Source organism: Rattus rattus, chromosome 3, assembly GCF_011064425.1.
Source record: "Rattus rattus isolate New Zealand chromosome 3, Rrattus_CSIRO_v1, whole genome shotgun sequence".
Taxonomy (NCBI): Eukaryota; Metazoa; Chordata; class Mammalia; order Rodentia; family Muridae; genus Rattus; species Rattus rattus.
The window spans coordinates 222,569,839-222,641,484 of record NC_046156.1 but is presented as its reverse complement, the minus strand read 5'-3'; the positions used below and the strand labels follow the sequence as shown (position 1 = coordinate 222,641,484).

Here is a 71,646-nt window from a genome sequence, read left to right as displayed (position 1 = left end):
TCCTTTCCTTTCCTTTCCTTAACTCTTTCCCTCCTTCCTCCTTCCCTCTCTCCTTCCTCCCTTCTTTCTCCCTCTCTTTCCTTTGCTTTCCCCTCCCTCCCTCTGTCCGTCCTTCCCACATTCCTCCCTCCCTCCCCCCCCTCTCTCTCTTCTCTTCTTCTTTCCTTTCTCTCTCTTACCTCATGTCTACCACCCCTCACTTCTAAGTTTGAGCAGAGGGCCTTGAGCACACAGCCAAGTGTCCCACCCCTGTTCCATCCAGTCTCGGCTGGACACTGCCCCTTGTTGCTCTCACTTACGGATGCCAGCTTTCCTTGACTTATAGGCACAGCATTCCATCTCTGCCCTTCTGGTCACATTGCCAACTCCATTTCTTTGTCCACCTTCCCTTTCTTTTTTTCACCCAAAAGCATTTCTCTTGGTAATTATGAGAGATAGCCACTCAGGCACCTCCCAGTATCTCTCCATGACACGATCTTTAATTATATGGGCAAAGACTGCTTTTTCCTTGAAAGGCAGGATTAACAGTTCCATGGAATTGAATCAGACACCTCTGAGTGACCACAGTTAAATAGATTTTCCCATTCCCTTCCCTGACTCCAATGCACAGAATAATTTTTACCTAGAGAATAAGGTTGCTGAGTGTCTTAGTCAATGTTCTATTGCTGTGAAGAGACACCATGACCATGGCAACTCTTAAAAAGGAAAACATTTAACTGGGGAGGGGGGTGGCTTATAGTTCAGAGGTTTAGTCCATTATCGTCATGGGAGAGAGCGTGGCGGCATGCAGACAGACATGGTGCTGGAGAAGGAGCTGAGGGTTCTACATCAGAAGAAGGAGAGAGTCACTGGACCTGACTTGGACACTTGAAAGCCCAAAGCCCACCCCCATTGGCTCACTCTCCAACAAGGCCACGCCTACTGCAACAAGGCCACATATCTTAATCCCTGTCGAGGAACACCACTCTCTAATGACCAAGCGTTAGAATCCCTGAGCCTCTAGGGGACATTCCTATTAAAACCACGGCAGAGAGCAAGGTCTGGGCAAAGGAGCAAATGTGAAGGAAGCCGCAGAAGACAGAAAAGGCGTCTATGGGATGCAAACTGTTTCCTGAAGCACAGGAATCCCTTTGGCATGTGGGGCACCTTTTTGGAAATGTGGGCTACTAGAAAGCACTACCTTGGGAACAGAAATAGTTCACCATTGGTAGTTCCCCTTCCCCACTCCCCGGGGCAGCCTGATCACTGACTCCTACCCAGCCTGATTGACTCTTTGGGCGTGGCTCGCAGGGCTGAGGAGAATGAGGTCAGTGGAGTTAAAAGTTCAGGATGAGCAATAGGCAGAGTCCAGGGGCACTGTCGTTTTCAGTCACACCGTGGCTGGGGCAACACCCAACTGAGTTCTCATTCTGCTTTGTGCTCTCCTCAGAACCCCGTGGACTTCTCTACCATGGCTCCCCACTGTTCCCAATCCCATGAGATACCCAGATGACTTCTAGAACGTTCTTCTGATCGTCCAGGCTGGCTCCATTGTTGTAACTAAGAACTATCTCTAACTTAGACGCTGCCTACTGAAGGCCCTGCCCTACACAAGTTGGCAACAGCCTTCTACTTCTAGGGCAGTTCCTCAATAGAGGTGAGCAGGCCCAGGAGGAAGGCTGCTGAGGTCCACCAGGACTATTAGGGACACTTGGCTTTACAGTTGGCTCATACTATGGTCACTGAGCCCTATTTGATAAGGAGAACCTCCAGGATTCTCTCTCTCTCACACGCACACACAAACACTCACACACATATACTCATACATGTACATGTATATATAAATATACATACACACATACACTCACAGACACACATACTCACAGATACACACATACATTCACATATATACATATATACATATATAGACACACATATACTCACAAACACACTCATACACACTCTCACACACATACAATCACATACTCACACATATACATACATACGTACATACATACCTACACAAGTACTCAACTCTTACACACCCACATGTATACATTCACACATACATATACACACATATATAAACACACACATATACATACATATACTTACACTCACATGCTTATTCACTCATGCGCATATATACACACACATATATAAATACACACGTATGTGCACATACATTCACACACATACACTCACACACATATACTCACAAGCACAAACACATACATACACTCACTCTCTCACACACATATACTCACAAACACACACACACATATATATGTACATGCATATAAATACATGCACACACACACATATATATATATATTCACACACACACATAACTACACACAAATAAAGACATGTATACACAGTGCTGGGGAACAAAGCTCTCTTCACACACCCTAATCAGATGCTTTATCCCTGAGTGAGATACCTAACCCATAGAAAATTAAATTTATCTTTGTACCAGGATGGAGCCCAGGGCCTCACACATGCTAAGCACATCCCTTGCCATTGAACTAGATCCTCACCACCCAAGAAAATTATTTTCAATGTCCTCTTTGCTATTCTGAAATCAGATTCACATATAATTTGTAATTTAATTTTTTTCTTTTCTTTTCTTTTTCAGAGCTGGGGATCGAACCCAGGGCCTTGCGCTTGCTAGGCAAGTGCTCTACCGCTGAGCTAAATCCCCAACCCCTGTAATTTAATTTTTTAAAAAGGTTTCTGGTTTTGTTGGTTTGTTTTGAGACAGGGCTTCTCTCTGCCTGGGCTGTCCTCGAACTTCCTTTGTAGATCAGGCTGGCCTCAAACTCACAGAGACCCACCTGCCTCTGCCTCCCAAGTGCTGGGATTACAGGTGTGAAAACTACGCCTGGCTTAATTTGTAATTTTTATGTAATTAAAAATATTTTAAATGATTTCATGTGCATGAGTGCTTTGCCCACACACGTATATGTACCATGTACACGCAGAGTCCACAGGGGCTGGACTAGGGCACTGGGTCTCCTGAACAGGAGTTGTGTGCAGTTATGAGCTGCCATGTGGGTGCTGGGACTCAAACCCTGGTCTCTCAAGAGCAGCCAGTGCTCTTAACCACTGAGCTCCCTCTCCAGCCCCTTCGTGTAGTCTTAACGGACCAATATAATATGAAGAAAAATTCAAGGAAGATTATTTGCCTATAAAAAACAGTATATTTTAAATAATGTCCTCCGATGGTACAAATGCATGTGTGTAACTGCATTAGGGAGACCTCCAAACTTGTGTCCTCTATATATTGAGAGGCCCATGAGCATAGCACAGACCACGATTAAACACTTTCTGAAAAATCCACTGTAAGGCGAGCATGTATCTGTGTGTGCCCAGCAATAGCGTTCTGTGAAGTGCTGGGCTCTCCCCTCTCTAAGGAAGGCAGTGGTCAGGGAGGAGGGAGGAGGGACACTTGCGTTTTCTATCGTGTTGTGTCTTTTGCATCTTAAAAAAAAAAAAAAAATCCGGGGGCTGGAGAGATGGCTCGGTTGGTTGGGGGCGCTGGCTGCTCTTCCGGAGGTTCTGAGTTCGCAACCACATGGTGGCTCACGGCTGTCTATGGTGGGATCTGGTGCCCTCTTCTGGTGTGTCTGAAGACGGCTACAGTGTACTCATGTACATTAAATAAATAAGTCTTTTTTAAAATCCGTGTTTGGTAAGTAGCACGACGTGAGCATGTTGGCGGAATCTCACTGCCCAGCCAGTGGGTCTGGCGAGCTTGCTGGCGAATGCTGTGGCTCTGGGTAGCAGAGCATGGCTCTGTGCGTGTGGTTGGTTTGGGCCTGTGGTCTTTAGCACTGCCAGGGGTGTGGTCTGGCCAGGGGTGCGGCCCGGACTTCCTTATTGCTAGTGCACCTCTGGGTTTTGTGTCAATACCACGGCATACCTGTGGGAAGTTTGGCCTGCAAGGTTGACTGCTGCTATCCCATAGCCAAATACTCCACAGGCCCCGCCCTCTTCCGGGCCTGAGTCCAATTCACTTGCCACGAGGCAACCTGAAAGCCAAATCCAGGATGATAGTTGTCCTTTGACTTATTCAACTGACAGTAATCGATCACTGACCACTGAGGTAAACGGACAGCTCTGTGTGCCCTGCAATGAGAGGGCGCTGCTGTCTGGAAATGACTTTAAATTTCAGTTCCTGCGCCGCAGCTTACCAAATATTCATTGAGCTTGATTTCCCCACCTGTAAGACGGGAAGGATTTGTTAGGAAAAATTGTGTCAGCGCAAATCAAAGTGCCTGCTGCTAGCTCTTTGGGTCCAATTATTGGAATACTTAGTTTTATGTCATCTCACTATAATGTAAATGTCTGGATCGAGTCCCCCAAATTTGCATATGGAAAACTCTAAGGAGCAGACCAGATAGAATGAATGTGCCTTTAAAAAAGAAGATTTATGGGGGCTGGAGAGACAGCTCAGCAGTTAAGAGCACTGACTGCTCTTCCAGAGGTCCTGAATTCAATTCCCAGCAACCACATGGTGGCTCACAACCATCTGTAATGGGATCCGATGCCCTCTTCTGGTGTGTCTGAAGACAGTGACAGTGTCATATATATCAAATAAATCTTTCTTTAAAAAGATGATATATTAGACTAGTTTACAAGATGTGTTCTTGGTTATCCAACAGCGGATGTTGAGAATCTGGTAGGGGCTCGATGTCTTGGCAGGCCCAATGGGGCACAGAAGTTCTGGAAAAGTTCCCAAGTGCTGCTGGTCTCGAATCTATGCTGGAATTAAGCTGGTTCTAGTCTAGTCCCAGCGACAGGATAGATGATCTTGAAGAAGGAATGAAGCTGAGTGGCAAAGAGCAGTTTGCTTTCCCAGGTCCTCGTACCCGGGCTGCCACCAGAGGGTGGGACTTCCTGCTTGAAAGAATCTGATTGAGAAAATCCCTCAAAGGCCTGCCCAGAAGGTTGTGTTTTAGTTGACTCTAGATTTGATCGAATTGACAATCAAGGCTAACTGTTATCGAAACCTAACCCCCAACATTCATAGTGGCTGGTAGGGATCCGGGATATGACCAGGTCAGGGGGGCAGAGTTAGTGAGCATTAACTGGGGACATTGTGACACCTCCTCCCCAGGGGCACTGGTAATATTTGGATATTTTCTTTTCTCCTCCTTCCCTCTCTTCCTTTCTTATCACAACTGGGGACAGAGCTGGGCTGTCACACCACTGATAAAGGTCAGGGATGCTGTGTTGCTAAGCAACCGGAAGTACACGAAGTTGAGTTCAAACAATCATCTCTTTAAAGATTAATTGATTGATGTATCTATGGTGTGAGTGCTCTATCTGCATGTGCACCTGCCTGTCAGAAGAGGGCATTACAGATGTGGTTGCTAGGAATTGAACTCGGGACCTCTGGAAGAGCAGCCAGTGCTCTTAACCACTGTGCCATCTCTCCAGCCTACAACTGTCTCTTAAAAAAAGAATCGGTGATGCTACAGGCAGGGTGCCCTATTGGAGCAGATACTCTTCAAACAGATGGTCTTTTATTGGGAGATCCAGAGGGGAGAAGTGAAAACTCAGAAAAGTGTTCTCTCTGTGTCTTTTTCCTGCCTCCTTTACTCTTACTCCTTTTTGTAAAAAGATTTTTTTTATGTGTACAAGTGTTTGGCCTGTGTACCACATGCTTGCCCAGTGCTCATGGAAAACAGAAGACAGTGCCAGATCCCCTGAGACAGGAGTTACAGATGGTTGTGAGCCATCATGTTGGAGCTGAGCATTGAACCTGGGCCCTCTAGAAGATCATCCAGTGTTCCCAACTGCTGTGCCATGTCTCTAGCTCCCTCCTCATTCCCTTACGGAGACCCATACATCGAGAAGTTGATGTGGTTCAGTGGTTAAGAACAATTGCTTCTGCTCTTCCAAGGGACCTGGGTTCAGTTCCCAGCACCTGCATGAGAACTCAGAAACTGTCAGTTCCAGAGTATCCATCTCTCTCTTCTGGTCTCCAGACACCAGACATGCACATAATGCACACACACACACACACACACACACACACACACACACACACACCAACACACTGTGGAGGGTGCTGGTGTAAGAAGCCAGCTAGTTGCGTATCCTGAAAGTTTCTTATTTATGTTATAGTCAAACTTTTGTTTTTGATCCTGTCAGGGTTCATCTATATGACTTTATCACTTGTCCTGGTTGGGTTTTTTCATTTGTTTGTTTTTGGTTTTTGTCCATTTGACACAGGCTAGAGTCATCTGAGAAGAAAAATACCTCAGTTGAGAAAATGTCTCTGTCATCTTGGCCCTGCAGGCAATCCTGTAGGGCATTTCCTTGATTGACAATTGATGTGGAGGGCCCAGCGCACTGTGGGTAGTGTTACCCCTGGGCTGGTGGTTCTAGGTGGTATAAGAAGGCAAGCTAAGCAAGTCAGGGGGAGCAAGCCAGTAAGCAGCACCCCTCCATGGCCTCTGCATCAGCTCCTATCTTAGGTTCCTACCCTGACTTGTTTTTGTGGTTCAGTCCTTTGCCAGATTCATCCATGTTGTGGTTGAAGCTTACTCGTTCTGTTCGTCCTCCTCTTATGCGTAGACACTACCAATTATTTATCCATCCTATCCTCAATGTTCATTGGAAGTTTTAGCTTTGGGGAGCAGCAAGTAGCACAAATCTTGTCGTTATAGTGACTGACATTTTCAGAGAGTTAGGGATTTGAGCTGACAAAGACCTCTTGCTGCTCGCGGTGGAAACAAGTGAGCCTCTTCTAACGCTTTTGTTCATTCTGAATCCAGTTCTGTGGGAGAGGGAAGAGAAAGGAAGGCCTGAGCTGAGGAAGGTTGACACTCTGGTCAGCCTACCATCTTGTTCCTGTCTCCAAGGCAGCTCCTAGCTCAGCTGGCCAATTTGGTCAGCTGCTGAACGTCCAGAAGCCGAATCCGGTGGCTTTTGACAGTTTTATTAGTCTTTAAGGAGCACACTAAGAATGGGTAAACATCCAGCCATGTGAGATGCCCCAGAGTTCTGACCTGCCTCGAGGGATCAGAAAAGTACCAGTCCCACCCAGTCTGACACATTCAAGCTGGAAGGGGCCTCAGTGGACTGCTCAGGGGTCATGCAAGGAGCCACGGGAGCCACAAACATCCACGGGGAGACCACGGGGAGCCACGGGCCAGCCGACAGGGGTTGATCTCAGAGCCAGAATTTTGAGCCACTAGTGTTTGTTTGGTTCTAGCTGGGCTGCACGGGTGCCACTCCATGGGTAACACACAGTGGGTATGTTTCTGACCATCAGGGGCCTTCATCCGAGGGTTTTCAAGACTCCTGTGTGGGCGCACAAATCTTTCTGAAGGCTGGAGGACAGCCTTGGATGTAGCCCTCACTCCCTAACTTTGAGGCAGTCTCTCGATGGCTCTGCTGAGCTAGCTGGCCTGCGTTTCTGGGACTCTCCTGTCTCCCCTCACCATACTGCCATAGGTGCTCACAGGGTGAGGGAGTGCTACTCCCATGTCTGGCTTTACGTGGGTCCGCAAGCGCGTGAGATAAGCACTTTACCACAGGTCATCTCCCCAGTTTCTTTTTTTTTTTTTTTTTCTCTTTTTTTTTCGGAGCTGGGGACGGAACCCAGGGCCTTGCGCTTGCTAAGCAAGCGCTCTACCACTGAGCTAAATCCCCAACCCCTCCCAGTTTCTATTTTACACATCTGTGTCTGGAATGAGACCTGGATAGCAGCGACGGGATTCCATGCTCTGGTATCTTTAGGAGCTACAGCTGATACATAATGAAGATATTATGACTATAAACACAACATGGTGATTATAGAACGTCATTGCATGCTCTTTCTGCAGTAAATGTTTCTGTACACATGTGGAAAGAAAGATCTCCAATACGAATGTTAATGGAAAATGTTTTCATCATGTCAAAGGAATTATGGATAATTTTTTATCCATAATTCTTTCTATTACTCTTCCATCTTTTAAATCAATCTATCTCTTTCTCCCTCCCTCTCTCTCTTTTTCACTCCGAGTCTGTCTCTGCCCCTCTCTCTCACTCTCGCTCTTGTGTGCATGTGTGTATGTGTATATGAGCAACAGAGAGAGAGAGAGAGAGAGAGAGAGAGAGAGAGAGAGAGAGAGAGAGAGAGAGAGAGAGATCTTTTAAATTAGGGACGTGTGTGAATAAAAGTTATGAAAGGAGATACTGCTGTTTAGATGATGTTCTCCAGCAACTTGGGGCAGAATTCAGTGGGACAGCATGGTGTGGTCTAAGCAGGTCCCTGTGTTGTCACCAGCACACCATCATTCTCTTTACTCCTCCTTCTGTGTCTTTGAAACTGGACATTAACAAACAATCTTGCATGCAAGCTAAGCTGTGGGTTCAAACCCAACACTGTAGAGACAAACAAAACCAAGACAAGGGCAAGCTCTGGGGTTTAGCTTGGGTACCTTTTGTCTTCTTGTGAATGCATTTCTGTTTTGTTAACCTACAGAGTCTAATCACTGAACCATGAAAGTTGACCCTTCCCCATTCCCATGGTGAAGAAGAAATAAGCTGAGAAGCTCAAACCAGTTGATAGCAGTTGCTTGGCTACTGATGCTGAGTTATGGTTTGAATTCCATTAATGATTTGAAGGACAGCATTTAACTCTTCTTGCCAAGTCTTATCAGGAAATGCTTGCATGCAACTTAAGGAATTTCAATGCTGTCTGTTTCTTTTTAAAGAACAAATTATTTACATTCATTTACTGTGTCTGTATACATATGTGAGTGCAGGAATGTTGCAGCACGTGTGCAGTGGACTGAGGACTGCATGTGGGAGCAGATTAATCTGACACTAAACACAGTGTATCACATTATTAATTTAACAATTAATTAAAGGGGACTTCCCAGTTACAGTCATACACTGTGGAATGGTGTCTATAGATCCTTATATCTATAGATATATATAGATATATAGATATCCATATATAGATATATATCTATGTAGATTGTTGGATAGTTTCTATTCTAATAGAAAATTAGTAGAAAAATAAATAAGCCCAGTGATTTCCCTGTGGCAAGAAAAAGGTAGAAAATATTCACAGATTATCACAGAAAGTGAAAAGTGGCGTGAGGGCTGGTGAACCAAGAAGGCATCAGTTGGTGTTGCCCACTGGTGTAGGGGCTGTGCTGGCTGGACCTAATGGAGTCACTGTGGAGTTAGACTTCTGAGCACTTAGGTGAAGAATTTTCTAGACTAACTGAAATACAAAAGTCTCGCCCTGTTTGTGTGTGTGTGTGTGTGTGTGTGTGTGTGTGTGTGTGTGTGTCTGTGTCTGTGTGTGTGTGTGTGTGTGTGTCTGTGTGTGTGTGTCTGTGTGTGTGTGTGTGTGTATGTGTGTGTGTGTGTGTCTGTGTGGGTATGTGTGGATGTGTGTGTGTATGGGTGTATGTGTGTGTGTGTGTGTGTTTGTGTGTGTGTCTGTGTGTGTGTGTGTCTTTAGGCAGGGTCTCCCTACGCAGCTCTGGTCTATGTAGACCAGGATAGCCTCAGACTCACTGAGATCCACCTGCCTCTACCTCCCAAGTGCTGAGATTAAAGGTGTGCACCACCACTCTAAATGCAAGGGGCATCTTTCCATGGATTGGGGTCCCCAACTGTATATTTAGTCAGGTTCTCCAGGGGGACAGAACTGGCGAAATGAATATGTTGGGATTCATTAGAATGGCTTACAGGCTGTGGTCCAACTGGTCCAACAATGGCTGTCTACAATGGAAAGTTCAAGAATCCAGGAGGCTGGGTATCTCAGCTGGTCTTCACACTTGGGCTTCAGTTCATTCCAGATTAGTCAGGTTGACAACCAAGAATGACGATCACACCAAGTAAACTAAAGGGAGAGGAGGAGCTGAGTAGTGGCTTTTGTCACACTCTGGTTCCCAACTGTGGGTGCAGTGTGACCAGCTGCCTCACGCTCCTGCCTCCAGGTGTCTCTCATTCATATTCTGTCTTCTAGCTGTCAGCCATCTGCCTGTCTATCATCTATCTACTATCATCTATCTATCTATCTATCTATCTATCTATCTATCTATCTATCTATCTCTCATCTATCGTAATCTATCATCTATCATGTATCAATTATAATCTATTATAGTCTATCCATCTATCTATCATCTATCTGTCTGTCTGTCTGTCTGTCTGTCTGTCTCTGTTTCTCTCCTCTGTATGTAGCCCAGGCTGGCCACAACCTGAAGAGTCTCTTCCTTCCCTCTCAGAGTTGTGGTACAGATTTGCTTCCACACCCAGCTGAGCTTCATTGTTTCTAACAGAAGTCCCCCCTGGGAGCACATCCCCAAGTGTTTGAAAGCTCTGTCCAAATCTGCCTGAGGTGCAGTTACATTGTTATGACACAATTATAGAAGTCCCTGGAGAGCATATCAGCAAGTGTTTGAAAGCTCCGTCCAAATCTGCAGGAGGTGAAGTTACATTGTTATCACAATTATGCTGCATAATTGCTGGGTGTATTTTTTTTTGCACTCATAATGCACCCGAAAATTAAACCTCTTGGGGGGGAAAGTCTGTCCCGATTATTGGAGAAGGGCCATGTAAGCAAAACAAGACTGTTAAAGAGGTAACTTGAAACTCCCAGGAAGCACGTGATGTTTTCATGTATCTGTAGAAAATGGTAGTTCTACTTGGGGGTTTTAGACTACCAGTGGTTTTATATATTGCTAAAAGTCACTTATGTTTAAATTTATAGATAATATTAATTAGCAACTTTTGCTTTAAGATCATTTGCTCGTTTAAGTGCTCCCAGGGGTTGAACCTAGGGTTTTATATATGCTAAACAAGCGCTCTACTGGCGAGCTCCATTCCAAGTAGAAGGGGTGTTTGTTTGTTTGTTTGCATTATAATAACTTCAGTTTATCTTGCATCTTACAGAAGCCTAGAATGATTTTAGAAAGCCCCTCCTTACCTCATCATGTTTCTCTGACAGTTGTTAAAGTAGGGAATGAGTATGCCAACAGCTTGAATATCTTCCCAGGATTTCAGAACAAATCACTCGCCAAAGAACTTGGCAGTTTTTCTGTCTTGTTTTTAACTCAGTGGTACATCCACTCTATGGTAACCTGTCCAGCCAAATCTCCACCACATTTTGGGAAAATCAATGGTGATTAGCCAATTAGTTAGCTTTGGCATGGAACTGTGTTTGCTTGTCTTGTCTGGGACAGCCCGGAAGCCAATTTTGATACTGGCAACAGAGCACTGAGAACAAGTTTCACACTGTAAGAAATAGAGTCGGGTGTCCTTCTGTAGGACTGTGTCTGGTGACCAACTGGCATGTGTGACAAGTGATGTATTCCTTAATATATCTTCTCAAGTTTTTAAGTATGTGTAGGTGCGTGTGTCAAGCAGGTGGCTATGTATATGTGAGTGCAGGTGCCCATAGAGGCAAAAGGCAGGGTTCCAGGGTTACCAGCATTATGAGACACCTTGTAGGTGCTGGGAACCAAAACCAGGTCTTCTGGAAGAGTAGCAAATGCTCTTAACCACTGAGCCATCTCTCCAGTCCCCTAAATGCTCAAGCTTTAAAACTTTTTCCTTTAAAATATTATGGCTTCCACTGGGAAAAAAAAGATGGATCACTGACATAGAGCTGCACTCAAGTCTATATCCGCTGAATTTTTAACAAGCCCATTGTAACATATCAACTAAATTTGTGACGTATATGACCAAAAAAAAAAAAAACAAAAAACAAAAAAAAAACCCAAAAAACTAGCAAACAGATGAAATTCTCTTGCTGTTTGCCAAACTCTGTACCAGATGCAAAGGATGGTGGGCTGAAGCATATCCAAAGCGCTCACCATGCAGAGTGTGCACAGGGGAGGGGCAAGCATGAGCTCGCAGAAGAGCACATTCTTAGGGGATTTCCCAGCAGCTGCTCAGACACTTTTCAGGGAGAGCCTGGGAAGACGCCTGGGGGCGGCGAAGTGTTCCCGGTGCTGCATTCGAGGGAATCAGTTAGTTAAAGACGGGTTTGCTGCTACCCTGTCTGCCCAGGTCCTTTTCAACACTTCCGTTTTCTGCCCCTTAGAGACACCCTGCTGTATATACATCTGCAGGCCAGAAGAGGGCATCAGATCCCCTCACAGATGGTTGTGAGCCACCATGTGGTTGCTGGGAATTGAACTCAGGACCTCTGGAAGAGCAATGTTCTTAACTGCTCACGGCTCCTGTTCTCTGTTCTTACGGAGGCAGTAACTTACTCCTGAACCAAATGGCCATCAGTGACAGCCCACAATGCCTTGTTCCCCCTGTCTGATAGGAAATGTACTCGGAAGCAAGTGTTTAGATTACAGGACATACAGGAGTCTGAATGCACTGAGGACAGCTGGGACATTTTCCAGAATTCTTACTGGGTGTGCAGTGGGGCGGTGAGCCACCAGACAGAAGAACTGGTAAGGTAGTAGCAAAAGTTCAGAACCACAAACTCTTAATTGAGAATGGCAGGAGTTCACTAGCTCCAGACCAGGTTCCTGTCCTGGAGCATGTGACTATGACACCCTACTAACAGGACCATGACAACCAGTCAAGTGGTATAGAAACCCAGAGTTCTCCATGCTAATGAGGTATCTAGATGGTTCCCAAGCGTTTAGCCAACAAGCTTCCCTTCCCAGGCATTCCTCCCTGCAAATGGTATTTAATCTCTGGCCTACCCTGAGTAAGTTACATGCACCCATTTCTACCATGAAGAAATAGGTTGGACAAGCAAGGACTGTCTCTCTCGTCAAAGACCGAGGGTGGGGAGCTGTGCCTTCTGCAGAAGACCTCTGTGCACTCCTGGCACTCACCCTGAGCTGGTTTGGATCCCACCCTACCCCAACCCCGGCCCCCACCCTCACCCTGTCCCGGGCTCATCTCAGGCCCACAGGCCCCCATTCTCAATTCCTCGATTCTCAGTGGTATCTCGGTGCCCAGGAATTTGAGAACCACCCAGCCCACACAGTTTCTCACTCAGAGAAACACAGGCTGGGGGTCCAATCTCAGGCTGTGACTCATCTCCCTTGAGCAGTATGTCGTCATCATCTTGTGAGCCTGGCACCCAAACAGGAAAAAAGGAAACATAGCCCAGCGCCTCAGCATTTTGTCTCCCGGAGAGGCGTTCTGACACCCCAGCAGTGAAGCCAACCACAGTGAGAGGGGCTCACTCTGTGAACCCTGCGCTGCTGGCCAGCAGAGGGAAGAGTAGCGGGGCGTGAGCTCATCAAAGGCGTTGCCATGGATACAACAAATCCAGCTCACTGTCTCGGAGCTGTCACGGTGTGCTGTCTAACTGCAAACAGCACCACGGGATGTGCCGCCGCACCAGGCAGGCAGACTGCTTCTGAGAGTCACGTTGACACGAGAATAGATTTTAGAGGGAGAAATTTCAGCTCCGCTATCGAGACAGTCTTTCCTCTGTGGATTTGTGAGCGTTACTTTCATTGGTAAATTTTTCGTCTTTTGCTATCCCATCTTTTAACTCTGCCTTGACACTCTTAGCTCTCCTTCAAAATTAAGCACAAATTTCAGGTACGCAATGAAGTGGAAGCAACGTGGTAGACCACTGTGAGAGCTGGAGAAGAGAAACTGACCCAGAGTCACTGGAGAACTGTGACATTCATTTCACCACTGAACACTTACTTCAGTCTTCACGAAATGAGGATGTTCTATAAAGATGAAAGTATCAGTTAAAAAAAATATTACTAATAATGTATATAATTAATAATGTATACAATGAATATAATCAAGCAATCATTTAAGTACCCAAAAACTGTTACATAATTTTTGGAAATCATATTTTCTGTTCGCCCACTTAACTACTTTGATGCATGCCATCTAAGGCTTTGTGCTTTGCCTCACCCAGGAACCGTGTCCAAGAAGGTGTAGTTTTCAAGAAGGACAGTAGGTGGCAGAAGAGGCCTGTTTTGCTGTTTGCCAGAGTGATTTCTCTTCCTGCAGAGTGGGTAACTGGGGTTGTAGGGAACCCCACATAGGCTCCTGTGATTTTAGGGTACACTCAGAACTTCACCATGCCACCATTTCCCCCTGGGATGTTCTAAGGACTTGAAAGCAAAATTGAATTTTGTTCTATTGAACAACTAGCTCAAGAGGTGCGCTATCCTTTTGGAGCGATTTTAAAAACTGCTGTGAAATCAAATAAGGAGAAAGCTATAATCAATGGAGCTAAACTAACTACTGTACTTAAAGGAAATGATGATAGTCATCTCTTAACCATACCTTTCTTCAAAGACAATCTGACAAGTCCGAACATCTGTTGACACACCTCATTCAACTGTTATATACGTTTTTTGTTTGTTTTTGTTTTTGTTTTTAAATCTAAATGACCCATGGATGTGCATACAAAAAGAAAAACAATTCAAAGAGATTTTGAGAAAAATGTTCTAAATATCTGTGAAAACTCAGGGGGTCCTTTTGGGGTTGGAGTGCTGGGGATGCCCGGGACCTTGTAGATGCTACACTCTGCTCCACCAGAGCCCCGAGCCGAGAGAAGGAATAAACTAAAAGGAAGTGTGTCCTGATAGCAAACCAGAACTACCGGGAGGTTTTTGGAGACTTTTAACCCTGTTTAGAAGCCTGGTCCTGTTGCTAAGAGACCATGTTAGAGTGATTGCTCCTGAGTAGAGTAACGGTGTAACTCTACTCATTGTAGGGGTAACAATGTAACTCCTCCAGTCCACTCATTGGTTTAGATCGAGGTGGAGCAAACCTGGGCAGCAGACAGAGTGAAGACTAGCATCCTTGCTAAGATCCCTGATTCTCAACTTTCCCTCCCACCTTCGCGTTTGTTCTTGTTACCTTGTTTGCTTGACGCCATCTCATTTTGTAGAGGAAGCAGGTTTGGAGCTCACTGCCTAGCCTAGGATTGGCCAATCTTCCTACCTCAGTCTCCCAAGTGCCATGGGTATGGACATTAACCACTAAGTCTGGCTCCCTTATTTTAAAACAAATGAAAGTCCAAAAATCCCAGAGAGCTAAAGGTAAAGATCCCCTCTGGGATCTCCATGTCAAAGAATGTGCTTGGCATGTATGAGGCTCTGAGGTCATTTCTTGGCTTATGTGCCCCTTCTATTAAGATTGGGGGCCCTGCTATATATATATATATATATATATATATATATATATAGTTTGATATTGGGTTGGACCTGAGATATAGGTAGAACCCAAACAGGCATTGCCTTAGAACCCAAACAGGGGATCCCTCTTCTGGTCCCCAAAGCCACACTCACACTTTAAAAAAGCAAAGCTATGATGTGTACATGGAGCAGAACCCAGGAAATGGAAAAGCAGGCAGGAACAGGGGTGCTCTGGTAGTTGATTAGGCGCCTTGGTGACTCCAGATTCCCTGGGGTCCCCAAACAGCACCGAGGCTTTCTTTGGCTGTGAATATGGTGCCCATATCATGGCTAAAGAAATGTGAGACAATCAAGAGGAAGAACTTTCAAACCAGGAGAGTGAGTTTGAGGAGAAGAAACTTGAAAAATCCTGTGCACAGGCTTTAGCTAAGTCAGACAAGTCCTGGCGGAGCCAGCATCTCCACTAACCTAATTATAGGTCTGCTACGTTTAGTGTACAAATCTGCGACTTACAGATAGCGTATTCCACAAACATTCATTTCTCTCTTTGGATTTCCTAGAGTGGAGAAATAATTTCCCTTCAGGCTGATAAGTGCCTCTCTTTGTTTCTCTGTCTCTCTGTCTCTCTCTCTGTCTCTTAAAAATGGTTTTTTGAAGGAAAAACCCTTTTCATTTGTCTTTCATTTGCTTTTGTTTTAGGGCAGTGTAGGCCAGCTTGTCCTTGAACTAGTTATGTAGTAGAAGATGACCTTAAACTCCTGACCCTCCTGTCCCAGCCTCTCAAGTGATCATAGACATGGCCGTCATGCCCATCCCCCTCCTAGATTTTTTTTCTTAGCTCTCTATTTCCAATGATTCCTGGTTTTGTATCTAGATGTACAGTGTCTATCTCACAATTCTCAGTTCCAGAAACCTCTATTGACTTCTAATAATGAGGAACTAGGAGCCAGCTCACCCAGACCAATCTCAACTAGCTTCTCCCAATGTTCAATAACCGTATCGGTTCAAATTATTTTGAATGTCCATTTTCATAATTGTAAATAACATACTTTAACTTCTTTTCCTCATTTTCTTTGAAATGGGGTCTTGCAGGCTGCCCCTTAACTCCTGGACCCAAGTGATCCTCCTGCTTCAAGCCCCTAACCAGCATGCCTGAGCTTGGCAAATGTGGCGCTGATGGGTTTTGCCTTTTACCCCTCTCCCTTTTGCTAAAAAACATTAGATTGCATTCCTAAAGTGAGTCGCCTGGGTCTAGTCCTTTATTTGGTCACTTCTTCCTCCTGAGGCTGACCACCAAGGTCCAGCTATCAAAGTACTAAAGTCCAAAAATCAGAAGCCCCCTTTGGTTCACCTAATTAATTTTCCCAATCAAAATTAAACACTTCATCCTCACCAAGGTTGTCCCCCTTTCCCTTTATAAACTGCCACTTGTCTATGTGCCCCATCTGTCCCCCTCTATCCAGAGGCTGTCCTTTGTTCCTCAGGGGCAAATTTCCCTCCCCCCTCTCCCTTAGCCCTCTGCCATATTGCTGTCTCCTGCCTTTGTCTCTTACTCCTGCTCTTCCTTTCTCTGGGGCAAGTAAATTTCCTTTGCACTGAGAACTTGGTCTTGGTGTGTTCCTTGCCAACTCTGGTTCTTTCACACGCCCCTTCTCATAGCTTACCTACCTTTCCTTAAGAAAAGAAGAGAGGCTCTCTATCTTCTCTACCCTGGGAGCAGCTCCTCTGCCTTTGCCCCTCACCCCTGAAAAATGTATGCCTGCTCCAAGTTCGTCTCTACCCGCTCCCTGATCAGCACCTCTCAGCTGCTGAGTCGTCCGCTCTCCGCAGTGGAGTTGAAGCAACCACAGATGCCCACAGATGAGGGCCTCAGCTGCTTGGCGGTCCTGCGACCTCTGACCTCGCTTATCCCTAGCTACAGCTTCCAAACCAGCGCCATTTCAAGGGACATCGGCACAGCTGCCAAGTTCATTGGAGCTGGGGCTGCTACAGTTGGGGTGGCCGGCTCTGGAGCAGGAATTGGGACTGTTTTTGGGAGTCTCATCATTGGCTATGCCAGGAACCCTTCTCTGAAGCAGCAACTCTTCTATGCGATTCTGGGCTTTGCCCTCTCTGAGGCCATGGGGCTCTTTTGCCTAATGGTGGCCTTCCTCATCCTCTTCACCATGTGAAGCAGCTGTCTCCATCTCCACCTCCCATGGTTCTTCCGTGTCTCGTCTGCCCTGTGTGTTCCTTTTCCTGTGCCTCCCCAAGAAGTCTGGGGAAAGTGCTTGGCTCAGGGTTTGACAGAGAGAAGAAAACAAATACTGTATTAATAAGAGAAGAAGAAGAAGAAGAAGAAGAAGAAGAAGAAGAAGAAGAAGAAGAAGAAGAAGAAGAAGAAGAAGAAGAAGAAGAAGAAGAGGAGGAGGATGAGGAGAGGAGGAGGAGGAGGAGGAAGAAGAAGAAGAGGAGGAGGAGGAGGAGGAAGGAAGGAGGAGGAGGAGGAGGAGGGGAGGAGGAGGAGGAGGAGGAGGAGAGAAGAAACAGAAGTATGTCTTTGCCACCAGGTTTTCTCATAACCCTCCCCTCTCCCCCAAGTAGTATACATGTGTGTGGCTGGTAATCAAACCCAGTCTGTGGTTATGAGAGGCAAATTCACTGAGCTACACGCTAGCCCTTTCCCCCCTTTTTAACAGTTTCTGTTTTACTTTTAATGTGACCTGAAACCCAGTACACTCCCTCAGTGTATTTCTGGCCCCCACAGGCTGCATCTGTCACCTGCACAGCTCCCACACTGACCTGGTTCCTGCATTGCTTGAATCTGTCTTCCTCTCTCTTCTCCACCCTTCCTTTTTTTCCTGGAAGACATCCTCACGTAACTTTCTTAGGAAGGCAATGTTATTAGTGAGCTCTGCTGGTTTGTGAATGTCTTTACCTGCCTGCATTTATTTTTCTGTACTGTTTTCTTCCTTCCTTCCTTCCTTCCTTCTCCTCTTTTTCTTTTTCTTCCAGAACTGGAGATTGCACTAAGTTTGCTCTGCTAGGTAAGTCTTCTGCTGCTCTGTTATACAGTCAGCCCCTGATTTTAAAAACTTATTGTTTTGAGATATGGTCTCGCTAAATTGCCCATGGTATGGTCCAGTCTTGAATTCCTCATTCTCCTGCCTCAGCAACCAGAGCAGCTGAGATTACAAGCTTGTGCAACCAGTCCTGGCTTCCCCGCCTCCCACCCCCTTCTGTGAAAAATTCTTACTTCTTTACTCAGATATAGTCTAGTCTAGGTTCCAACTTTAATCCTCCTGCCCCAGCCTCCAGAGCGTTGAGGTTATAGGCATTGCCTATAGCTGGTTTATATAGTAAATATTTTTTCCCTCATTTTGAAAGTGCTGTCTTGAGCTGGGCATGGTGGCACATGCCTTTAATCCAGCACTTGGGAGGCAGAGGCAGGCAGACCTCGGAGTCAGAGTCCATCCAGGTCTACAGAGTGAATTCCAGGTCAGCCACGGCTACACAGAGAAACCCTGTCTCAGAAGAGGGGTGAGGAAGTCTTTTAGCATTCTATGTCAGCCCCTTTCTCATTTTTCCTTGCTCCCACACAGCCTGAACTCACTATTTCTAGGCAGCAACGCCTCCTCCTGGTTCCCCTCCTGCCCCAACCCATCTTCTCTCACACTACTGTGGTTATTTTCTTTTTCATCTCTGAGAAATGATTTGAAATCTCCCAGCTTCCAATGACCAGCCTGTCTATCTCTGTAATCTTAGTGTCTATGTTTTAATTCTTTATTGCTTCAGGAGACTCTTCTGAGAGAAGCATGATGTCCTGGCTTGAACGACATGTTCTCCATGGTCTCCCGACATTTGAACATTTGGTCCCCAGTTGGTGCTGATGTTTAGGGAGGCGTGCCCTTGCTAGAGGAAGTATATCACTGTGGGTGGGCTCCGAAGTGTCAAAGGTTCATGCCATTCCCAGCCCTCGGCTTCCTGCTGTCATGTTTTCTCTTTACCATCATAGACTCTCAGCTCAGGAACCATACTCCAAACTTCTGTCTTCTATAACTTGTCTTGGTCATGGTATTTTATTACAGCAACAAGGAAGTAACTAATTCAGAAGTTAGTGTGAGGGAGTGAACTATTGCCGTGACAGACCTGACCATGTTGGGTTTTGGAGGAATGGGGAAGACTCTGGGACTTTGGACTAGAAAAGCAGTTGAATGCTGTAAGCAGAGCTTAATAGCCTAGTTTGGTTGAAACTTGGACAACAGTAATATTGACAACCATGTCTACTGGGGAGGCTCAGTTCAGGGAGATTTCTGAGGGGAACAATATTAGCAGCCGGGCTAGAGACTATTTCTGTGGTTTTTGGCAAAGAGCGTTGCTGCTTTCTGTCCTGATTTTAAGACACTGGCCAAGGCTGAATTTAAAAGCAATAGACCATTTCTTTGGCAGAGGAGATTTCAAGACAACCTAACATGGACTCTGTCTGGTGAGTATTAGTAATTGCTCTTACTCAAGTTTACAGAGAAGGAGCGGATGGGGCTGAAATAGATGTACAGTTTGGAGGGAAAAGGAACACTGACAGATTTAGTGTTCCAGCCAAGGCTTGCACTGGAAGAGAGGCTGCAAGGAGATTAATGCATTAAGAAGACGCCTGACTTGCACTGGGATAAGAGACAGGCGTCTCCATTCTACTTTCATGAATTCTAACCCATCTGAAACCAAATGCTCAAATAAACCCTTCTCAAACGGCCTTGGTCAAGGTCTTTTATCACAACAACAAAAAAAAGTAACTGTGGCGTTTTGAATAAGAACCCCCCCTCGCCCCCGCACCCTCCCCCCACCCCTGCAATGGTCTCATATATTTGAAATGCTTAGTCATTAGGGAGTGGCACTATTTGAAAAGGATTAAGAGGTGTGGCCTTGCTGGAGTAAGTGTGTCACTGGAGGTGGGTTTTGAAGTTTCAAAAGCCCATACCAGACAGAGTCCCCCTCTCTCTTTGCCTTTGAAGCAAGTTGTACAACTCTGAGCTACTTCTCTAGCACGGCGTCTGCCTGTGTAGCACCACACTCCCTATCGTGATGATGATGGACTCATCTCGGAAACTAAATTAAATGCTTTCTTCCATAAGAACTGCCTTGGTCATGGTGTCTCTTCACAGAAATAGAACAGTGACAAAGGCAATAACTAATACGCTTGATAAGTCTATATGCTCCATTTACCTCCTTGAATTGGACCCCATTTCATATAAACAGGATAGAATCCTTGCTCTCTCCCCCGACACCACTTTGTCTGTGCTTTTGTAAAGACCAGGACTGGGTTTTAGCCTCCTTTGCCAGAAACCTTTGCTTTCATGTTTATGTAGCAGCCCTGTAAGCTTGGCTGGGTCTCTGGACATGTTTGATGAATTAACTCATGGTTCAGACTGGGAAGCGGCATGCAACTGCTGACCACAAGCTGAAGGGAAGGGGGCAGCCCCGATTATTCCTCAGAAATAAGTGCTTTTTTTAACTCACACACTTCCTGGAATTGTGCTTTATGAAGAGAAATCATTTTCTCATTCCTAAGGAGTTTATCTTTCCAAGAACCAAACCAATACAACCGTTTATACCACTAAAGAATAAATAATGCCAAATAGCAGAGTCCCTTATGGCTCATGAGCCCCTTCTGGTGTTCTGTCTAATAATCTGTCCCCTTGAACAGAACTCTTGCCTAATAGGGTAATTACACCACCAAAGAACGGAGGGCCCGCGGTGCACACCTGTAACCCCACGCTTAGGATGGAGACGGAGACCGAAGGCTTAAGGCCCGCCTGTATAAAGACCATCCCTGGAGAGAATGGGAACTTTCTGAAGAGAGCAGGAATCCTCTCCCCGATCTCATGCTGCGAAAAGGAAAAAGGAGGAGAGCTCTTCCAGATAAAGGGAAAAGTTGTCTTCTGGGAAAGCATTTCGGACAGTGAACAACTTGCCAGATCTCCTTTCAGGAAAGACAATGGTCTTAGTTGCTCTGCTATTGCTGTAACAAAACACCGTGACGAAGGCAACTTCCTAAAGAAAGCATTTAATTCGGGGCACACAGTTCCAGACAGTTAGAGTCTATGACTGTAACGGTGGAGAACATGGCAGCAGGCAGCATGGTGCTGGAGCAGTAGCTCAGAGCTCACATCTGAGCCACAAGCACAAAGCAGGGAGAGATAACTGTAAACATCTCAAACCCCACCCCCAGTGACACGCCCCTCCTATTGCTTCCCTAACAGTTCTGTTTCAATACATTTTCTTTGTTACCCTACTTAGTGTTTTAACTCTGATATGCTATTGGGATTTTTCTTTTCTGGTCTTGTCTGTTTGGTGTTCTGTGTGTTTCTTGTCTTTATATGGGTTTATATGTCTTTCCTTAGTGTGGGGAAGTTTTCTTCTATGATCTTGTTGAACATTAGATCTATCCTGCCATTGACTCAGGAGTCTTCTTCTTTATCCATGCCAACAATTCAAAGGTTTGTTTGTTTGTTTGTTTTCAGTGTTCCACATTTGCTGGGTGTTCCTTTCTTTGTGTGTATATATGTGTGTTTATTTATTTTTTTTACCTCTTATTTTTGGTCTATATCATTTATGTTATCTTTGAGTTCTATTCTGCTTGATTCGTCCTACTTATAAAGCTTTCTTTTCAATTTTCTTTTTTAAAATATTTATTTATTTATTTCATGTATGTGAGTACACTGTAGCTGCCTTCAGACACACCAGAAGAGGGCGTCAGACCCCATTACAGAATGTTGTGAGCCACCATGTGATTGCTGGGAGTTGAACTCAGAACCTCTGGAAAGAACAGTCAGTGCTCTTAACCACTGAGCCATCTCTCCAGCCTCAAGGATTAGTTTTAGGGTTAAGATTAGGTTAGAGTCATTGGTAGTTAGGCTTAGGGATAGGTGTAGGTTATGGTTCTAGTAGTTTGAAGGTTAGGGTAATGATTAGTGCTAGGCTAAATGTTTGTGTTATGGTTAGCGGTGCAGTTATGGCTAGTTCTAGGCAATGGTAAAATTAGAGCTATTTTAGAATTAGAGTAAGAGCTAAACAAACTAGGGAGGCATTAGATTTATATTTAGGATTGGATTTATGGTTTGGGTTGGAAGTAGGGTTAAGCTTAGAACTCGGGTTAGGAATAGAACTTGGTATAACATTAGGACAAAGGGCATTGTCATGGTTTGTATATGCTCGGCCAAGGGAGTAGCACTATTTAGAGGTGTGGCCTTGTTGGAGTAGGTGTGGCATTGGGGGTGTGGGCTTTAAGACCTTCATCCTAGCTGCCTGGAAGTCAGTCTTCCACTAGCAGCCTTCAGATGAAGATGTAGAAGTCTCAGCTCCTCCTGCACCATGCCTGCCTGGATGCTGCCGTGCTCCCACCCTGATGATAATGGACTGAACCTCTGAACTTGTAACCCAGTCCCAATTAAATGTCGTCCTTCTAAGAGTTGCCTTGGTCATGGTGTCTGTTCACAGCAGTAAAACCCTAAGACAGGCATAGTTAGTGTTAGTGGCTGGTTTATGGTTACTTTTAGATGTAGGAGTAGGGTTAGGCTTAGGGTTTAGTGGTCTGGCGAGGGCAGTGCTTCTCCACCTGTGGGTTCTGACCCCTTTGGCAAACCAATATATCCAGGAAATATTTACACTACGATTCATAACACCAGCAAAATTACAGTTATAGCAAAAATAAATTCATGGTCGTGACTTGCCACAACAGGATAAACAGGATTAAAGGGCTGCAGCCTAAGAAGGGGCTAAGCTCTGCCAAGAGCCCAAGCCAGGACCTTGCCTCCACTAGGCAAGCGCATACCAGTGAGCCACACCTTTCACCCAGGTTTAGTTTTCTAGGACGCCCCACCGCGCTCTGCACGCAGTAAATTCACAAAACAGATGGGGACAGAACATCAAAAGAACCAAGGGTCAGACCTACTTTGCGTCACCCACATAGACCTTTGCCTCAGGCCAGAGCTGGTCAGATTGGAGCCAGCCCTGAGTTCTTTGTCCCAGCCCTCCTGATATGGAATCTACCAGATGAATCAGGCTGCACGTACGTGACAGGTCCAGCCCACGTGAGGAAAGCAGCCAATACAAAATGCTCTGCCCACATTATTATTTTTTATATAAAAAAATTACTTACTTTGAATTTATTTTATGGGCATGGGCATTTTACCTGCAGAGTCTGATCAGGGCTAGTGTCAGAACCAAGATATCGGTTAGTTTTAAACCTCGGTTTTAGAGTCTAGGTTGGAGGTAGGCTTTACAGTTTCTTTTATGGCTGAGGGATTTATTTAGGGCTATTGTTTGATCTAGGGTTAAATTTAGGTTTCGGTTGCCACGCTGGGGTTTGAATAAAACTATCCCACGACCCAATTCTCTCAGCTTCTCTTGGTAGATGCTGTGGTAGTGGGGCCTCCAGGCAAGGAGGACAATTCCTGCTTTGTTGTCCTCTCCCTGTCTTGCTGTTGAGCCCCCTTCAAATTCACATCACCAGACTAAGAGACTGAAAGGAAACACTAGGAGCTGGAGAGATGGCTCAGTGGTTAAGAGCACTGACTGCTCTTACAGAGGTCCTGAGTTCAAATCCCAGCAACCACATGGTGGCTCACAACCACCTGTAATGAGATCTGATGCCCTCTTCTGGTGTGTCTGAAGACAGCGGCAGTGTACTCATATATAATAAATAAATCTTTTTTAAAAAGGAAGGAAACACTAGGAACATTTTTAGAAACTAAAATACATTATTTACAGCACAGTGTAATATTCCTATGTAACTATTTCAGAACAAACATTAACTCATCAATGGGTGCTCAGAACATTTAGATTTTAAGTGAACCAAGACAAAAACTACCTCTGCATGTCTTACAGTTAATTTTTAAATTTTATGTTTTAAGTTTGTTTAGCAAAAGCAGTTCAGGTATTTTTTGAGCACACAGTAAAAGCAAGCTTAGCGATCTTAGGTTATCGGTTCTAAGGTTCGCAATCATGTTTTTCCCCCTCAACCTAATTATCCATAATTAACCAGAGCCAAACTGTTTTAAGGAACTGCTTTAAAATTAATGTTTCCATTAGATAAGCTGAGTATAGGTAAAGTCTAGAAACCAGTGCTTTGTTTTGAAATTTTCTGAACCCTAAGAGCCACTCATTGAAATGCTACGTAGCGTCTGACAGAATGAAATCGATCCAGCGTACAGGATGCCTTCCCAAGTCTGGCACTATACTGTGGTTTCCTGGAAGCCATGTGGAATCTGACTTAGAAAACAACTTTTTTTTCTATGTGGGATAGAAACTCGTTGCTATAAAAACAGACCTCAGGGGCCTGGAGATGGGGCTCAACTGATCTTCCAGAGGGCCCAGATTCAATTCCCAGCACTCACAGGACACGGAGGCTCACATCTGCCTCTTCTGACCTATGCATGCAGAACACCCACACGCATAAATTTAAAAATAAAATAAATTTCAAAAAGAAAGAATGTTGGCTGCTTTCTTCACGTGGGCTGGACCTGTCACGTACGTGCAGCCTGACTAATCTGGTAGATTCCATATCAGGAGGGCTGGGACAGAACTCAGGGCTGGCTCCAACCTGACCCGCTCTGGCCTGAGGCAAAGGTCTATGTGGGTGACACAAAGTAGGTCTGACCCTTGGTTCTTTTGATGCTCTGTTCCCGTCTGTTTTGTGAATTTACTGCGTGCAGAGCGCGGTGGGGCGTCCTAGAAAACTAAACCAGGATCAGAGACTCAGCCTGGTGTTGGGTTGGGACCTCAGCACTGCAAAAAACCAATCAAACAACAAAAAGAAATGGAAACCAAAAAAGCAAGTGGACAAACCAATGACAAAGAAGGAGACTGGGTCAATAATAAATCCTCTCACTGGACAAATCCCGGGGCCTGATGGCTTCGTCCCCGAAGTCCATCGAACAGTTAACAAGAGTTCATCTTACTCCCTTTCTCTGGCAGCGTAGGAGCTCAGCCATGCATGCATTATAAAGGCTGGAGTGGGTTATTGGGAAAGAGGGTCGCCACAGTTCCTCTCTCTGAAATAGGCCTGCATCCTTTGTAATCTCTTGTAACTCATGAGGTAGAATCTATTTTTCTCTGGAATGTTGGCTGGTGTGCCACTTGGGAATGCAGTGTCTGACATCTGTCAGGAGACCTTGTGGATTCAGTCTTCACCCTTCTAGAAGGTGATAGGACAAGGAGGAAGGTCAAGCTTAACATATGAGAGACCAAATACACGCCCATCCATTCTTGCCTATTCCCCCACAAAAGCTACAGAGACAAATGGCCCCACGCAAATCCAGCAGAAGGGTACCCATACTTCTAAAACACTGAACCATGAGCAAATCCGTGATTGTTTTACTCCACTAAAGGTTGAGTGATTCCTCAAGTACCAAGAAGGGGGAAAAAGGAGACATTGAGGAAGAAGAGATTAACCTCAACAGTGAAAATGTTATTTATGCTATTCCTAAGTAAATTTATGTGTTATGTTTTATTTAAAAAAAAAAAGGTAGAAAGATCCAGGTTATGTTTGGTAGAAGTGTGACGAGGTGAAGGAAGAGGGTGCCTCTGCAGGCACATGTGAGGCTCCTTCTCTCTGAGGTATCAACCATATGATATATGAATGGAGTTTATTTAGGGCATGGGAAGGGGGAGCTGAGGGGAGGAAGACAAAGACAAAAGAAGGCAGAGAGAGAGAGAGAGAGAGAGAGAGAGAGAGAGAGAGAGAGAAGAGGGAGGGGAGAGGAGAGGGAGGAGGGAGAGGAGAGGAGAGAGAGGAGGGAGAGGAGAGAGAGGAGGAGGGAGAGGAGAGGTTAGCCAAGGAAGAACATGTGGAGAGAAAGGAGGAGCAGGGAGAAGGAGACGGAGAGAGAGAGAAAGGGGCAGAGAGTAGGAGAGTAAGAGACCAACTGAGGAGGGGGCAAACAGCCCCTTTTATAGTAAGCCAGGTTGTTGCCAGGTAACTGTGGGGCAGAGCCCAGATGGAAGGCTAACACTATGCTCTTAGAAGGTGCTTACTTGCCCAAGTGAGTTTTGAACTGGAAAGCTTTCATTCTGAGTTACAAAATAAAAGCACTAGGATAGGGAGGATCACAGTAAATGGACATCTGGAGCCAGATGTGGTGACAGTCTCAGCTGGAGGCTGAGGCAAGTGGGCTGATCCCAGTGCAGGGATATGATATCCTGGGCTCCCTAGCAAGATTCTGCTTGAAAATAAATAAAATTAACAACCAGGAAAAAAAAAGAAGAAGAAGAAGAGTTCATCTTAACCTTGCACAGACGCCTGCAGTACTTGTTCTGTTTTGGTTTTTAAAGGGCAAGAATATTTCCAAACTTGATTCACGGAATCAGCATTACCCTGATTCCAGAGCCAGATTAGAACACCAGAGAGAGAAAAAGAGAGAGAGAGAGAGAGAGAGAGAGAGAGAGAGAGAGAGAGAGAGAGAGAGAGAGAGAGCACACACCACAGTGGTTCAGAACACTGGCCACTCTTGCAGAGGCCCTGGGTTCCATTCCCATCACCCTCATGGTGGCTCAGGACCACCTATGCCTCTAGTTCAGGGGACCCAGTGTCCTCTTCTGATCTCCTCAGGCTCTGCACGCACATGGGCACATAAATACACATATTTATATGCAAAATAAATAAGCCTGTAAACAGAAAAGAAGAACTGATGTCCCTGATAAATACAGATGTAAAATACTAAAAGTATTAGAAAAGCAAATTGAACAGTACCTTAGGATCAATCGGGGTTCATCCTTTGAGATATGAGGATGGCGGAACATCCTCAAGTCAATGCATGTGATATAAGGCATTAACAGGATGAAGGACGACGTCTCACTGGATACTGAAAAGGCATGTGACAAAATTCTAGATTCTTCTGTGATAAGGACTCTCGGTGATAAGCACGGACGGGATGCATCTCAGCACGCTAATGCCGGTTGATGATGGACTCACAGGGAACATCATATCCAGTGGTGGAAAGTTGAAAGCTCTCTCCCTCTAAGATCAGAAACAAGAGAGGTGCTTCTTTTCTAACAGAGCAGAGAAAACTCCTCTAATTAGGGGCGGTTATCATTTTGCTAAAGGGGCTGATCAAGGGTTCCTACCCCACCTTTGATCATTCAGTTTCCAGATAGAAGACACACAACTTTTATATTTATGAGAAGTCTCTAATTAGCTAGAGTTGGGCAGGTAGATATCTGTCCTCTAAATTATTAGAATCTACTTTCCCATGTTCCAAGAACAACTTGCCATGTTCCAATTGGTCAACCCTCATGGCCGTGTTTTCAAGGTTCACCTATCTTGTGTCATCTTGTCCTCTCTCCATCTTCTCTCCCTTCTCCTCCTCATGGTCTCTCTCCAGACCCCAAGCCTGGGAACGCAAACCCTACCTTCTCTCTTCTGCCCAGCTGTAGGCTGTAGGCATTTTTTTCACCGATCGGGGATAACCTGGGGGCCAAAGTTACATAGCATCACTTGTGCATGTGAGGATTCTCTCCTCCCTGGGGGTAACTGGGCCTTGGGGACCAGTATGCAGCGTTACAGTACATAGCAAAGGACCAAACCTCAACAGGGACTACCCCTAGGAAGGCTGGTTCTGTTAAGTCATCTGAAAGAGAATGATCAGTCCTTTATTGAGATGCTGTATTTTTCCTTCCCAGAATCCCTACCCATGGTGCAGTAGCTTATGACGCTGTAGCCATATAGCTTTGTGAGAGTTTCTGAATTACTTGAAAATGCATAACTTCTGTGTTTCTTTCCATCTCTTTTCTAAGCATGCTTTCCCTTTTAACATTTGGGTTTCCTCAACATTTTGGGCTTTCTTACTCATTCTCGGAAACCTTCCTCCCTGCCATATAGCTGCTGCTTGTCTGCCTTGTGTCTGAATTCCACGTCAGATTAAATGACATGGCTTGTTCCTCTTCTCTCCTCCTCCTCCATCATCCTCTATTCTCCATTCCTCCTCTCCCTTCTCTCCCTCCTTTCCCTCCTCTCCCCCCTCCTCTTCCAGGAAGCTGCCGAGATTTACTGGGGGCTTAAAAAAAACCTCTTATATAAAATTGTCCTTGATAGTTCATTTGAGTCTGTTCTTAAATTATTTTGTTAATGAGACCAAGAACCCCACTAGGAGACCCCGATTTCCCCTGTGTTACCACCTCCTACTAGATAGTTTAGTCAGAATTATTAGGCAAGAGAAGGAAATTTAAAAACAAACAAACAAAAAGAACCACCGATAAAATTATCCGTTTGCAAATGACATGGTCACCCAAAACTGACCGAACTCAGAAGAATTTATCACATACAGAATGAACATTGGCGTCTATTATTAGTGTTTCTATTATTAGCAATAAATTAATAAGAAAAAAACCCAAGCCATTGTATGCATTACAGTGGCTTGCCTAACACGCTGGAGGTCCTAGGCTGCATTCCTAGCATGCAAACCCTAGCCACAGCACAGGACACTGCAGAGATTCTTTGCAAAGTGTGGTCCCTATGGGAACCAGCTTCTCACCACTCCCTGCCCTAGCCTTCCACAGATGCTTGTCAAGCCAGGCCGGCTGCTGGCTTCTTTTCAGCTGCACAACTTGTCATCAGCTCAAAAACCCACTTCTGCAAAAACCCACTTCTGCAAAAATCCACTTCTGCAAAAAAAAAAAAAAAACCACTTCTGGTGTCGTAATATGAACTTGTCACAGGCCCAAAGAGTACTGGACTGAAGCCCGGTCCTTCCTATCCCCACCTTGGTTTACTCCTGGAGTCTTCTGCAGTCTCTTCTCCTGCTGCCCTAGCATGGCTTCTGTCTGGCTCTACAGTAACCCTACAGTCATGGCTTCTGCTTCTCCCACCGGTAGGGCCCCTCAGTCGCTCCTGCATTGGATTTCCTTCTTTAATTTGGACTCGTCGGTAATGGATGTCACCCTACTTTGTCACTCCCTTGTTTCCTCAAGCTGGGGCTACCAGCATCCTGGCCACCCCGTTAATGGAGTCCCAGGAAGCAATCTTCTCTAAACCTCCCGGGATTTAGCTAATGCATTAGGAGGAAGTCTTAAAGCTCTGAGTCCTGCCCAGTGCCCAGCAGATCTGATGGTGCTTTCCATTGACCCCTCTTGAGAGAGAGAAGGGGGGGCGCTGACTGCTCTAAGCTAGAAGTTGAAGGCACCAAGCGTGAGCTCACCACCAGGAAAACATGGCATGGCTCAGTATGAGGTGTGGAAGGTCACATCTGGGGCGTAGTGAGAATGTACTATCCAGGAGAAAGAGAAAGGAAAGGAAAAATAACAATAAAGACAAAAATGTAAGCCAGGAGAGAAATCATAGACCTGGTCGCTTGTGTGCTATGCCACTCACCCGGCAGTGTAAACCCTGGGGCCACAACAGAACCCTAGATACAAAAACATTATACTGAGGATGCAGACAGAAAGGAGAAGGGGACTGTGCCTTTTCTAGGGCTCTGGCCTGTGGAACAATGCTGTATCCGCCCACCCTTGAGCAGCAATGCTCCCCCCTGCCCCAACTTTCTCCCACCTCCATTTCCCTTGTTTCTTCTGCTCTTCTTCTTTGTCTTCTTCACAAACGTGATCAAAGATTTCTCATCTTGAAACGTACTGCATTTTTAAAATCGTCTTTTTTATTTTTGAGATTATAATATCATGGGGTTGGGGATTTAGCTCAGTGGTAGAGCACTTGCCTAGCAAGCGCAAGGCCCTGGGTTCGGTCCCCAGCTCCGAAAAAAATTAAAAAAAAAGAAAGAAAGAAAGAAGAAAAAAAAAGAGAGATTATAATATCATCCCCCCCCTTCCGTTTCCCCTTCCAAATCCTCCCATATGCCCCTCCTTGCTGTCTTTAAATCCATGGTCCCCCTCTTTTATTAATTGCCGTTACGTGAGTATATTTATATGAATATGCATATATGTTCCTAAATCTAACCAGCTCAGTCTGGACACTGTTACTTGTGTATGTTGTCAGAGCTGACCATTTGGTATCAGATAAGCAATTGCTGTGCTCTTTGGGGAAGACATTCCTCCCACTCTCGCCTTAGTTGCCTGAAGCCTTTGTGTGGGATTGAGGCCTCGAGCGAGGTCTTTCCCTCTTCGTAGCATGTCTGTTGGCCTTGTCTTTGTTCAGCTCATGCTTAGGAAGTCATGTTGGTGGGACTTTATGGGCATAGCTCTGACATTGCCAAGAGATACAGTTTCACAGCAATGTTCCCCTGGCTCATACGATCTTTCTGTCCCCTCTTCCACACTGTTACCTAAGGATTAGTTAGGGAAGTTATGCTGTAGATGTACTCATTGGAACTGGAGGACACAACTCTGCATTTTGATTGGTCGTGGTTTTCTGTAATGGCCTCCATCTGTTGCAAAGAGAAGTCTCCTTGATGAGGAATGAGATCGACACGTATCTATGGGCACGAGGATAAATATTTAGAATGCTGTTAGAAAGCACCATCAGAGGGAATAGAGAGGCAAAGTGTAGAACAGAGGCTGAAGGAACGCCCATTCACAGCCTGCCCCACATGTGGCCCATACATATACAGCCACCAAACTAGATAAGATGGATGAAGCAAAGAAGTGCAGGCTGACAGGAAGCAGATGTAGATCTCTCCTGAGAGACACAGCCAGAATACAGCAAATACATAGGCGAATGCCAGCAGCAAACCACTGAACTGAGAATAGGACCCCCGTTGAAGGAATCAGAGAAAGGACTGGAAGAGCTTGAAGGGGCTCGAGACCCCATATGAACAACAATGCCAACCAACCAGAGCTTCCAGTGACTAAGCCACTACCCAAAGACTATAAGTGGACTGACCCTGGGCTCCAACCTCATAGGTAGCAATGAATAGCCTAGTAAGAGCACCAGTGGAAGGGGAAGCCCTTGGTCCTGCCAAGACTGAACCCCCAGTGAACGTGATTGTTGGGGGGAGGGCAGTAAAGGGAGGAGGATGGGGAGGGGAACAGCCATAGAGAAGGGGAGGGGGAGGGGCTAGGGGGATGTTTGCCTGGAAACCGGGAAGGGTAATAACAATTGAAATGTAAATAAGAAATACCCAATTTAATAAAGATGGAGAAAAAGAAGAAGAAGAAGAAGAAGAAGAAGAAGAAGAAGAAGAAGAAGAAGAAGAAGAAGAAGAGGAGGAGGAGGAGGGAGGAGGAGGAGGAGGAGGAGGAGGAGGAGGAGGAGGAGGAGGAGGAGGAGGAGGAGGAGGAGGAGGGAGGAGGAGGAGGAGGAGGAGGAGGAGGAGGAGGAAGAAGAACAAGAAGAACAAGAAGAACAAGAAGAACAGGAAGAGGAAGAGGAAGAGGAAGAGGAAGAGGAAGAAGAAAGCACCATCAGGATTATGCTGGTTTAGTAAAGTGGTGGTTGTACATTCTTCTCCAAGATCCATGACTTCGCTGTCCCTGGGTCGGTTTCCAGTACAGGCATGATTTCCTTACTGTTGAGTGTGTATTAGGTACAATTAGCCATTGGTTACTTCCAAGCCCTGTGTGCCACTGCTGCACCCTTAGGGCCATTGTGCCTGCTGGTCATTGATGTGCTTCCTAGCTATGGTAGCTGGGTAGGACTGTCGGCTGCTTCCCTGTTCGAAGTCTGCATGTGCCTTCTGGAACCAGGAAAGCCAGTCCTCAGGGAGGGGTCATTCAGGTCAGTTCTAGCTCAGGGGCCTCTGGGCTGTGGTGTGTCTGAAGTAATAGGGATTTACCTTCCGCCTCTGGGGGGCAGCCAAGGGCAGTGGGAATGGTCTATATAATGTGTTGGGAGTCTCTGGGACAAGCCTGGTCAGCAACCCTAAAGAGGACTTCTCTTGATTGGTATTGGGATTTTTGTTAGGTGTCTCTGGCCTTTAGAGGGATCACTGTTGGCCCAGATGCGAAAATGTCTTTTAAACTATCTATGTATATTTGTATACTGACTTATGTGTTTCTATAGGGTTTTTGTTGTTGTTGTTTTCATTTTATTTTCTTTTTTTTTTTTTTAGGTAAGTAGTTAGTATTACAATTCCTTATGACATTTTTCAGACATTTGTACCATTGTTTTGCCCTCCCCCTCCTTCTATATTTATTTCCCCCCTCCTTCCTAATTACGGCCCCTCCCTTTCTCATTTACCTGATCATCACATGTTTCCTTATATTCTTTCAGTGGAGTTCAATATTCTCTCTCTCTCTTCCTCTCTCTCTCTCTCTCTCTCTCTCTCTCTCTCTCCCTCCCCTCCTCCTCCCTCCTCCTCCCTCCCCCCTCCTCCTCCCTCTCACCTGCTGTCACCTTTACTACCCTTTCTCTTTTGGCCTTTCCATGGCCCTGGGACCTCTCACTCCTAACCCAATCTGCGGTGTTTCCTGAGCAACCTGTGCCTTTTCCTTGATGACATGTCCACTGAGCCCTGAAGCTGTGTCTGCTTCCACAAGGCAGTTCCTCGCTCTCCTCGCTCTTGTCCTTCCTCCTTGTCCACCGTGTGGACTCCACTCTTCCTACTGAGCCTCAAATACAGATGTGTTAAGAATCTGGGCCCAATGTCCCCAGTGTGCTTCACATTCTCTGTAGGTACAATCTTACTCGAGTAAAGACTTCCTAACTCTATTCTCATCAACCTTAGCGCCGGGGCAGGGGTTCAGAGTACAAGAGTACTACCACAAACGAATGAATGAATAAATAAATAAATACAACTTTGGTAAATAACATGTTAATATAGCACTATGAAAAATCAAAAGTAATATAAAAACAATCTGGTGTAATCCAATGCTCGCCTCTAAGCCAAGTATTCAAGAAGGCCAAGGAAAATTAAGAGGTCAGAGCCAGCCCAGGCCTTAGGGACATAGCCAGATGTCTTAAAACACAAAACATACAAGAGAGGAATAATATAAATGTCCATGACAAACGAAACACTGGACGACGTTTAAGAGGGAGAGGATCAGGCTGGAGAGATGGCTCAGTGGCTAAGAGCACTGGCTGCTTTTCCAGAGGTCCTGAGTTCAAGATGGCTCACAGCCATCTGTAATGGGATCCAATGCCCTCTACTGATGTGTCTGAAAACAGCTATAGTGTACTTTATAAGTAATAAATAAATAAATTGTTTTTTTAAAAGAGAGAGGATCAATAGCAACACTTGTGATGGTTCATCCTGCACATCAGCTTAATTGGGATCTCTAGGAGGTGGGTAAAGTGCATCCCTGGTGTGCCTGGTCACATAGGTCAGGAAGTCTCTACTTTGATGAAAGGTTTAATGATCATATGTATATGTATATATACATATATATGTATATATATGATTTATTTATTTATTTATGCATGTATATCTGTACACCAGAAGAAGGCATCAGAATCCCTGGAACTATAGTTAACTGACAGTTGAGAGCCACCATGTGGTTGCTGGGAACTGAACTTGGGACCTCAGGAAGAACAACCAGTGCTCAGACTGTTGGGAGGTGATGGAATTATATAAGGTAGGGTTTGGTTGCAGAAAGTGGGTCACTGGACCATGTCCTGGGCTCCTCAGTTTTGTTTTATGTCTTGCTCTTCCTAGCGCCATGAAGCAAGGAGCCCCTGCTTCACATTTTCTGCACTGTGGTGTGTGTACAGCATCACTGCTGAAGCTCTGAGACACGTGTCTGTCCATGGACTCGACCCTCTGAAACCACGAACCCAAACAAAGCCTGTGTCCCTGAAGTTGCTCCTCCCAGGTAGTTGAGTCTAGTCACAGCCATGAGAAAGTGCTGGAGAGCTGTATTGGAATTTAGGCGAAAGAGAAAATCAAGATTACAGATCTTCACACCTTCAGTAATTTATAGATCATGGGAACTGGATTATAGCGGTGAATTAGGATTCCTTGGGAAGTGCTTTCTGTTTCCAATGTTTGCACTGAGATAAAATCCATCGATAGGACGTGAATGTCTTAGGGTTTCCATTGCTGTGAAGAGACACCATGACCACAACAACTTTTATAAAGGGGAAACGTTTAACTAGGACTGCTTACAGTTTTGGATTTATTCTGTTATCATCACGGTTGGAGGCATGGCGGTGTGCAGGCAGACGTGGATGCTGAAGGAGGTGGGAGTTCTACATGTAGATCCACAGGAAGCAGAAAGAGAGAGACACTGGGCCTGGCTTGGGCTTCGGAAACCTCAAAACAACACCCCCCCCTCTAACAAGGCCACCCCTCCCAATCCCTCTCAAGTAGTGCCACTCCCTAATGACCAAGCATCAAAATGGCCTTTGGGAGCCAGTCCTAGTCAACAACCACAGCATAGTATTTTCAAGGTCTGTTTATGTTGTCACAGGAATCAATATTTGATTCCTTTCTGCTGTGGAATAATATTACATTATATAGATGGACTGGCGAGTTTATTAAAAAGTAATGCTGTCCATACTTCTGATTTCACTCACCTGTGCTAGGACCCAGGCACCCTTCTTTCTTCTCCTTTTAAGTTTCCTTTTCTTTGTCCTCCTTTGAGAGCCAACCCTCCTCCGTGTGGTACAAATACTTGGTCAGCCAGAGCCGGAGACTGCTACTCTACCTCAGTTAGTCCAAGCACTTGTCATTCGAGTTCCTAGAGAAGCTACCGTCTCCCTGCAGAGGCATCTTTCACGCCGTTGACGAAACAATTGATTTATAAGTCTTCCTTTCATACAGTGGGCTTTCAAGAGCAGAATCATGGCTTTCCCCTTTCCATATCTCCCAGGTTCTTTGTTGGGGTGAGGTTCCCCTGGGCCATGGGAGATTCATTTTGATGAGTGAATAAACTTTGTGAAAGAGAATGAATGAATGAATGAATGAATGAATGAATGCACATCCCCACTTCATCGCCTCATTCCACGTATATTGACCAAACTGAGCCTCCTGGGTGTGACTAACAGCCATCTTAGCATGGGTTGTATAAAACTGAGGTGTGGTAATGGCTCCTGTGAGGAGTACATCTGAGAGGAATACTTAACGTCGCCAGCACTGTCATTTGCTAGCAGGGAAGAACTGAGGATTCCAGTGTCATCTGGATAGGAATGTCTAAAAGTAAGGGCCTTAATTTCACAAGGTGAAATCCAAGATGAGCTCTTTGTTGAAGTTACGGCCAATGGGGATGCGGTACCATTTGTACTCTTTCTCACATTGGCTGTGAAAATCTAGAGAATGAACTGTTACGCTGCCAGTGTGCGGCCTTTCCCACACTCCACAACTGTCTTTCCTACTGGGTGACACAGGTCCAGCTGTGGACCTGTGTGCGGGCGTGGCCAGCGACAATGCTCAGACTACCAGAGCCAGCCAATGCGCTGCCCTATTTCTTGCTCTTCACCTGGCTGGTGACTTTGCTCCAGACACACTCACCTGGAGCCAATTACACCTCAGAGACCGGGTGTTAGGGCTTGGTCTTTAGCTTGGCATTCTGGGAAGGTGGATGTGCAAGAGGTGGCAAGAGCCTCTAGAGGAGGCTGTACTGAAATTGTGTCCTTGAAGGAGACCGTGGGGCACTGATCCCTTGGATCTTTCTTCCTGTCACCAAAAGATGGGCATCTTTGTCTCCCAGGTATCTCCCTTCCACCACAACTTGCCACAGGCCCATAAGTAATGGGGCCAACCAACTGGAACTTCCAAAACCATGAGTCCAAATAAGCTTTCCTGCCTAAGGCCAAATGTCTCAGGCATTTAGTAATAGTAACAGAAACTTGACTAATACAATCACCATCTCAATTACATGGGAGAGCATTGCATCCCTTTTATTCCATTATTGTGAAATAAAACCCCCTCTGTCCTCTCTTAATTTCTTTATAATAAAATCGGAAGTCTTCAAACTGGCTCTCTCATATGAATTAATCTAATGGCATTCTGTAACCTACACTTTAAAATTTTCAACTTCTCTTCATTAAGCCTCTAGATCAGAAAATGCCAGGAATCTCAGAAAGATATTAGAGTATGAGTATGATGTCACCTCTTCCACAGCTGCAGAGACATCAGTCCTATGTCTCCAAACTAATTCTAAGATCAGCATCCCCTGAGGTATCTAGCTGACGCCATTTTGCTTTTCTGCCCACTGTAGAGACAGGGCTCCCTTTAACTGTTACTGACTTCGCTAACTGTTGTTGCCTGTGAGATACAAAGAAATCTTTAGCCTCTAAGTAGAAGTTTGCATTTCTTGCTTGAGAACTTTCCTCCTCTGATGATGTAACCAGTGTTTGTCTTTCAGAATGGTCTAAATAACAAATCTTTGAGTTGTACATTCTTAAGATTTGTCAAATGGGGGTTCGGGATTTAGCTCAGTGGTAGAGTGCTTGCCTAGCAAGCGCAAGGCCCTGGGTTCGGTCCCCAGCTCCGAAAAAAGAAAAAAAAAAGATTTGTCAAATGGGGCACAGGGCCTCCCACAGTGCACCTTGCAGGTGGTATGGGGGTATGCAGCAGCCATCTGCAGCTCAGATACTGAGGAGTCTGGCCAGCCTGGGGCTTGGTGTAGCCATGTATGCTCTGACCTCCAAGCAGTCGCCACCTGAGGCCAAGACCCCAGGAGCATGGAAAGGTAACTCCGCCCTGAGAGGTTTCTTGGGCTTCTTGGCAAAGGGACCCAGGGTCTTCTCTTTGCTGAGCCTTCAAGGATACCCGATGCTCTGGTCTCGGCTATTTCATGAGTTCACGCTGCAGTCTGAGAGAGTGCAAGGGCAATACCTGTTTATCCTGTATTTCCTCTCTGAGCTTAATTCCTGGAAGACAAACAGAAGTGAGGAAGAAAAAGAAAGAAGGGGGCAGAGAGCAGTCTAGGAAGAGGGTGCATAGAAGCCAGAGCATTCCGGTTGTCTGCGCACTCCACTCTCCATCGAGACTGTAGAGCGAGTCTTGTTTCAAATACATGTTCTTATTACCGTAGTTCACTTTTCTGTCTCAGTGCGGATCCTTCTAGGGGCGGATCTGGGATGTGGAATTCTTCTGGGAAAATGAAACCGGTTTGTCTGGGAAGTGCAAGGACAGTTACCAGGAAAGCGGGGAACTGGTCAAGGAAGGGACAGCACTCATTGAAATTCATACTCCCAGCCCTGTGACTGGAGGAAAACTTCTGGTGGGCAAATGGAAGGGCCCCCAGAAGGCTCCAGCAGGTCACGTGCTTGTACACAGCTCCTTGGTTACTAATTGAGCGCTGCTCCTGGAGGCCTCTGGACTCATGAAGGTGCCTCAGGAACACACGCAGGCATTTGAGGGACCCTGGAGGAGAGGGAGCGTGGCTGACTGTGTCTGATGCATGATGAATCCTCAGAATTACTTGAGTCCCCTAAAGCCTTCCAACAGAGCTCGTGGAGCGTGTTTCTTTTTTAAAATCTTTCTCTGTAGCAAGGAAGCAGCGTCAGGAGCTTCAGTGATCCCTACCCTCTTCCGGTCTAGCATCTCAGAAGGTGATAGAATGGTTTTGGCAGCAGCTTGCCAGCCCCCTGGAAGCTTCTAAGCTCTCCTGTTGGCTTTTATAGTTTCTCTGTGCCTCCCTTCTTCACCTATGGTAAGTCATGAGACTGCCTCTAGCTGTATCTTTCTTCCTCTGTCACCTGACTCCAGCCTGCTGGAGGTGAGGAGCAGGGAGATAACGAGGCTTGTGGGAATCATGGGCAAGAGATAGCCTACGAGTATTTTGAAAACACGGGATCATCTGGTTTGGAAGCCATTTCTGACTTCTGAAACTTGAAACTTCACTGTTGTCATTGAAGGGGCCAAGTGTAGGGTCTCCCTTTTGATGTGATCAGAGAGCAGCTGCTACCTTCTCCCCTTCTGCCTCCCCTTCCTGCTCCTCCTTCTCTTCTTGGAGACAAGGTCTCACTATAGAGCCCAGCTACCTACCGTCTAACTCTTTACCCTTCTGCCCCAGCCTTGCCAGCTTACCTGGGTGTGCCAGCGTACCTGGGTGTTCTTGCCTTGTTGGCAGGCTCCGCCACCACTTGTAGTCACTGCAAAGACACTTAAGGAGTCAGAAATACCAAAAAGAGAGAGACTGGATTTGTTCAAGGTGCAAATAAGTAATGAAGCTCATGCCGCTTTCTGTACGGTTTCGGAGAACCCAAACGATGAACGCCAGAGGCATGCTCGGGGTGTTTATGGGCTTCTGGGAAATGGCAGGAGCAGCCTCACCAGTGCTCTGAAAGATCTATTCCTGAGAGGGGCTCAGGCATTCACTGTGCTGCAAATCCCTTCTCAGGATGGTGGACCAGAACTGGCAGTCTTTGTGAGAGTCACCAGGTACTCTGGCTAAGTACCCAGACCCCAGCTGCCCTCTGTGGGATTCCTGGTCCTGCCTCTCAGTAGGAAGTGAGAGCCTGCCTGAGGACCATCCCAGAAGAGCATCTGAATTGGAGCCTGAGGCAGCCATCAGAATGGAACGAAGGCCAAGGTTGAGCTGACTGACCCTGGCTGACAACTCCTGTGTCCAGCAGAAAGCAAAGGGCACTCCTTCTTCCCATGGGCTTGTCAGCTTGAAATCTTGCTGATAGCCCAAGGGAGCCCTGGCCTAGGCAAGACTGATCTGATGTGAGCGTCATTGGCCAGGCCCAGGCCTTGTGGGTTGCTGGAGAGTAGGAGTGGAGGACTGAGGAGGAGGGCACAAGGAGATGAGAGTTTGGAAGGGCAGACTTGGAGACAGACTCTGTTACCAGGAGCCGCTTTGATTTCTCGTCGTCAAAGGGAATTTACTTTGGAATTCATGAGATCTAGTAGGGTGTGAGATTTGAACATTGTTCAAGGTGATGTGGGTGGGGTTTTATTTTGAGGGGTGTCAAATGGCAAAGACTCCACCCCCCCCCAGCCCTGATCCTTGCTTATACCCTTTTGTCCACCTTCATGCTACCCTCTCTCCAAACCTCAAACCACATCCGATGAGTAAATTGTCTTAAGGCTCAGAGGGCTTCCGCCAGGTGAAGCCAGTTGGCCGTGTGGCTTGCCAGTCCCTCCACTCGGCCCCGCCTACACTGCAAGCTTTCTCGCTGTCTCTCCTACTCCGCTTTCCCGGAGCACTTTGCGAGCTGAGGCTCTGGAACGCCAATCTTCCTCTCACGTGCAAAGTTAGTTCTCCACTGCCCAACATCTTGTCTACAATCCCCCACCTTCCCTGGGGCCCTTCCCTCATACCTGGAAGAACACTTGCTTTGGGGTCTCAGAAGCAGATATGCACGGTGACTAAGGAGGGAGTGTGAGAGGCTGGGGAAGGAATGAGTCTGAAACGTACCATGCATTGATTCGTACCTGCCCAGTGTTGGATAGGGCAATGGCAGGGCAAAACCCTCTGCATGGGAGTTAATGTGCATCCAAACTCATCTTTAAATAGAGGCTCTTTAAAAGCGTATGTATTTATTTATGTAACGCATGTATCATACATACCACATGTGCGGAGGGGAGAACACAACCGGTAGGAGTCAGCTCTCCCCTTTCACCTGAGGATAGATCTTACGTCATCAGGCTGGGTGGCAAGAGCATCTATGCATGGGACCATCCCGTCATCCATGTAATCTAACTCTTAAGTATAAACATAGCTCATGGAACTGTGGCCTACTCTGAGCCATACCAAGTCTGCCTCTCATTTCTGTCAGAGAGAAATGCCCCACCCTTCCGACCATTCCTTCCCAACAAGTGGGACTGAGTACGCCCGAGTCAGGAAACACGATAAACCTAAATGATTCCACATGCATGTTGAAGCACTTGGAAATTCTAGCAAAAAGGTTATTTTTAAAAAATTAGGAGGATGAGGCTACAGATAGCATCGGAGGCAGGGCCATGTTAGGAAGGAAAGCTTATATATCAAAAGAACACAATAGCAGCTGAAATTAAGTTAAATGGGAAACAGAGACCAGCATAGCCCGTGACATTTGCCGCCACAGGCTTTCCTCCAAGGTCACTCTGAGAGCATGATGATTATGACTTTAAAAAGTCAGGATTGTGATTGGAACCGGAACATTAACAACAGTCCCCTGGGGCACTCGGGCACTTCTCCCTCCCACCATTTTCCCCATGGTTGGTCATTTTCCGACGTACCTCTGCTGGAGGAAGTGACCTATCTGAGTCTTCCACTGAACAGACACACTCGGGCTGGTGATGTCGCTCTGTGGTACCACACTTGCCTGGCAAGTGCAAAGTCCCAGGTTCAGGGACTTGAGGAAAACCACAACACAGAGCAGAGCAAACCACAACAGGCTTGCAGCCTTGCACTTCCTGTTGTACCAATGGGCACTGTGTGAAGGCTTCATCTTTCCCCCTCCTCTGGAGGTGTGAGCTGACTGCTTTGAGTCCGGGTCCCAGTCCTTTTGGATACTTTACAATTCTTTTGTTGTTTTGGAAACACATGTTTAAATAACTGAAAAAAAAATCTTAGGAACCAGACTGCGTGTTAGCAGCAGTGGATGCTAAGATAAACATGGGTGCTGTTGAGTTTTCAGTCATTACGTGGGAACATTCCAACACTGGGTTCAGTTCTGTGTCTCTTCCTATGGCTTGGTCACATGGTTTTGATATCCTTTCCCTGAAGAGATCCTGTCTAGCTTCATGTCTCCTTGGCTCTCAGTGACCTTGGGTGACCTGTGTCTAGACTGACCAATTGAGCATGACCGTGATGAGGAAGTGACACACAAGTGTGCCCACATAAGTTGTATCCCCTCATGTGTGTGTGTGTGTGTGTGTGTGTGTGTGTGTATAGGTGTTCATGTGTGTATATTTGTGTAGGCAGTATATGTGTTAGGGGTATATTTATAGGTGTGTTGTTTGGGTAAGGGTATATGTGGAGGGGTGTGTGTGTGTGTGTTTGTGTGTAGAAGTGTGTTTGTGTAGGGGTGTGTGTGAAGGTCTGTGTGTGTTGTGTAGAGGTATATGTATAGGTGTGTGTATATGTAGGTGTGTTTCTGTTTCGTGTAGGGATATATGTGCAGCAGGTGTATGCGTGTGTGTGCATGTGTGTGTGTGCGTGTGTGTGTGTTTGGGTAGGGATATGTATGTAGGGTGTGTCTAGGTGTACCATGGCACAGATATGGAGGTCTGAGAGAGCTCTGTTCTCTTCCTTCATCATGTGGATCCCAAGGCCTGGACCACACTCAGAACATCAGACTTGGCAGCAAATACCTTTATCCTCTGAGCACCTCCAAAGCATCCTACTTTGTTAAGATAGGATTTCCTTGACCTGAGCCTCACCAAGGAGGCCAGGCTGTTCCCACTGAGCTTACTTGTCTCTGTTTCCCCAACAGAAACTGGGATTACTAGTATACACTGCCACACCTTGGGCTTTTTCTTAAAGGGATGGGTTCTAGGAATGGAACTCATGCCTGAATGCTTGCCAGAAAAGCATTTTATCAACTGAGCCACGTCCCTAGCCTTACTCTTATATTTTGTGCCTTTGCTATCCCTGGCGGGTGGGGAGGAGGTGGGTTAGTACGCTTGAGGATGGGAGACACGCAAATCCCTCTTTCCTCACCATCCCAGTGGCTGTCCTAACTCAGCTCAGGATCCCCAGATACAACAGCAGGGCCATTCGTCTGACTTCCCTGGAACATTGGCAATGAGTTCTCGTCCCATTCTGGGCTGTGGTGTGGCTGCCATACCCAGTACCTTTGTCTCTAAAGGAGTTGTAGAACCCAAAGATGCAATATAAAAATAAGCGGCAGGACCATGGTGGTGGAGCAGAAGCAATGACTTAGTCGTCAAGAGTTCGTGCTGCTCTTGGAGACCTAGGTTTGATTCTTAGTTCTCACTTTGTGTGGTTAACCATTGCCTGTGCTGCCAGTGCCAGGGGATCTGACACCCTTTTATAGCCTCCATGAGTACTGTCATGTTTATGGTGTGGGTGTATACACACACACACACACACACACACACACACACACACACACACACACGCAAATAATAAAAGTAAAATAAAATTAAGAAATGGCCTTGAAAAAGAGTCTACCAGCTTTCTCAAACACTGGGCAGCAGGATGAGGGCTTACATGGGTACATTCATTTTCAGTAAGAGGACTAGATTATTTCTCTAGTTTCCATGGTCCGGTGTTTTGGGTGAATACAGTTTGCTGTTTGATGAATGAAGAGTTTCCAGAGAAGATAAACAAATGGCTTTGTGACGTAAGCATGAAGCCTTAGTCATGGTTAGGTTCTGGCAGAGTGTTGGGGCAGAGTATGACACAAATGTTCCCAGTAGCCGCCAGGGACCAATGGAAGCAGCTGTGGCTTCAGAGTCTAGCTCAAAAACATATTTCTTTCTCTCCTTGATTTTGAAGGTCCTGGAAGAATTCTTGTAGGCTCTCCCACGTTCTGGACCTATGTATGCTCGCTGAATAACCTATTCGCGTGCAAAGAATTAGCTGCGGTTGGCAGATGTTCGGGAGGGTTCGGTGGTTGTTTGGTTTGGTTTATACTTTACTTGTGTTGTGATGTGAGTTGCTTTTCCGTCGAAGTAGTGTGTGTTCAGGGGAGAGGGAGGGAACGTAGAGATAGGAAACAAGACAAATCACACTTGAAACACGAGTCGAACTGTCTTGGTGGGTTTGTCACCACCCTCTGCCATACCTTAGGTCGAGCCCAGTATTGTTAGTGTCATATTATGTGTGTGTCACTGAGTTGTTTTTAATTAATGCTACATGCATTTCTTTGTGTCTTTATAGATGATAGATAACATTTTTATTGGATATTTTATTTATTTTCATTTTGAATGTTATGCCCTTTCCTGTCTTCTTGATTTTTTTTTTTTTTTTTTGAGACAGGGTCAGACTGGGTAGCCCCGGCTGGTTCGGGGTCGTTGTAGAGCAGAGGCTAAGCTCAAATTGACAGCATTCCTCCTACCCCACCTCCCAAGTGCTGTGATTATGCGTGCGTACCACCAAGCCCGGTGTCACGTCCTTTTCAATGAGTATCCTAGCCTGTGGAGATATCTAGGACTGAGCATATAAAGGGCTTCCAGTCTTCTGCTGTCTGTGCTAGTAAGGTTGCATTAGGAACTAGGACCCTATTGCTCTGTCTTGGTGGTCTTACTCATAATTACTTCCTGAGGACAGGTTCCTGGAAGCTATATGGTTATGCCAAAGGTCACGAATCTCTTTAAAAATGGTGACACTTTGGGAGATGGCCTATGAAAAGCAGGCCCACTTGCATCATCTTGTCCTTGTTGGCATTTATACTGTTAAGCCTGTGGCCTTCATTCCTAAGAAGGGAAGAAGGTTACTAGGGTCTCTTTGTAGCCATTGTAGAAAAAAAGTTATTGCTAATTGGACAGAAGCCAGGATTGCCTTGTGTAGCTATTTAATTATATAATATATCTATATCCATATCTTTGTTATTGGGGTATATGTACATGCATTCTACAGCATGGGTGTGTTGTTCAGAAGACAACTTTGTGAAATCAGTTTCCCCTTCCACCTGGTGCGTTCCTGAGGTCAAATTCAGGTCACCCAGCTTGGAGGGCAAGCCCCATTACCCACGAGACATCTCTCCCAGCCTTAGGCAGCTGTTTGATCATTGCTGAATTGTGTGATTTTTTTTTCCTATGCCGGTTAACAAATCACAATTTCTGCTTCCATCGTTTAGTCATCTCCCCCCTCCCCAGCCACTCTAAGAAGAAAGCGATTTGTCCCACTGACTTTTTTTTATGTGCTACACAAATGCACTTTGCCCGAGTGGGTCTCTGAGAGGTTTGTTGTCCCCGGACACTGTGGAGTCACTGATCTTTATTGATGGTCCTTGGGCTGAGTCATTTGCCTCAGGGTCTGGATCATGGCTCCCCATCTCAGCGTGGGCAAGACTGACATTCCTGATAGTAACTAGCATGGGTGTTCTGGAGGTCACCATCTTTCAGTCAGACTGTGAGAAGCACTTACGTCTGTTTTCTGGCCTCTAGGCACTTGGGCTATCTGCTGGACACCATCTCTAAAAAGCACAGTCAACACTCTTAAGGTCCCACAATTTTGTGGAGATTAGAGCCCGTCGAACTATCTTTTTTTTTTTCCCCTAAAAAAGACTCTAAGAAGGGAGTGTTGTAGAAAATATTTAATCCCAAACTGCTTTGTTTGTTTGTTTTTACCCCACCTTTAGCCACTGAGTTCCCAGATAAAACACACACACACAACCTTTTTATTTACAGTAAGCCTTGATCAGCACAACAGCTGGACAGATGTCTATCCTCTATGCTAGTATGTCAATTTTCTAGCCAATAACCCCATTATATAATTTGCCATGTTTCGTCTGGGCTGCTCTTAACACCAATTAGCCAACCCACATGGCCGTTATTTTATGACTCACCTAACCATGACGGCTTACTTCTCTAACCACCTTCTTCTTCCCCTCACAATTCTTTTCTGACCCCAAGTTTTTGCCCAGCTATTGGCGGTCAGCATCTTTATTCACCAATCAGAAATAACTTGGGGGCAATGTCACATAGCATCACTTGGGACTACGTGCAGACTCTCTCATCTCTGGGGCAACCAGGCCTTGGGAGCCTGCACTTAGCATTACAATACCTAGCAACAGACCAAACCTCAACAAGGGTGGAAACTCTCAGGAAGATGGGTATCAAACAAACGTGAACTAAGCTGAGTTAAGCACTTGTTACTGCTACTTTACAAACTGCCTCAGTATGGGCGTGGTAGTGTCTATTTTCAATCCCTGTACCTGGAAGGCTGACCTGGGGAATCAAGAGTATGAATCCTAGCCAGGCAGTGGGGGAACATACCTTTAATCTCAGCACTTGGAAGGCAGAAACAGGCGGATCTCTGTGAGTTTCAGGTCATCTGGGCCTACAAAGAGAATTCCAGGACAGCCAGGGCTAGGCAGAGAAACCCTGTTTTGAAAAAACAATAAACGTATGTATGTATGTATTGTGTGTATGTATGCATGCATGTATGTATGTGTGTATGCATTTTGTATGTATGTATGTGTGTATGTATGTATTGTGTATGTATGCATGTATGTGTATGCATGTGTTTTGTATGTATGTATTGTATGTGAATGTATGTGTATGTATATATGTGTATGTATATATGTATTTTGTATGCATGCATGCATGTATTGTGTGTATGTGTGTATTTTGTATGTATTATGTATGTATTTTGCATGCATGTATGTAGTATGCATGCATGTAGTATGCATGCATGCATGTATGTATGTATGTATGTATGTATGTATGTATGTATGAATCCAGTTTGGATTCATACACAGTGAGACCTTGTCTCAAAATAATAGCAACAAAACAGCTTCATTTTTATTGTAATAAAACAATTGCTCCGAAAATTATCTTAAGGACCAAAGAATTCCATTCTGTGGATGACTCGACCTCCAAACAAGCTAAGTTGGCAAGGGCTGGCTCTTAAGGTCTTGCTACACAGTGCACGGTTCAAAGAGCAGCAATTTTAACATGTCTTGGAATGCTCTGAGACATGTGCTTCAGAATCGCAGGAGATTGTGAACGGTTCTCACTGATGCTCCCGCCCAGTTCCCAAAGGTTCTGACTCACAGTGCTTGGATGTAGGTGGGGATGCTTGACTTGTTTAGAAGTTCTCTAATGGTTCAGAACTGATGTAAAGTTCCCAAAACTTCCTTAAATAAGACTGAACTGCTAACACTTTTTCTAAGTCTGAGGCCCTTGATCCAGTATTATTTAACTAAGTTTTATCGTGTATTGTGTTTAACACACAAACCTGTCTGGAGACGTAGCTGTGTGGAAAAGAGCCTGCTGATCATGTGTGAGCTTCTAGGTTTAATTAATTCCACAGCACTGTAAAAACCCAATGGAAGGCATGTACTTGCCTCATTCTGGGGAGGCAATCATCCTCTCAGCCACTCAAGAAAAACCACGTGTCTCAGGATAAGAAAGAAAGCAAAAGTCAGCTAAGCAACTGGGCTGCACCATAGCGCAGTGTGGACCACACTGCATGCGCACCGCAGCGCAGTGTGGACCACAATGCATTGTGTTCGACAGTGTGGATTGTCTCCTTCTTCATGATACTCAACTCCCTGAGTGGGTTGCCCAATGGTACCTTGGGAATGTTCTGCTACTATGGTCTACTCTCAAGTCACTAGGATAGCCAGGCCTACCCTGATCCCAAACCCAGGCTTCAGGCTACTGTAGATACAGCTTTTGAGGCTGATTTCTGTACTGGCCGAGTCATTTCCTTAAGGAACAAAAAGACAACCACCTGGGTGAAAAAAATGTTCCACAAATGCTGTCTGATCTGAAATCCCAGATGCTGCTGAATCTGACCTCTGGTTTTCCACAGAGCCTAGTCCGTTCCCGGGACAACAAGATGCAAACACTGGCTTTTAACTCCTTGGTTTTGTAGCTTTGAGACCAAGTCTTGCTGTGTAACCCAGGCTGGCCTTGAACCTGCAATTCTGCCTCAACTGTCCAAGTGCTGGGGTTAGAGGTGTGCAGGACCCCACTGCTTTTCCATATGTCAGTGTGTTTTCAGGGGAGAATGCTGCTGTTTTAAATTGCCTCTTGTCCTGGCAGCTAGAGGCGATGCTCAGCAAAAGTTCATCCCTTCCTGGTTGGCAGCAGCTGGCTGAAAAGCAGACTTTATACACAACCTCCTGACCTGTGGGCCACGCGGTACCCAGAGATCGGACTCCACTTCCGCTGTGGCTTCTGTTGCTTCAAGGTGAAGATCCCTCTGCTGTGGGTGGCCCGCGGCAGTGAGATAAACTGTTTACTCCTGTTTGCTTTACATATAATTGTCTTCTGCCACTTGCGTCTTTCCTCCGAGACACCCGATTCTCATCCCTTCTCTGCCTCTCTCTCTCTCTCTCTCTCTCTCTCTCTCTCTCTCTCTCTCTCTCTCTCTCTCCCTCTCCCCCTCCCTCTTCTATTTTCCTTCCTCTCCTTCCCCTCCTCCTCCCTCCCCCCTCCCACCTCCCACCTCTGTTTTGAAAACAGGCTAGAACTTTGCACAAAGTCTGAAATCTTGGTGACCCTCCTGCCTCACCCTTTGGTGCACTGTTATTTACATGCGGGAGCCGCCATGCCGTTTTTTCTGTGTCCTTGAAGTTGGGATTTAAGAACAATTCTCTTGGACTTCTTTGGGTAAGAGAACTACAGTATACAGTACACGTGTAGTTTATTTTATCTGCATGAAGAACAGTATACAGTACACATGCAGTACGTTTTACCTGCATGTAGATATGTGTACTGTGTGCATGCCTGATGCTCTCAGATCATCAGAAGAGGGGACTGGATCCCCTGGAATAAAAATTGTAGGTAGTTGTAAGCCAGTATGTGGACGCCAGGAATAAGCCTAGGTCCTCTATAAGAGCAGTGAGTGCTCTTAACCTCTGAGACCTCTCTCCTGTCCCTGTCCCATGTTTGCATCTTTTTTACAATTTCTTTAAAGGTTGGCTCAGTGGGTGACATTTGCCGTCTACCTTGGAGGTCAGCAAGCTGTACTATCACGTGACAAATGGCCTCTGGAAAACTCAGCCGGAAAGGTCTGCTTTGACCTTTACTCTCAGGAAAGGTCTAACAGACAGCTTCCTAGTGTTTCCAGTTAGTTTTGAGATCACAGGTGTATCCGAGGGTGGCTTGCACTGGAATGCCTCTCCTGTCTCACACAGTGACTCACTTAACTGCTTTTCCTCTAGAAAGCTCGAACCTTCTTCTCCTGAGGACAACTTCCCTCGAGACAACTCTGAAAGGTTCAACACAAAGCACCAGCGACCACTGTTGCAGACAGTCCTTCCTCCTTATTTAAGTTATTTGTATGATGTGCCTTCATTTTCACAGGGCCCTTTCTGAAGATAAGCTGTGTGCAGAAGGCCCGAGCCTCGGGATGGGAAAAGCTGCCTCACAGAGCATGTTTAATGCTTTCCACTGGCTTCTGAAACTCAGGGCTTCCTCGAGGACATCCTGCTTCCCCAAGTTCCTCCCATGAAATACAACCTAAACATTTCCAGCAGCATATTCAACAGCCAAAGGGACGTCTCCTTTCCTCAAAAAACATTGCTTTTGACTTGGTGGCTGAAAGCACAACAGCTTTTGTTGATAAAATTCAAGTAAGTGAGTTATTTGAGCTCAAATGTATTTTGAAAAGTTGTAATAGGAGAGTTTAAGGTTGCTTTCTGACTAGAGGAAGGGTTCTAATGCTGGGGGGGGAGGGTCACAGCTGAGATGTTGTATGTATGGCCTCAGGAAATTGATGTTGACAGCTCTTTGTGATAAAAGAATGCTTATTTAGATGAACTAATTTTTAAAAAACTGACCAAGAGTCTAGAAACACTTTACTAAAACTTTTTTTTTTATTGATTTTTCAATTCTCAGGGGTTGATCACCATTGTGACTTCACCTCCTCCCCCCCCAGGGAGTGAATGCTACAAGGCACAGGATGGTCACTCAAGAGGTTTTCTGCCACCCTCAACCAGGCTTGCTGGGAATGCACCATCCCCCTGCCTCACCCTGAATGCTGGGTGGACAGGCCCCACAAATGCTCAGTGCCCACCTCAGACAGGTTTGTATCTTACTAAAACAGAACTATAGATGTAATTCACAAAGATTTTTAAATCAGGAAACCCGTTTGTTTTCAAGTTGTAATCAACAATTTTCCAAAGCAGGGATTTAAAACAATGGGAAGCTAATCATTCAATGAATGCCTTTACAAAGACCATCCTGTAGTGGATTCTCCACTTACTGTCCAAGATCCCTTCTCCATGCCTATGGAAGCTGATCTAGAGGGATGTCACTCACCCCGGTGCTCTCAGCATTTGTGACTGAGCTCAGGAGCAGTTTTCTCATATGTGGAATTTAGGGGAAGAGGACAGTAAGAGGGGAAGTGTCCGTGGTGTGGTCGGAAGGTGAGGGAGGGAATGGGGTAATGGAGGGGTGGGGTAAAGATGATCAAGGTGCCCTACATACAGGTATGGAAACACAGATATAACCACATACTCACAGACACAGAACACACACACACACACACACACACACAGACACACAGAGACACACAGAGAGACACAGATAGACACACAGACACACAGACACACACATACATAGACACACACACAGAGATAGACAGAGACAGACACACAGACACACACAGAGACATATACACACATACAAACAGACAGACACACAGACACAGACAGACACACAGAGACAGACAGACACACAGAGACAGACAGATACACAGACAGAGACAGACACAGACACACAGACACAGACAAGACACAGAGACAGACAGACAGACAGACAGACAGACAGACACACACACACACACACACACGGGAAGCACCAGCAAGGGGTGGGAGGGTGGTGTAGCAGGGATTAGTACAGCACTATCCTTGCCCTGTCTCTGGCTGGGATCCCATCCCTAACCTCTGGAGAGCTTCCTCACCCTCTGCCGATCCTTTAGCCACAGGGCTGAGAAGCACCACTACAGAGTGGTGTGCTGTCCCACCGGGGCCCACAGCAATAATCTCTTCCAGAGACCAAGCAGGTTTTTAGTTTATTAATATATTTTTTAAAAAAAGAGGGTGAACACAAAACAATGACATGAAAGTTCACAAGTGCAGTGGTAACAGTTACGTTAAGTCACAGACAGAGCACAGGACAGGGAGTCAATGATTTAGATAAATCAACACAGGAACCGAGTTAACCAGACAACTAGGGGAGTTTCATGGAAGCTATTCTACAGTATTGGGAAATACTTTGTTTTCTTAAATACTTTCTAGTCTTATCTGCTTAAAATGCCAACATATTTTTTTTAACCAGGAAAAGGATATGTTTTAAATTAACTTCCAAATTAATTTGTCAAAGGCATGAAGATTTTTATATGCTTGTTAGTCACTGTGGCATTAAAAGACTTTAAAAACAACTTCAATAACTCTTGAGAGAAATACAGGCTAATTTTCCTACATTGCAATCAATTTCAATCAATGAAATTTCCTTTCATTATTATTATTTTTAACCAAACTGACCTATATATTTCTTAAAACTGGACTTCAGTGTGTTTGCTTGCTTCTTAAAAAAGTTGTTTACCGGGGTTGGGGATTTAGCTCAGTGGTAGAGCACTTGCCTAGCAAGCGCAAGGCCCTGGGTTCGGTCCCCAGCTCTGAAAAAAAGAATACAAAAAAAAAAAAAGTTGTTTACCATCTGACTGCCTCTGCCTCCCACGTACTGGGCTTAAAGGCATGCGACAAAATGCCAGGCTGATCTGAGTAATTTTTAACAAAACATTTGTAAATAAATAGCATCTAATTATTGTAGACTGAAGGGCTTATGTATTAAAAATATACATCTTGCATTGTGTCTTTATCCCAATCTATAGTTACCGGAAGCAGAGACTCAGATATCCAAAGCGGTTTAGCTGATAGGCCGTGCTTGTGTGACATATGCTTGGTGACATCCAGCTGATGACAACTTCTATGTGCGATGGTTTGCAGCGCATACGTCACAGCTGACCGCGTGCCAGCTCTCTGCGCTGCCTGAGTAAGGGCAGGACTCAGCTATTCTCCTACAGTCAGTCAGTCTACGGCCCACTATCCAACAGTGTGACCAGGGCACATGGGTGTGTCTGTCTGTGCAAGGGCCAGCCTTGCGGGACAGCTGCTGGATGTAAACACACCTTTCTCCGATTGTCAGATGTGCAGGCGTCACTGCCTCCCAAGATGGCATCCCCTCCCTTGCCAATTTCTAATTGACATAATCAGTTCACAGCGAATGAGACCCCTAGCAGGGTGGAGTGGGCCTGGTGGTCCTCATCTCTGCTCTCTGGGAGGCATAGCTGAAGGGGTATGATATACCTCATGCTCAGAGGCCTCCATGCAGACGGCTGTGTCTAGTTATCAGGCTTGGCTGCTCTGAAAGGTTTCTTACAGTCCTGGCGAGTCTTATGCTCAGTCTTGGTCCACGTATTTTGTAAGTAAATTGCGTATCAAAACGGGGCTTTTCAACTGCTTTGATAATTCTTAAACTGTGGTTGTTCAAGACCTTCCCCTACACAGGTAATACTGTCTCATCCTTCCATCACTAAACATTACTATCAAATAATTTGAAAATATATAAATATAGACACATAGGCAAAAGCTGTCTTAAGTCTAAACTATGGGCTTCTTCCCTATCACTGGGGTCTTCAGCTGCCCAGGGCTAGCATCCACCAACCCAGACTTTATTAAGTCAGAGAATCAGATTATTTCTATAGCAACTGCCAGGGAATAAACAAGAAAGCGTCAAAGCGCAGATTGCACCCTGCACTGCCACTATGTATGTGCACACCACCTGTATGTTAAAGTCACCTAGATATAGAAGAGGTGACGCTCAGCTACTATCCCAGCACTAAGCAACACTGGAAACCTTGATTCCGTTCCCGTCACCTTGCTGGTGATTATCCAATCTATACACTTGATAGCACTTGTAAGAAGTATGCATGCAAATCAGACGTTGGCGGTTTTCTTAAGGCGTTGAAGTCAATACAGTTCTTGCCAGGGACTGATGGGGGTTCCCCAGCTGTTCACTTTCCAACCTTTTCTTCATGGAACCTTCCAGCCACCCTTTCCCTAAGCTAGTAGCTTTTTGTATATGCTGTTATTCAGGTGGCTAGAGCAGGTATCCATCTTACTGGGCATCAGCTGGCCGGTGCTGTTGCAACTGTTGGAATCAGAGCTTTCTCTGCAGCACAAAATGCTGTAAAGGTGCTTCTGGCACTCGGAGGAGGCATAGTAGTAAATCAAGGGGTCGATGCAGCAGCTCACGCTGCTCACGCAGACGCAGAGGAGGTAAGCAAAATAGGCCGTCTCTGTGCCAGGACTGTCGGAGAGGAGCAGGTAGTGCACAATCAGGAGGACGTTGGTGGGCCCAAAGCAGACGATGAAGATGCAGAACACGGCGGCGGACAGGAACAAAGCCCGCGACTTCTTGCTCCGGTTCGCCACCGCGGAGGAGCTGAGGCATCGGATGATGGACGTGTAGCAGACTGTGGAAATGATCAACGGCACAAGAAAGAAGATGGCGGAGAAGGCGGAGAAATAGTACGAGTAAAAGCCATGCAGCAGGGTCTCGTTGAGGACGTCGTGGCACGTGGTGATGTTGAGCCCCGGAACCTGGGTGGTCTGCTCTTTGAGGAGGAGGGGCACCACCCCCATGACGGCCATCACCCAGATGACCACGCAGGTGAAGTTGGCTCGGCCCAGAGTGCGCCAGGACAGGGACTGGATGGGGTACACCACGGCCAGGAACCGGTCAATGCTTATGACTGTCATGAGCATGATGGAGGCGTACATGTTACAATAAAACGCTGCGGTGGCGAAGCGACACATTCCGGACCCGAACTGCCAATCGGTGCCGGAGAAGTAGTAGCTGATCTTGAAGGGGAGCACGGACACGAAGAGGACATCGGCCATGGCCAGGTGCAGCATGTACACCACGGCCGGCTTCTTGACCTTCATCCGAAAGACAAACACAGCGATGGCCAGGATGTTCAGGGGAAGGCTGACTATGAACACAAACGTGTACACGGAGGGTATGAAGAGCGTCAGCCAGGGGCTGGTCAGATATCCGGAGGCGTCCTCGGAGATGAAGGGAGGAGGCGGCATGGGAGGAAAACGGCTTTTATTTAAGTAGACTGCCCTGCCTTCGAGCGGTATGCTTTCATTTTTCTCCTCCTCATCCCCTAGGGGGAACTGTTCAAATGTATCTTCACTGGGATTCCGGAGAAAAAATGAGCGGGGGTTTGGCGTAGCATACGGCGTAGCATACATCCTCTCAGATTCTGAAGGAAGAAAATCGAGAGCGTGAGTGACATAAACGGGCAACCCCGGACAAGCAGAGGTGCGCTATGTCTGTTTTCTGTAATTTTCCCCGGGAGCAGATGGCTAGGTTCAGATCTTGCACAGATGGACTACGGACTTGTTAGAGACTATGCACCTAGGTTGGAATATTGCACAACATTTTGTTGGACACAATATTCCTGTCACTCTGCTGCTCCAGAGAACAAATGGGAGCAAAAGGTCACTCCAGAGATCTTGCAAACCTCACTCACCATGAAAGATCGAAGATGCTTTGCTTCACATTTTATTTATTTTATTTTGTGTGGTAGGAGAGAGCAGGCATACCACAGGATGGAGGGGGAGCTGGTCCTCTCCTTCTGTCATGCAGACCCAGGGGATTGAACTCTGGCTGGCAGGCTTGTTGACAAGTGTTTTTTTCTGCTAAGCCACCTTGCCAGCCCTCAAACCATGCATTCTCCCCCCCCCCCATTGTACCCCCACCATCTGTCTGCACAGGTCGTCTCCAGCTTCTACGACTTCTCTTTCCTTCCCCAGCTAGCTTGAGCCATCCTGAGAAACCCACCTCTCCCGAAGGAAAAATCCACAAAATAGAAAGCAGAGAGTTAATTCTACAGGCTACAGAATAGGGGGCCATTCAGACCCAGGGCTCCCCAAATCTTCAGTTTGCTTACAAAGTAGGATGTCATGATGTCTTAGCTATCTAGGTGCAGAGGCCCTCAAGTTACCTCTTCACAAGGCCAGGAGGCACCGATCCCCCTTGGCCAGCATCTTGCCTCTTTGCCTAGCAAGTCAGTCTAGGAGCACATGTGTTTGGCCATGACCTTATTCTAGAATGCTATATGCTTCAAGGTGCATGTCTGGTCAACCAGGCTCTCTGGAGTATCAACCAGATGTCGTTATATACACCTCCTTCCATCAAAACTATCCATTTGAAATGTCAGTCAGAGAAAAATTAATGCCACCAGTCAGACAGCAGGCTTTGGGGAACAAACAGCTTCGCTAAAAATCCTACATTTGTTGCATGCTGGGAAGCTGAGGTGTGCAAATAGGAACCACGGGGGGAATGCAAAGTTCCTGATACTGGAGGTGCTTGTGGCAAAGGCTGGCTATGCCTCTCTCTCAGAGATGTTGCCAAAGTTAAACCTTGGAAACTGGACAAGTGCAGTGGGTTTCCAGAAATTTTTTTTTTTTTTTTTTGGGTGTGGAAACTTTCAGAGAGGCTCTCAAATCTGTAATGCAATGAATGATGAGTTCAGCTGTGTAGCATCCCAGAGACAATCCTCTTAGAATAAAACTTTAGGCTCTGCTGTGTTTCCGTGTTACTCCCCACCAATGGCTGAAGGTACTCAGGGTCACAGGACAGTAGAAGGCACAGGTAGGAAGGGTAGGTCTTAGAGGATAGGATGATAGACTTTTTTTTCCCTTCCCGATGATTTTTAATTTGAGAGAGATCCAAAGCCAGTGTCTGTGATACCCAGGAATACGTTCCTGTCCTCCGTGCAGTTCCCGGCACAGAGATAAGATTCTTGGAGTCTCTAGGATAAGAGCATCTTTTGTATGCCAATGAGCTGACTGGTGGTTCAAGGCCTCTAGATAGCTTCAGAATCAGGGCTGATCACATGAAAGCCTGAGGCATGACTGGCAGGAGGGCAGGGCAGCTTTCCCGCCTGGCCATTCATTCATTAGCATCTTCCGTAATCCCATTTCTGATGGATGGGAAGCATAGGTGACGTGCTTCTCTGGGCTCCTTGAGCTAGCTTCTCTAGCAGACTAGAATCTGAGTAGAAGTCAGGGGAACCCTTAGTACATAGCCTGAGTCTGGAGGTCGAGGCTTAGGTATCTTTTTCTGGAGACAGACAGTCTTGTGGGCTGAGCTCTTAAATGTAGATGGTGTCAGAATTGAATGAAACGAGAAGACACAGGACTGGTGTCCACTGGAGAATCTGCCCGAGGACAGACGGTGTGGTGTGAGGGGAGAGAGCCTTGGTCCCTCAGGGCTCACCGCACTTGGGGAGGTGTTACACAGACAGTAGGGAGCACACTTTGCTGCTCTGTTCTCAGAGCTAAGGTGGGCAGTGGGTAGGAAACCGAAAGGCAGTTTCAGGGACAAGACACCACATCCTTTGTCCTTGCTGCAGGCCACAAATGCCTGACGTGTTTGGGGCGCCTGCCCCTGCCCCTGCTCTGGACTCTCGTTATCCTTCCCTCTTTCCCAGATGCCTGGAAGCTGACGTGAAAGTTGTGACTGAGCCTCCATAGCAAAGCATCGCCCACTGCCTCTGGTGAAGAGCTTTGGGGGTGACGTCTGAGTTCACACGGTGGCAGTGGGTTTTACCCGTTATACAATGTCGGTAGTGATCTGGTAGTCTCTGGGTCTTGTGCACTCGGTGCTGTCTTGATTTCCTCTCTTTACAGCTGATCTATACTCAGATCCTGCCTCGGTCTAATAGCATCAGGTCCCTTATCCTCTTCCAAGGTCTGAAAGTCATTACGAATGGAGATTCTATGACCTTATAAGTCCTAACCCCAGCCCATCTCCTAAATGATCTTCAATCTTGAATGGGGAATAATAGGAATTAGTCACCTAGGAAGCCACTTATAATGGACCCCTCTCTTATAATCTATTTTGGACCCAATCTCCTTTTTCCTGGCTAACACTAGAGAGGGAAACACACCAATTGCCCCCCTCCCCTGACCCCAACCCAAGACTTATAACACCCAATAAAAAGGTGCAGGTGTCAGGGCTTTCTTAAAGTCCACTAAGGGAAAGGGCATTCGGGTGGTATGGAATTTGAGTTCTGCCTCAGGCCTTGAGTGGAGATGACACTGTGATCTGCTTCTAAAATGAGATCACCTACTATTGTCTCCCCATGAAGAGTTAATCCATCTGGCCCTATCAGTGACCAGGAAGGCCAGGGTACCACTTCCCAGGAAAGCTGCAAGGCATGGCCAAGGAGATGGGCAGAATAATTATATCTCTGTGTGATGAGGTTCTTACCCTTCCTAGAAGCCCAACCTGGTGCAGCCATTGACGGAGTTCCTGCTGTGCAGGGATGCAGCCACTGAGAGCTTCTACCACTTACCGGGGAGAGCTCCACTACAGGGCACCAACATTCACTGAACTTCTGCTACAGAGAGACGCAGGTGTTCAGAGCGCCAGCCAGCAGGCAGCGTCACCCACGTCACTGAACCTGCCTGCTTGTCTGAGTTCTAACTCAAATTCACCCTCTCTCCCCAATAACAGCAAAAGGTCTAAGCATGTTTTCTCTGGCACTCTGGCTAGTCTCAGTCTCCAAAGTTTACTGCATTCCCTAAACCCAATCAAATTAGTACAAAGGAGGAGGTCACAATACATAGCTGGTTGGTCATAAGTTCCACAGTCACTGGGAAAGAATTTCAGGAAGGAGGAAAAAAAGTCTCAGGAAAGGAATCTCAAAATCTGCTCTAGGCTTTTTTTTTTTTCCTTTTCTTTTCCTTTTTTCTTTTTTCTTCTTTTTTTTTTTTTTTTTTTTTAAGACAGGGTTATATTTTGTAACCTTGGCTGCCTTGGAACTTACTGTGCAGACTAGGCTGGGCCTAAAGTCATAGAAATCTACCTTCCAAGGGCTGGAGACTGAAGGCATATGCCGCCACACCGGCCTCTGCTAGAGGGAGGGTTTGGGCAACACTGAGTCATGTGCATTACACACAATCTCTGCTAAAGATGAACAAAAACAAACCCCCAAGCCACCCTCACCAGCAGCAGCAGCACCCCAGCACCCCCAAGACCCCCAAGCATGTGGGAGTAGTGTTCACTGGCAATCCCAGTGCTCTGAAGGCTGACAGCAGAAGGATGGAGAGTCCAAGGCCAGCCTGGATTATACAGTGGACCCTGTCTTTAAAACAGAGAGGCCTTTAATCCAGGCACTCAAAGGCAGAGGAGAGCAGATCTCTGAGTTCAAGGCCAGCCTGGTCAACAGAGCTATTTTCAGGGCTACACAGCCTGAAAACCAAAACAACAATGACCAGGACAACAACCACACCCTGAGGTGATATTCAAGCTTCTGCTCAAGACAGCCACCAAATTAACTGACTGCTAACGCAAAACGACAGTGATCAATTCTCTGTGAAGGAATGTGCCAGAATCCAGAGTCTTCATAGCCCAATGTCTAGAATATGATCTCAAATGATTCAGTATAACAAGAATTAAGGTGCTGGAATTCTAGCTCAGTGACAGAACATTTGCCTAGCATGTAGAAGGCCCAGGGTTTAATCCCCTGCACCGATAATAAATAATTACCAAACACTAATTGGGCAGCTGGGCCCAGTAGCGGGTACATGTGATGTCAGCAGGTGGGAGACTGAACCGGGAGAACTGAAAAACTGAGGCCAACCTGGGCTGCCATGGTGGGAGTCAGTCATCCTGCGCTACAAAGTGAGACTTTGTTTCAAAAATACCAATAAGGGCTCGCAATGTGATGAACTAAAAGAACTGAGTTTTATTAGCTCTGCTCTGATCTTTTAGACAAAAATAAGCTCTAGGGCTGGAGTGACAAACCAGTCATTAAAAGGCTGCTCTTCCAGAGGATCGGAGTTCAAGCCTAAGCACCTGTGAGGTGGCTCACAATCATCTTTAGCTCCAGTTCCAGGTGACCCCGGGTCCTCTTCTGGCCTCCATAAGGCACTGCACACACGGTGCACAGACACGAGTGCAAGCAAAATACCCATACACGTAAACTAAAAACAAAATGAAATCTCTGAGTTTTCTCCTTCCACTTACCTCACATCATCTAGGAAAGCTAACTCCAACTGGACTAAAAGACTTATTATACCCAAAACTACACAGGGAACCCAGAAGAGAAAGCTCTGTAGATCTGACCCAAAGACACCAGCAACCAAAGCAGAATAAAGTAATGGAATCAAAACAAAAGCTCCATACAGCAAAGAGGCCATCATCAATGAGAGATACCTTACAGATAGATGGGAGACAATACTACAGATCACACATCCTACCTGATAAGGGATTCCTATCCAAACATCTAAGGAACTCGTACTCACTATTGAGAAAACAAGTTGTTTAAAAAAAAAGGGGGGAGGGGACAGAAACTAAACAGATGTTTCCAACGGTAATACAAAGAGTGCCTGAATGGTATGAAATAAAATGTTCAGCATTACTAATCGTCATGGAATTGCTGTTTAAAACCACCATGAGCGATGACTTTACTTCATTAGGATGACTATCATGAAGAGTGAAAGATTAACAAGTGCTGGAAAGATCCTGGAGAAACCAGGACCTTGGACACCAGCTGGAGCCGGAAGCACAGCCATTACGGAAGATGGCTTAGAACTTCAGACAACTAAACCCAGAATTATCCCCACTAGTGAGCGTGGACAGATGGAGGGTTTCTGGTGATGCACAGAGGAGAGTTAAGTGCTTACCAACATGCCCCGACACACACATAGGAACCTACATGACACTTGGAACAGGGACACGACTTGAAGTTACTTATCTAGCCGAGCGGCAGGAATGTGGTCATGTGGTGGTCTGAAAGCAACAGTCCCTGCCTGGGCTTCAGCGGCTCTGCCGATACTGTTTTCTGACACGCCCTTCTCAGCAAGTCCTTTGTCAGCAACCCGGTATTTACCCTAGGAACATTATACCTCAGGGAGCACGTGGTATTTGCAGTTTGGAATGGGGAAGAATGCATAATCCCTCAACTAATATCATTGCCTAAGGTGGGTACCCTTTCTTCCTACTTTACATTTGATATGCTCAGGTTTTTTTTTTATGAAATTAAAAGAAAAAAAGTATTCTTAAGAAGTGTATACTAACGTCACAGACCAGGCAAGATGGCTAGACACTTCCAACACACTCAAGACCCTCATGCTAGAAGTTGACCCTGCTCTTCTTGATTTTCATACAGTCCGAGCATGACTCAGAGGTCAAGGGGAAAGTGTTTGTCAGCTGACCAAGAGCTGGCTCTTCAGGGTCACCTTGCTTGTTGACCAATAGTCACAGCAAGGCAAAGTTAAATTCTGGTCTTATGGAGAAAGCAGTGCAGGGAGATCCCAACTAGATTCTTAGATTTCTTGCTAGGTTTTACTTAAGGAAGGTCTCTCCAAAGTCCCCAAGTGGTTTTGCAAAACTAACTCTTGCAGCCTAGGCAGGCCCTGAACCCACTATGCTGTTGAGGTTGGCCTTGAACCCCCAATCATCCGGTCTTCACTTCTTGAGTGCTGGGATTACAGGCATTTACCAGCATGCCGGGCTCCAGTTTAGATACTGGAGATAGCATCTTGCTAACTAGCTTAAACTCAGACCATCCTGGAGACGTGAAATTAGTGTCAGGGGATGGCTCTTTTGACTTGGCTGAGATCTGGCTTGAAGCAGAGGGGTTCATAAGATACCCTTTCGCGGCACCTGAGAGTCACACCATGCCAGGGTCTTGACTGTGACTCAGTGCTCTGCTCCAGCACTCACACTTCTGGGGAATTAGCTAACTCGAAGTCTCAGGATCCTGTTCACAGTACCACAGTGAGCAGGTCAGTCGTGGCCTGCACTTCACAGGCCCCACGATGGGGAGGAGGACACTGGAGAAACAAGGCAGAGACCAGGCAGACGAGTGAAACACTGCAGTCTTTCTAGAATGTTCCAGTCCCTCCAACTCAAACAAACACCACTTTCCCAAGGCAGGAGCCAGCATCTCCCTCCACCCCCGGGCCTCCTTTTGGATCTGGAGTAGGAGATGTACAGCACAACCTTGGATACCTCCAAGTTTTGTTAGCATCAATCAGGTCAATACCTTGTGGGCTCCCACTGGTCAAAGAAGAGCGAGCGCTTTGTTCATAGAATAAATGATGATGGAGGTGGTCCAGGGAGCCTGTGCGTGAGGAGTCTTATCAAGCTGCAGCCAAGCAGCCAAGCAGGTGCAGATGTAAGGAAGCCTTCGAGATAGAGAAATAGCAAGTAAAAGGGGTGGGGCCGTGACGTGCCTGGGCTCATCCCCAGTACTGAAGGGTAAGGAGATGACGGAAGACTGGATGGACCGCACAGAGATCAAGCGTAGCAGTGGAGTTCCTTCATCCTGTTTGTACATGATGCTCATGGGTATTTATGAGACAATCAGGAAACCTGGACACTTTGCATAGTGGATGACATTGAGAAACTGTACACTAATTTCTTCTGATGGTATTGTATTTATGAAAAAGAGTTCCCACCTCTAGAAAAAGCTATGTATTTAATTCATGTATGTATGTATGTATGTATGTATGTATGTATGTGTGTATGGGTAGTTAGTTTTTTGAGGCACGGTTTCTGTGTGTAGCTTTGGCTGTCCTAGAACTCACTCTGTAGACCTCGAACTCAGAGATCCACCCTCCCCTGCCTCTCAAGTGCTGGGATTAAAGGCATGTGCCACCACCTCTTGGCTTATAATTTATATTTTTATTTAATAAAATAGTATATTTAAGGACAGATCTTGGGAATGTGTTTGGAGGCTCAGCAGGGAGCGATGATACTCAAAATACCAGCCCCCTTTCTTCCAGTAAGGTTGTGCAGGGAAACAGCATTGAGATGGGTGGAGCACAGAGAGGGAGGAGGGGGCACCTGTCTGCCAGATCAACCCTGGGGATAGTCAGGCTAATGGATCCTCCTTGGCCAGATCACCCTCACATCCTGTATTCGAGAATTTAATGAGATGATGTCTGGGATTTGCTTTAAAATTCTCTGGCGGAGGACACTGAGGGTCTTGCTAAAAGAAGTCAGACGATGGATGGGTCGTGGAGAGATGGGCGCAAAGCCAAACAAGCAATTCATGATTCCTACTTGTCATTAGACATTTATTTGTAATTATGTGTGTGCGTGCATGCGTGCGCATGTCTTTTTGTGTGCATATGTGCAGTATGTGTGCTCTCAGTGTGTGCGTGAATGAGCAGCTGCCCTAGAAGGGCATCTGCTGTGAGCCACCTGATGTGGGAACTGGGACTCAAGCTTGGGTCCTCTGGAAGAGCAGTACATGCTCTTAGCTGCTGAGCCATCTTTCTAGCTCCAAATGTAAGTTTATTGTTGTTTTGGGGGAGGAGGTTGTTTGTCTGTTTTTTGCTTTTGTCTTAGTGCAGAAGGAGGGAAGCTCTTGAATGTTCTCATGAATATGGCTTTATGTTTAGAGAAAGCATGTAAGTATGGACATCCAATTTATTTAGAGACCTCTCACTATGTGTCCTTGGCTAGCCTTGAACTTGCCATGTACACCAGACTGTCTTTGAACTCAGAGAGATCTGCCTGCCTCTGCCTCCAGAGTAGTGAGATTAAAGATGTGTATCACCATGGCTGGATAGTATTAACATTCTAAAGGTTTTAGGGAATATGTAGGAAAAAAGCTCAGGAAACCTTCACATGTGTTAACCACCCACTAAACACCAGACATGTCCCTTGCTTTTACTTATAACTTTGGTTTATAATGACATATTTAGAGGTACAGACAGGATATGTAACTAATTCAAGATCACACAGCTGATAAGTCGAAGAGCCAGGACTTGAATCTAGATAGGTGTGAAAGCTTAATACCCTTTGACCACAGTGAACCGTCTGCCCTCTATTTTCTTTTTTGTTTCTATTTTTATTTTGGGGTCAAATCTTCTGTTGCTTGGGAATTCTAAAGTTTTCTGGCTTTGGTTATATACCAACCCCTGTCTGCACCTCAGCCCTTCTAGACATGCACAGGAAGTAGACAAACACTCACAGAGATGAATAGTGAAAAACCTTCTGAGTGTCTAAGTGTGTGCGTGCATGCACATGACTGTGTGTGTGTGTGTGTGTGTGTGTGTGTGTATGCAGTTAGTTTTTTGAGGCAGCCAAGTCTTTGTCTACCGCTCTCAGCTTTGCTGCTCAGAGTCAGGCTCTCAGTGAACCGGAACCCTCCATTTTGTCTAGGCAGGCTCACTGGCCAGAGAGCTTCCAAGATCTGCCTATTTCTGTCATTCAATGCTGGGTGCTTGTGATTCGAACTCAGAGCCTCCTGCATGCACACCAAGTCCTGGTACTTACTCAGCGACATCCTCCCTTCACCCTCCAGTGAAATCTTTAATGTGATGTTCTAGATGGGGCCTACCTAAGAACAGCAGGAGAACAAAGCAGTAAGGCAAAGTTCACGGCAGAATGCCTTGAAGCTGCCCCTCTGGTATAGCCTGGGGCTTTAAGACAGCCAGGAGGAACTGCAGGCAGGCCAGTCACAGGAAGTTATTGTAGTGTTCCCAAGGCACAGCCGATGTGAACACAAGTCTGTAGGGCTCTTGCCTGGAGGCAGGAGACAGATGTGGGGTAGTCAGGATGCTCGAGGGCCTCCCGGAGAGCCACTGGGATTCCCTGACCATGCTCATCCCTGTGGTCTGCTCTCTGCCCTGAATCACCATCCCTAAGACTCCTGTCCCAGGAAAGCCACTGTCCGTACTCTAATCAACAGCAAGAGATAAAAGACCAAGTACCAGTCAGTGTGTCCAGGGTTCACGGCCCCTCCCAGACTTCAGCTGTCCCTCTACCCCGTCTTTCTGCAGTGAGTGAGTCTGAACTGAAATGGTGAATCCTAAACGAGACACTTCATAAAGGATACTTCTGAGAGAGCACAGCTCTTCTGGGGAGGCCTTGACTTTGCTCCTTAGGGGACACAGATCACTGTCCGAGGTTATGCTAGGTTTAAACTCCAGTAGAGATTGAGCAATCGATGTGAAATCCAATGATAGGGTTGCCACAAGTTTTTAAAATATTTTTGTTTTATTTGTAATTATGTGCAGCGGGTATGTGTGTGTCTGTCTGTCTGTCTGTCTGTCCCACGGGTGGCCTATGCACATGCGTGCGGTTGCCCACAGAAGCCTGAGGTGTCTAGACGCCTCGAGGCTGGAGTCACATGGCTGTCATGGATGTGGTTATGTATACTCCAACTGTGCCACAAAGTAAAATGTATTTCTAACTTATGTCTGGCTGGCAAAACAGACAGAGACCAAACAAACCAGAAACCATGTTTCTGGAGTACTCTAAAAATCTAATCTGCAACTTGTCACAAACTTTAAATAGACATTCACGGCTGTGCAGATTTGCTCGTTGCCACGTGCGGCTCCCAGATTAGGACAGCAAAGTTACTTTTGAAAGCCAATCATACACACAAGGTTATAGGGGATTTGCAGGATTTAAGGATTCGGGGATAAAAACTCTTCACTTCAAAACTCGGAGCACTGTAGTGCATTCTTGTAATCTAGAACTTGAGAGGCTGAGGCAGGAGGATTTGAGTTTAACGCTGGCCTGCACTGCACAGCAAATATTGTTTCCAAGGACAAACGGAACTGGAGAGCTGACTCAGTGAGTTAGAAAGAACACTTGCTACAAAGAATGGGGGGGGATGGGGGGATGGGACAAACGACTGAGTTCCCATCACAACACCCATGTACGACTGTTATCTTAGTACTGTGTGTGTGTGTATGTGTGTGTGTGTGTGTGTGCACAAGCACGTGGGCAGGGGCATGCTCCCCCAATATCACTGGAACTCATTGGCATAGGCTTGCACATCCCCCCCTCCCCCAACCATAAACTTGGTAACTCTAGTGGGTTTGGTAGAAAACTACAGCAAGGGAGGACATGGGGACCCCGGAAAAACCCCACGTTTATAGGGAATACCATTTACTCTGTCAGTTCTAGCAAGAGGTAGTGAAAGGCTGAATAAAAGAGTCCACAAACCGGGTAACGGAGAAGTCTGGCTGTGGAAAGCAGAGTCTGACACTAGCAACGTGCTAAACATGCACACAAGTCACAGTTCCGGGCACTGTCCTGATAAGGACGGTGCTCCAATGGGGTCTCAGTGGAAGGGGACCCTGAGGACTCAGGAACCCAAGTGAATGGACTCATCCTCAGAAACACAGGCCCACATGTGGATGATGACATTTGGAGAACAGGTAAACCCACAGAGCCAAGGAGCAAACTAGTCGTCGTTACGGCAGATATAAGGGTGACCTGGAGCTCACGAGATTTGTCGTGAAGTGGCAACTTCTGGGACGTGGTGGAGGAAGTGGTAACTGCACCAGACTTCAGAGTGCATGACTAGATGTTCTGAGAATTTCAATTGAAAGGAATCATACAAAAAAAAAAAAAAAAGAAAGAAAAAAAAAGAAAGGAATCATACAAGGAGGGAGATAGGAATGTTAGAAATGAGAGACAGACAGACAGATAGACAGGAGTTACTAGGAAGCCCCAAAATGAAGAGTACCAACATCAGAAATGCAGGTTTCTGGGGAACTCCATATTTTGGGGTCTTTTTGCTTAGAACCCAGCTAAATTCCAGTTTGCTAGGGCAACAGGGACAAAAGAGACATGGGGAGGGGAGGAAGGTGAATGGGAAGGAGATTTTTGGAAAAGAAGCAAGTCCTTGGGTTCTAAAAAAGCAAGTTCACAAGACAGACCCAGGCAGGCGCAGCTAGGGCGGGCACTGCAGGGGAGGGGCCGGGCAGGGGTGGGGGGGTGGGGGGGTGGTGGGGGGGGGGGGGGGGTGTTCGTGGTTAAAGGGGCATTGGGAGTTGAGAGAAGTCAGCTGGCCTGGGTGACATGTGGGAAGAAGTCAGAGAACACCCATTCTTGACGGACGATTACAGAGGCTGGACGAAGTGAGGAATATATAAAAGGAAGGCAGAGCGAAGCCGGGGCCTGTCTTGTATGGGGACTTGTCCCTTCTTGCTGAGGAACCAGGCTTGGCCTCGAGATAAGGACCGCAGCCTCTGAAATCCCAAGGCACTTGGCCACAGTCACCATCAGCCATTCTCTCTTTTTTATGCAGCGGGAAGGAGAAGCAGACTTACTTTGGGTTGTGTTTGTGAGTTCACTTATTGCCTGCAACAACTGTAGAGGGACCACTCCTCTAATACCCTCGCTTCCCCTCAGGCAGGTCCCTCAATCTCTCTGGGCCTCAATTTTAGAATCAGCAAAGGGGATAAATGTCTCATGACACCTATGCTCTGTGCTGATCAGATCTCATATATTTTAAAAGGCCTGTCCCAAAATTAAACCGAGGAAGTATAATCTAAAGTTGTGTGAACTCACATCTCCACATACCCTTTAGGACACCATCTCCCCTCCCCCCACTCCATGATTAAGGACAGCTACCCAAAAGCAGGCAGGCTGGTTAGTTGCTGCTCCACTTGGGGACCCTCTCTGGGGTTCTGAGTTTTCCCATGAGCATCACTCAAGCTCACACGGAGGAAAGACAGAGAACAGGAAACACCCTACTCTTTGTCACCTCTTAATCCTGATGTGTGGGAGACCAGAGTACACATTCTTTCAGCGATAACCGAACAAAACTCACCACATTTTCTTCAGTGTGAAAGGCACAGCTAAAGCTTTCTAACAAAATATCCCTACTAAGAAATTCAAAACAATTTCCCTCACTTTCTAGTTAGGAACTTTACAGGTAACGAACGCCTCTACTTTGGAGAAAGGAGAAAATATTTGACGAAATAAATTGACCAAATTAATTTATTTGGTTCTAAAGAGGGGTCCCTTTTCTACATCCGGAGAAACAGTTTCCGATAACAAAGACCCACTTTACTCCCTGCAGCCAGAAACCTTCATCACCTCCTGGGTACCAGGCCCAGCTGGGGACTGTCCAGTCTTTATTGTGTGATTGTGGATTTTTCTTTTACATTGCTTGTCCCTTCTTGTAACCAAGAGAGAGAGAGAGAGAGAGAGAGAGAGAGAGAGAGAGAGAGAGAGAGAGAGAGAGAGAGAGAGATCCATCAAAGTAAAAACTTCAGGAGAGTGGTTCCACTGAACACCAAAAGTACAGAATCACAAGACCCTTTCTTTCTGAAGGTGGTCTTGCAAAACAGGCCACACAATGACGATAGAAGCGATTGCGGAGACCGTTCGGCTGAGCCTAGGGTCCCTCCTCCGGATTCAACACCCGGTGGCCCGCCGACTGCACCCTACAAAACCGAGTCCAAAAGAGCATCGCCCGTGCGGGGAGTGGGGAAGATATGGCACATGGATGTGACTAGGGGAGCTTCTAGATCTCGTCCCAAATGGCTGTTTGACTCCTGGGGGAAACTGAGGCAGGGTTGCAGCCGGTAGCACCCCATAGAGGAGCTGGCGCAACCTATCTTTTGATATCCCCCCCCCACCCCCGTGCGCACCCACCCGCAGCTCTTACCTGGCTGTCTCATAGGAACGCGGGAAGACAGCAAGGGACCGCACAGGCTAAGGCCGACCGCGACGAGCAGCAAGCGCCGGGGCCCCATTGTCCCGAGGCTGCCCGCGCGGCCCGGCGACCGCGGTCGCCTACTTTCTTAGGAGCAGCTCGTTCGGAGCCTGCAGGGGACTAGTGGCGACTGCGCGGCCCCGGGGTGAGTATTTGGAGGCGGTTCAGGGACGTGGGGCGGGGCCCCGCGGGCTGTGCGCGTTCCCGCAGCCTCCGCTCGTGCCCGCAGCCCCTCGCTCCGGCAGATGCTCGCTCCTCCCCACTCTCCCCCAGTCTGGCCTCTTGTGGTTGAGCCGCGAGCCTAGGAGTGACTCAGCCCCATTGGGGTCCTCAGAGAGCTCCTGCGGCGGCTTCAATCACTCTCCTGGGATGTGGAACTAGTCCGGGACTGTCCCCTGGTGGTGCTCCAAGTCTCTCCTCCTCCCCAGCGTCTAGGCGCGCTCGCCAACTTTTGGAGTTCAGCTTAAAGTCGGCGAGTGACTTCTAATTTTTTTTTTTTAAATTTATGGGAGATGCATTTAAAGATTGGCCCTGCAGTGACATGGGTGTCCCCGGATGTGTGGACAGTGCTTGACATTTCTCGAAATTCAATTTATTTTGCGAGCTTAGACGGATCACGTCTAGCCTTTGATCTTCCACAAGACTGGAAATGGACAAGGTATCCCAGGCGCAGGTTCTCCAAGCTCTTGCCTACAGAAACGAACCCCTGAGCCAGAGCCACAGGCCCCAGTGTCCAGGGTAATGCTAGGTGCCTCCCGCCAGTAGGATGCTGGGTGGGAGGAGGAGGGGCAGCACTGGGAAATTTTAGAGTCCTTCGCACTTCACAGTTTGCGCTTGGCTACATTATTTCAGCGTTAGATATCAAAAGGGGTATCACGGCTGAGAAAGAGTCCAGTGAGGAAGACACCCCGAAAAAGAATCCTGGTCCTCTACCCAGAGTTTCTGAAAGAGCCAATTCGCAGCTCACCGCTCTGAAGTGCTGGAGAGGAAAGGGGTGTTTTGGCTTATACTTCCATATAAGTGCTCATGATAAAGGAAGTCACAACAGGAACTCAAAGAGTGGCAGGACCCTGGAGGCAGGAGCTGAAGCCGAGGCCATGGAGGGGTGCTGCTTACTGGCTTGCTTTCTTACAGAGCTCAGGACCATTAGGCCAGCGATGGCCACACCCGCAATGGGCTGGGCCCTCCCCCATCAAACACCAATTAAGAAAATGCCCTAAGGGCATGTGCAAGTCCAGATTTTAGGAAGGCGTTTTCTCAGTCCTGTTTCTCTCCTCTCAGACGACTTTAGCTTCTGTCAAGTTGATATAAAACTAGCCAGTACAGTGGTATTCTGCACTCCCTGCAAAGGCTTTGAAAAGGGCAATTTTGCTTAAAGACTGTCTTTCCCTAACTAGAATTCCAACATTTCCACAATGGAGAAAACAAGATTAGAGGCCATCTCCTCCCCTTACCCTCAGAGCTGCCTCATGGTCTTCATAAGTTGCACAGTCAGTTGTGCAATCACCCAGTAAACAATGCCATTTAAAATCCTTCCCACTGGAATCTTTCCAGAAAGCACGTTTTAGGGTAAGTGGAGACCATTAGCATATTTCTGCACACATTAATAACATGGTATCGTTTTCCTCACCTCTCTGAAATGCTGTTGGGATTTTAGGTTCATGGCTTTTATGGACCACAGGTGAGAAAAAGAAAATTGCTGCAATTAACCCAAGGAATACCATTGCTTCTAAGAGATGCTCCCACTGATTGTAAAGACATTGAAACTAGGGCTGGAGAGATGGCTCAGTGGTTAAGAGCACTGACTGCTCTTCCAGAGGTCTTGAGTTCAAGTCTCAGCAACCACATGGTGGTTCACAACCATCTGTAATGGGATCTGATGCCCTCTTCTGATGTGTCTGAAGACGGTGACAGTGTACTCATATATGAAATAAATAAACCTTTTTACAAAAGGTTTGGGGAAAAAGAAGACACTGGAATTTAAAAAAAAATGATAAAGCCAGTGACAGGTTTTGACAGTTCAAAAATACAAAGTATAGAATTATTTTCATCCACAGAGATGTTTCTAGACTCTATGGAAGTCTGAAAGCTGGAGAGTGCTAAACCCTGCAAGCAGGTGGGTTTCTGCAGTAATTTGTGCTGCATTGCTCCCTAGTATCAGAGTTAATCTTTTCTTTCATGGGTCATGATTCCCTCTGAGCATCACTCTTTTGTGCTTCCAGATCACTGTTGAATAAGATAAGAGTTACTTGGTCACAAGCGCTGAGATACTGGGACACTGTAATACTGAGATGGTTAATAAAAAGGGTGTAGTGTATATAGTGTGGATACACTGAATAGAATGATTCACTCATAAAACCCTGGACTAGAGTAAGTTTGAAAAGAGTTTAAAAGATTTTTTTAACGTGGTTTGCCTTCCGTTAAGTGTTTGTACCACATGCATGCCTAGTTTCTACAGAACTCAGAAGAGGACATTGGATTCCCCGGAACTGGACTTTCAAATGGTTGTGAACCACTATGTGGGTGCCAGGAGCTGAACAAGGTCTTCTACAAACGGCAATCTCAGTGCTCTTAACGCCTGAGCTGTCTACCCAGCTCCTGGAGCAAGTTTTCAGCATTCTCCCTAGGATGGCATTAAAACTTTTATTTCTGGAACTTTCCATTTAACATTTGGCAGTTGATGAATGAAACTGCAGAGAGCAAAACTTAAGGGAACGGAGTTACCTTCTGCCTTTGAGTCTGCGGTCTTCGTGATTAGTGTTAGGGTTCCGTACATTATTTAATAGTGATACAAATAAATATTTGTAGGTCTATCCATCCCTTTAAAAAAGGTGGAAGAGCTGGAGAGATAGCTTGAGAGCAGGAGTACTCAAGTATCATCCCCAGAACCAATGTATATGAAAGCCAATTAGAGTGGTGTGTATGTGTAATTCCAGCACTGGGGAGACAAGCAGAGGCACGCAGATCCCTGGGACTCCCTGACCAAACTGCCTAGCAAGCTCCAGGCTAGAAGGTGATCCTATGTCAAAAAGAGGTGGGTGGTGCCTGAGGAATGACACTTGAGGTTGTTCAGTGGCTTTCATATGCACTCACACATGCATGTGAACATGCATGAGCACACACACACACACACACAAATGGTAGAAATGGTGAGAAGTATTAAGAGGATACTTTGGGGAGCTGTTACATTAGAACAAAATGTATCCTGGAGAGAGAGGGCCCTTGAAATATTGAAGTCATTGTGCATATTTCCTGAAGTGTCGCTCAGGACATGGCGGCAGCACAGCAAGCAAAGGGAAGGGACAGAATGAGGCATTTCCTGAATATTCTTGAGAGATTTCTTTTTTAAAGTTTTATGAGTATGGCTGTTTTTTCCTGCGTGTGTGTCTGTACACCGTGTTCAAGCAGTGCCTGCAGAGGCCAGACGAGGCTATCAACTCCTCCGGAACTGGAGTCCACAGACGGTTTGTGAGCTGGGTCGGTGCTGGGAATTGAACCCTGGTCCTCCGTAAGAGCAGCCAGTGCTCTTGAGCACTGAGCCATCTCGCCAGCCCCAGATTATGGATTATTAATTACATCATTTACAAAAACAATTGAAAATCCTTCAGAAAGCAATTGTAAATTTTAAATATGGATCCCTGGACCCCGTCCTGGACCACTGTACTGAAAATGCCCTGGGTGGTGGTGAGCTCTTAGAGCACCCACACTAAAGTTTAGAGTAAGACATGGTATTCAGGCACAGAGCAGAGTCAGCTGGAAGACTGAGGCCACAGTGCTGGGCTGTGTCTCCAGAGGTTTCGATGCAGTTGGTCTGAGATTCTGCTGCTGCTGTTGTGGATACTTGGGAGCTGTGGGTGGCAGTGATCATATTTTGTCAACCATAGCTTTAGGGAGAACCAGAAAAATTGAGTGTGGTTCCAAGTCAGGCATGGTGGTGCTCACCTGCAACCTTAGTATTTCGCTATATGTGAATTGAGTTTTATTCCTCGAAATATTTTTATCTATAGTTTTGTCTCTACCTTGATCGGAAAGTGAATTTTCATATTTCACCCTCTCTCTCTCTCTCCCCCCTCTCTTCCTCTCTCCCCCTCTTCCTCCTCTAATTTACTCACTTTATTTTACATGTGAGTGTGTATGTATGTATGTATGTATGTATGTATGTATGTATGTATGTGCGTGCACCACATGCATGTGAGTGTGTATGTCACATACATGCTCACAGAGGTCAGAAGAGGTTATCAGAACTGGAGCTGGAGTTGCAGATGGTTGTTTCCCACCATGTGGGTGCTGGGAATCAAGCCTGGTCCTCTGTAAGAGCAACACACATTCTTAACCATTGAGTCATGTCCCCAGCCCCGTTTTTGTTGTTATTGTTTTCCTTGTGAGGACCCTTGGCTGTCTTAGAGCTGCCTTATAGACCAGCCTGGCCTCTAACTCAGAGTTCCGCCTGCCTCTGCTTCCCGGGTGCTGGGATTAAAGGTGTGCACCAACATCGCCTGGCCCATTTTCATTATTTCCAATATCAACGAATGTCACTTTTTTTTTTTTAAATCTGTGTTTTAACTTGGAGTATATCCATTGCACATAGTGTTGGGGTTCGGAGAGACATTTTCATAAAAGTATACAACCACCGTTTTCTTCTACTTTTCAATGCTTTGCTCCAACCTTTGACCCCATTGTTCAGAATATTAATTCGCCCGTCCCCAAATAACCATGGCATCTACATTCCGACACATACATACATGTTATCCAACTATGAACCTTCTGAACATCCCATGTAAACTGCAGGACGTCCTGCCTGCCTGTTTAGATGGATTTCTCGTTTTGCATTATAGTCTGATGCTACATTTCGCCCATTTTGTCCTGCAGCTTGAACACATCTCTCTCCTCACCGTATGGCCTTCAGAACTCCTGGAAAAGGATGTCAAGTCCCTCTGCTTCTTTAGCTCCTTGCCACTTGTGCCCGACCCTTCTGACACTTTTCTAGCAGATGCCCATTGGGGAGGGCGGACAACCTCATCAGAATGAGCAATCCTCACAGAGTCTCGGCTTTACCGCACTGTTTCCGTTGGAACTGCTTGTGCACTCTGGGCTTTTACAGTCCCTATTTTAACTCACCTGGCACCAAAGAGTGTGAGTCATTAGCAACCCTCCCCTGTGGATGGCATGGACCAGTGTTTAAAGACAAACACGGAACCACTGCGGTGTAAACTCTAATCTCCGGATGTTTGGGGCCCTGCTCCTTTCAGCCACTAACACTACCTGTTTCGAGTATCATTTCCTCCCTCTATTCAAAGCTCTCCAAAGATAACAGAATATTCTAGGAATGCACCTAGTAATTTCCTTTTATCAGCTAGTGGTAGGAATATGAGAGCCCCTGTCCCATGAAAGCACAGGAAGTAAGAGCAGCCACTTCCTGTTTGCCTAAGACCTCCTCATCTCTTCTCCAAGCAAACAGTAGATTTAAATAAATTACAACCTATTCAGGAGGAGACCTGTTTTTGTCTTTTGTGTTACAAACTTATATTCATATTTCAGGTTTAGAAAAAAGTGTGTCTCATAAAGTATTTCCAGTAATTCGCCCCCAGGAGAGTGGTATGGCCCGGGTCCCTGAGCAAGGTCAAATTTAGTATCTATTCAAAAGAAAACAAAATTTTTGTTCATCAGGTCACTG

The 71,646-nt window shown here is 46.2% G+C and overlaps 2 protein-coding genes across 2 annotated transcripts; one reads left to right on the top strand and one right to left on the bottom strand.

Annotated features, from left to right (window-relative positions):
- Nucleotides 1-16,784: 16,784 nt before the first annotated feature.
- Nucleotides 16,785-17,381, top strand: LOC116895721 (ATP synthase F(0) complex subunit C2, mitochondrial-like). Its single transcript, XM_032896904.1, has one exon. It carries the CDS (start codon nucleotides 16,838-16,840, stop codon nucleotides 17,255-17,257), a length of 420 nt encoding a protein of 139 aa, XP_032752795.1. The 5' UTR covers nucleotides 16,785-16,837; the 3' UTR covers nucleotides 17,258-17,381.
- A 32,081-nt stretch (nucleotides 17,382-49,462) lies between these two features.
- On the bottom strand, nucleotides 49,463-66,114 carry F2r (coagulation factor II thrombin receptor). The gene is made up of 2 exons (XM_032899127.1): nucleotides 65,925-66,114; nucleotides 49,463-52,742 (listed from the first exon to the last, which is right to left on the bottom strand). Exons 1-2 carry the CDS (start codon nucleotides 66,010-66,012, stop codon nucleotides 51,532-51,534), a joined length of 1,299 nt encoding a protein of 432 aa, XP_032755018.1. The 5' UTR covers nucleotides 66,013-66,114; the 3' UTR covers nucleotides 49,463-51,531.
- Between the last annotated feature and the right edge of the window lie 5,532 nt (nucleotides 66,115-71,646).

What these genes read in the sequence shown, in the direction of transcription:
- LOC116895721 (XM_032896904.1), top strand. Translation starts at nt 16,838, where the DNA reads ATGTATGCCTGCTCCAAGTTCGTCTCTACCCGCTCCCTGATCAGCACC.
- F2r (XM_032899127.1), bottom strand. Translation starts at nt 66,012, where the DNA reads ATGGGGCCCCGGCGCTTGCTGCTCGTCGCGGTCGGCCTTAGCCTGTGC. An exon ending in CGTTCCTATGAGACAGCCAG is followed by an intron (nt 52,743 to 65,924) that starts GTAAGAGCTGCG and finishes TTCTTCCTTCAG; the next exon opens with AATCTGAGAGGATGTATGCT.